Source organism: Streptopelia decaocto (assembly GCF_964273445.1).
Source record: "Streptopelia decaocto genome assembly, chromosome: 3".
Lineage (NCBI taxonomy): Eukaryota > Metazoa > Chordata > Aves > Columbiformes > Columbidae > Streptopelia > Streptopelia decaocto.
This window is the reverse complement of record NC_138656.1, coordinates 118,428,116-118,498,203: the sequence shown is the minus strand read 5'-3', so window position 1 is coordinate 118,498,203 and position 70,088 is coordinate 118,428,116. Positions and strand designations below refer to the sequence as shown.

The window sequence follows — 70,088 nt, the reverse complement described above, 5'->3', positions numbered from 1 at the left end:
CATGAATGAGTCCCCCCTCAGTCTCCTCCTGTCCAGCTCCAGAGCCCCAGCTCCCTCAGCCTTTCCTCCCACGGGAGATGCTCCACTCCCTGCAGCATCTTGGTGGCTGCGCTGGACTCTCTCCAGCAGTTCCCTGTCCTGCTGGAACTGAGGGGCCACAACTGGACACAAGATTCCAGGTGTGGTCTCCCCAGGGCAGAGCAGAGGGGCAGGAGAACCTCTCTGACCTACTGACCACCCCCTTCTAACCCACCCCAGGTACCATTGGCTTCCTGGCCACAAGGGCCCAGTGCTGGCTCATGGTCACCCTGCTGTCCCCAGGACCCCCAGGTCCCTTTCCCCTATACTGTTCTCTAATAGGTCATTCCCCAACTTACACTGGAACCTGGGGTTGTTCCTGCCCAGATTCAAGACTCTGCACTTGCCCTTGTTCTATTTCATTAAATTTCTCCCCGCCCAACTCTCCAGCCTGTCCAGGTCTCTGGATGGCAGCACAGCTTCCAGTGTCACCACTCCTCCCAGCTTGGTGTCACCAGCAAACTTGCTGACAGTCACTCTATTCCCTCTCTTGTTTCCACCTCGCACACACATGTGGCCCAACACACCACCCTGTCCCACGTGTCCGCGTGGCAGCTCGTGAGCGTTTTGCTGGCGCGTGGGTGAGACCTGCAGGAGTCAAGCGCAGCATTAATGTGAGTTCCCAGTGGCTTCCAGGGAAGCTCATTACTGACCTGGCTCGTGTGTCTCGTTCATTTACTGTAACACTTTAAATATTTTATCAATCTTTCATTCTTTCCTGTCATGGACCATTTTCCCTCAATTGATTCCTTTTTTTTGGGGGGGATGGTTGGAATGCCTTTACATTAGTGGAATTCTATAAATTATACTCATTAAGAGGCCAGATACAATAGACCAATGTGGAATTCGTCTGAGCTTCATATTGTATTTTTTGCCCCAGGTTCTCAAAGCACTTCAGAAGCACTAAATAGATAAAAGTGAAGAGCAAAGCTCTACTGAAAGTTAAAATAAGTCCTTAAGTTCCCAGGAGCCACCACTTAGGAGCTGTCGCTGCAGAGGTAACAGGATTATCCTTCTGTAATACTGCACTCATCCAGCTTCAGCCTTGCTGGGTTTTCTGTCATGATGAGGGATGGGATGCATCCTAACTAGAGGGAAGACTGGCATGAGAATCATCACTTTTTTTCCCAGCAAAAAGGTGGTTTTGGTTGCATCTCCTGAGCCTCCTCGCCAGGTCGGGGAATGTTGAGGCACCCGCGAATTCGAGCGGTATCGTCATATTTATTTTTTATTTTTAAAAGTATTATTAATTTTTACACAATTGAGCTGCAAAGCGTCTCTTCTGTCGGTCAAAATGTTGCAACGTCTGTTTTACAAGTGGGGAAATGGAGGCACAGGCATCACCCCCAGACTCATAAATTGTTGACTTTGTGGGATCACACACTAATTTTTACCGCAAAGGATTTGACACCAACATTTTTCTTTCTGTTATATTTTTAATGAAGTCTATAAGCCTCACTTTGTACTCCTATGAAACAGACATTAGACCACATGTGTTTGTAATGCCAGCTATACCAGGCACTTTTACTTTAGACAACTCCTGAATAGACTCAGGCCAATAATGAAAACAATATCACACCTTTGGGCTTGTACAGAGGTCTTGGAGCAGGTTGGCCTTGTTCTTGATGAACACAATATCACTTTATAAACCCTATAAAGAAAAAAATGGGGGGGTATTTGCCTTTCACCAAGTAAGACTCAGAGAAGAGAATAAGAAATCTTCAGTAGCTGAAGGCAAACGCTTTTACTAGGCAGGCAGAGGGGGATTGCAGCAAATGTGCTTTAAGGTAGGATAAGAACAAAGATATTCAGAGCTGCTTCTGGAGCTGGTAAGTTCTTTGTCACTCCTAGTGAATGCAGAAATCACCTTGAAAATGTGTCACTTTCAAATTGAATTAAATCCCTTGCACGCTTCCTCGCTTGCTGTTGATTTTTATGTTATCAGCCGAGAAATGCTCGGGTGTTTCAGGTACGCATTTGAAAGTATTCCTGTGTTGTCTGGTTTTGTGCTGCCGCTCTTCAATCTAAATGTCTTCATTTAGCTGAAATAACAATTTAAAAAAGCAACCCCATCCCTAGTAACTCAGCACCAAGTGCTATCCTGGATTACAAGTGTTCTTCTTCGAATCCCAGCGACAGGGTACAGAAGAAAGAGAAAGCCAGGTTCGCACTCTGTGGGAACAGGGTATTTTCGTGTGTAGGAATATTTGCTTTTCAACACAATGCTTTGTAATACTATCCGTTATTACACAGCTAAAATCCTCAGCCTTTGAACTCAGCAGCTTGTATCACCCGACTACGAGAACCCGAGTCTGTCCAACTCCATTTATACTATTACTATTAAAGCAAACATCTGAAGTAGCTGGCTCTGAATGCTGTTAAACTGCAAAGACAAATGCTGCTGTTGCCGTTATTGATGGTGCATGTCCTTGATACAAGTGCTGTATCTCAAGGAGAGAAGTATCCACACAATCGGCCGCCGCTGACTTTCTTGGCACCTTTCATTTCGGTTTTGTTTGGTAAGTGGTGGAGTCTTTGAATGGAGATGCAACATTTCAATTACTCATCTCTTTACTTCCCTGTAAAATGCCGAGGGATAAGAGCTGTGACTATAATTGAAAATATCCCTACAAAGCTTCAAAATCATTGCAACTGGAATTAAGATCTTATTCTTTAACTGCTATTAGGTTTCACCTTGAAAAAATCATGCCTGACTTTCAAAGAAGAGAGTTTCATCGCTAATAATAATAATAATCTTTGAGAATTTAACAGATTTTGACCATTCATTTCCCTATATCGTCACAAATAAATACCAGGGAAGTCTGAGTCTTCTCATTGCAAATTTGATCTACTTTGACCCAGACTCACCGTCAGAAATTTTGGCATTGGTTGGACTAGATGATCTTCGAGGTCCCTTCCAACCCCTAACATTCTGTGATTCTGTGTGTGATTCTGTGATGCACTTAGCACAGGAATATAGAAACGATGGGGTTTTCCGTAGCCATTGGAGCAGTGTAGGTGCCTCTGGATGGCAAATTTTAGGAGGACTTGAACTACCCTCTGGAGGTAGATACCTCTTGACGTTGACTTTGGAGTGGACCATGCTCCTAAATCAATGTCGTGCAGGAGGTTCTGAGCACGTAGCTGCTGCAACATCTCCTGCAGAGGAGTCAGATGGAGACATTAATTAACAGTGAACAGAAGTCGACTGCTAAACTAGCGAAAGGGAACAAGTTCCTTCCAACCTCAGTCTTGCAGGTCGAGCTGGAGGTTCCCCATTTTAGGAATGTCTGACAGCTCCTCTCAAAGATCTTTTCCTCGGTTGATTGATACTTTAGCAAACACTAATTGGGGGTGTGTGGGGGGGAAATCTTCCCTGCCAGTTTTCTGCCTCCTCAGACGGATATTTTTAAAGATCCAGCCAAAACTGTTCAGAGAAGGAAGCTGGAGAAAAACATGTTGTTTCCAATACTAAAATATTTCCCCCAGCCTGTCTACGAGGAGCCCTGGTACCTCCCTGCTGCAGAGCGGGGAATCTGAAATTTGGTAAGGGGGCGTCATTTGCGCGCATTCTGCCTTTTTTTTTTTGATCTCCCAGTGGAAATTTCCCTAGCCTTTCTGCATTTATAGGCTTTTTATTTTTTTTCCTTTTAAATCCCACATGTTTGGGAGAGATGTCACAGCGTGTAACAGCTGAAGCCTTCTCACAGAATCCCAGAATGTCAGGGGTTGGAAGGGCCCTGGAAAGCTCATCCAGTGCAATCCCCCCATGGAGCAGGAACACCCAGATGAGGTTACACAGGAAGGTGTCCAGGCGGGTTGGAATGTCTGCACAGAAGGAGACTCCACAACCCCCCTGGGCAGCCTGGGCCAGGCTCTGCCACCCTCACCCCAAACAAGTCTCTTCTCATATTTAAGTGGAACCTCCTGTGTTCCAGATTGAACCAATTGCCCCTTGTCCTGTCACTGGTTGTCACCAGAAGAGCCTGGCTCCATCCTCCTGACACTCCCCCTTTCCATGTTGATCCCCATGAATGAGTCCCCCCTCAGTCTCCTGTTCTCCAGCTCCAGAGCCCCAGCTCCCTCAGCCTTTCCTCCCACGGGAGATGCTCCACTCCCTTCAGAAGATGCTGCGGGGTAGGTGTTTTCCTAAGCGACAGGGATGCTCCTCACCATCGCAGCCGATGTTCGCCCTTTGCAAACTGGGGAGCTGGGTTCTCCTGGGGTTTGAGAGCAATGGCACCCAGTGTGATGAGGAGGGATAAGCTGAAGGCAAATATGAAGGAAACCAAATTTTAAGAAAAGATAGTTGTCTTTAAAGAGATTAACTTCATAATGAAAATGTTTTGTCCTAATGTCCGCATATCTTTGGCAATCTAAAGACTGCTTCCGATTTCTTGCAAAAATGGTTTTAAGGAAATTCTTTTCAGCTGATGTCCAATCTTTATTTCCTTTTGTAATTCATTACTAACAGGTTATTTATGCGTTGTGTTTATTGACGGAATGCTGAGTGGCTGTCAGTGCTGTGAGAAAGGCTCTGGAACAGGTTGGCCAGAGAGGTGGTGGATGCTCCATCCCTGGAGACATCCCAGGCCAGGCTGAGCAACCTGAGCTGGTGAAGATGTCCCTGCTCATGGCAGGGGTGGCACTGGATGAGCTTTAAGGTCCCTTCACACCATTCTATGGTTCTACGCTACGAAAGAAAAGAGCAAGTTGGGACAGAGAGGGCTAAGTCCAGCGCAGGGCAACAAAGATGCTGAAGGGAGTGGAGCATCTCCCGTGTGAGGAAAGGCTGAGGGAGCTGGGGCTCTGGAGCTGGACGAGAGGAGACTGAGGGGTGACTCATTCATGGGGATCAATATGTAGAAGGTGAGTGTCAGGAGGATGGAGCCAGGCTCTTGTCAGTGACAACCAGTGATAGGACAAGGGGTAATGGGTTCAAACTGGAACACAAGAGGTTCCACTTAAATTTGAGAAGAAACTTGTTCCCGGTGAGGGTGGCAGAGCCTGGCCCAGGCTGCCCAGGGGGGTTGTGGAGTCTCCTTCTCTGCAGACATTCCAACCCGCCTGGACACCTTCCTGTGTAACCTCATCTGGGTGTTCCTGCTCCATGGGGGGATTGCACTGGATGAGCTTTCCAGGGCCCTTCCAACCCCTGACATTCTGGGATTCTTTGATTCTGTGAACAAGGGAGTTAATGGGATCAGAAATCGCTCAGGGCATCTCGGACACATCCGAGAGGGAGGTGGGAGCAGGAGCCAGGAGGAAGCTCCTGGTACCCAGGTCTGCAGCTCGGAGCTCGGAGAAGGGCTGGCAGAGGAGATGGGGATGAGGAAAGGTTCAGAGGGAAATCAAAACCACCTGATGATGTGAGGAAGAGGCACAGCCCAAGCATAATTCCCATTACTTACCCCAAGTGCTATTTGTAACACCACAAGCCAGCCCACAGCCTATTTAAAGCTGAACTGCCCACTGTATGCCAATACAGTCTTCCTCCTTTTCCCTGTATCTCATTTTTAACGTCCTGTACACAGCACATGATCCTTCACCTCCTTATTTCCCAGCGAACACGCAGCTTTAAAAAACAAAAGCTGTGTTAAACTCACCAGAACAAAGTGCTTGTTGGTAGATCTGAATCCAGCGAACCCAACGAACAGCAGCGTTAGGTATTAGAAGGGAACAAGACACGCATGCTTTCAGAGAAGAAAGAGAAAGGAAATCAAGCTGCTTTCATGTATTCTTTGTAATTATTTTTCCCCTGTTGTTCAGAATTCGTTTTTTAAAAAAAGAGGACTCTAACATTTACTGGCAGTAATCATTTCACCATCTGCTCCGGCGTGCTGCTTCCAGAACACACGTTCTCAGCTGCTGAGCAGTCAGCTCTCGGCTCCCCATCCTCTCGCAGAGAGGGATGCCAGCAGTTCCTAAACTGTAACAGCATGAACAAGGCCTTTTTTTCCCCCTTTTTTTCCTTTTTTTCTTCTTCTTTTTCCCTTTCAGTCGCTGGATTTTTGTTGAAAAAGCAGGAGAGTCAGAACTTCTCACCAGATTGTTTCCAAGACTGAGCTGCTCCCCAGATTGATGCTTCTTCAGCCGAGTGCGTGCGCGTGGTAAAAATATGGGGAAAATATATAAAATATATTAATATTTGAATATTCTGGGGTGCCTTAAGCGGGTTTGCTTTGTAATTGAGCTCCACTGGCACTCGGGCCGCTCTCAAGGATGGATTTAATGTGTGTTTCTTTAGCTGTACCCAGGGGAAAGCTTTCCTGGTGGGGTACCCTTATGCCTGGGCATAGACACTTCTAATTTCTGCTCTCATGAGCTGTAACGCTGAGCTCAGCACCTCGTTTTCTAACAGCTTTTTCCCATTCTCTTCCACACGGTATCGCTAAAATCAGCACCGAGCTGTTTGATGTCCCGGTCTCCTCTCTGGCAGCACAAACCCAGCCGTGAATCACGGCGTATAGAACAGGAGGAGGTGAATTTCGCTACCAAATGGGCTTTGTTGGCTAAAAGGAGCTGGAGTTACTGCTCCTGCATTGTCGGTGGTGAGCAGAAGCACTTAAGTAAATATATGACTAATTTAGAGGGTAACATTAATTAGCTCATCCTGTCCTTGAACGTTTCTATGTCACTGACTCCCTAATCTCTGTGTCTTGCGTTTTCTGTTGGCGTTTCTCATGGCAAGAATGACCCGCGATCTTGGTTTGTGCATTTAAATTCAAAATGAAAAAGCATCCATCAGTGAAAGACCCTATTCAGTTCTCCCACTGTATAGCCAACACTTTACAAAGGAACAAACCAGAATTCAGAGCCCATTAGACATGTCCCGGGAGGCAGGAATCTGTATGCTTACAGATGTGCTTACACATATAAATCTGCATTAAGGCAAAAAAAAAATCCTGCTTGACCGAAGGTATTTGTTATAAAATATACCATTTAAAGTACAGCTTTGTACTGAGAAGTGACTCTGTGGGATGGCTTTGTGTGATTTTACGTGTGTATTATTGCATCAAGATCAAATTTACTCCTTTACAAGCAGGAGAAATGTTATATCTCTGTCAGCCTCACATACTTGCTCTGGTTTCCACAGCCCAAGCTGGTTGGGTGTTTTCCCATCCAAGAATCAGGGTTTGTTTGATCAGCATTTGATCCAGCTGAACTGTAATGCAGACCACAAAGGCTGGAGCCTCAGAAACACTTTGGGGATATCCCTTGTTCTCAAGACAGCGTCTATATTTGTGCCTTAGCCTCTATATTTTCACCTTTGAGCACGTTGTGACACTCAGAACAGTTCTCTGCTGCCATTTAAGAAAATGCCAATCCCTGAGGTTGAATGAGTTGGACATACTATTCATAAAAAGGTTATACGAGCCAAATATTTATCATCCTTATAGCACGGGGTGGTGACACAGGGCAAATCAGAAGACGAGCAGGTAGGAAAAAGGGGTTGGAAAAGCAAGGAAAGGAGGCTAAAGGACACAAGGAATGAGGGAAAAGAGTGAAAGGGAGGATGTTTGGGTCTGAAGAGACTCCTAAATATCAGTGCCTAATGCAAATTTTCCCTCTGCAAGGGAAACTTACCCATTGACCTCCTGTTGCTGTCACCTACATGTAGATAGGAGCTCCTCACAGTGCTATTATACCTCCCCCAACGATTATTAGATGTAGCGCTGCGTAGTGAAGGGCAGTGGGAAAAATCCCCTTCAGTATTGCTGATTTTTAAGACCAACAGCCCTTTCGCACCAGAAAGATGCAGATGTTGGGTGTGTGACAGGCTGTGCAAGGCAAGCTTGACTGCGGGTCACCAAGGCTATACTCTATAGCCGAAGAAAATTAGACAGAAATTAGAAACAGTCTATGTTTGTGAGGTTGGGAAAGAATGAACTGAATGACCTTCTTCCTGCAACGTAAGATACCGTAAGCCTGGATTAAGGGCAGCAGATTGGAGACCATGCATGGTGGCAGGCATGGTGGGAGAGGCCACGCTGACTTGTGATTTTGGATACAAGATTGGAAGAGTGTGGGAAATGCTTTAATGCTGTCTCTCCTGCCCACTTCGAGTTGCCTGGGTGGTGGGACCCCCATCGCTTCCCCTGGAGACACAAAGCCTGGCCAGGTTGGCGTCTCCTGCTGCCTATAGCCTTGATCACAGCGAGCTCTTGGACCGAGCCCCTTCATCTCCTTGTCAAACCCTCAAAGGACCCACATTGAGATGGACGTAAAGAGGCAGCGAAAGGGAAGCAGTTGTTCTCCAAAGGAGGGAGTAGAGGGGTGTCGCTGATACTGCGATGGCACGGAGCCACGGGCGACATCTCCAAATGGCTTGTTAGCTTTCCTCACGCTCTTGCTTCAAAGGAAATAAAGAGGGCAGAGACCCCGATGAAGGCTGCGGAGGTGTTTTGGGGGGCGGCAGGGGAGCCCCATCGTTTCTCTCTACTTACTTAAATGAACAGTTTAGTGATTTCTCAACACTAGCCGGTTCCTAATTAGGACAAGCTTAAAAAGGACCACTTGGCATCCTTGTTGGTGCGAGCCATGTGCTACCTGCAGCAGGCCAACTCCAAAATGAAACTGATTCTTCTCTTACCTACATTCTGCATTCAAGCAGCTGCTCCTAACAGGTGCTTGCTCTCTTCCTAGCAGATGGTGACAAAAAAATGGGTTTGTTGGCAGGTTTCGCCACAAAGCAGCCTTCTTATCACACATATTGATGTGTATACAAACATACACGCGCACGCTATCAGGCTTTCCATTTTAAAAGTAATTCTCCTTCTGATATAGGGTCAATCACATGGGGTCTTAGCGAGAATTGTATGTGGTTCTGTCTTTTGTATCCTGGGTCTGAAGGCATTTGTGACTTAGCTGCCATATCAGAATGTTTCCCCCTTAGTTCAACTCTTCTGCTGTATCTAAAGAACCATGCGATAGGAGGAATATGCAATGTTAGACTGCATTCCTATGTATTTATCTGTACATCTTTAATAGCTTGTACCAGCTTCAATAACAATGAAGTAGAAAGCCAGCAGGTTTTAGATGGGGACTACCCTGATGTTTTTCTTCTTGCTGTCGTGTAGGGTAATGTGAGAGAAATGCAGAATACAAAAGAACTCTTTCCTTAAATGAAAATAAAATAAAAATTAAAAATGAATTAAAAATAAATAATTTTTTAAAATAAATTTTAACAACAACAAGAAGACAGCAACTGAAAATGTGCAGTGGAGAAGAGCCATAGCAATGCATTTGAACAAAGAAATACAATAGAACTGCAGCATTTTATCACTGGGAAACGCACCCAGGACTCGTGAGTGCTGCAATGTGTTCAGAGCCGCCTTGGGGAAGTACACAGAGGGAGATCATTTGTTCCGTATCCATCACCCGAAGAGAGACAGCTGTCAAACAAATCCTCACATCCCATTTAGGTTTTGGCTTGTTAACTCTGATTCCACCTCCCAGATTTCGCCTGGTGAGGGCTGTAAATCCGACAAAACGCCGCAGAGCAATGCCAGATTTCGAGGGCTACGGCATGGCCCAAAAGACCTTCCCTACTCGTCTTTCTCGCCGTGCGAGCAGCACCAGGAAGGCCCCATGCTCGCTCTGTTTTGCTGCTCATTTCAAACACACGGCCTGAGCCAAGACAACCAGATGAGGATGACATCTGGCTATCAAACCTCTGCCAAGCCACTGCTGTTCTGGAGCTGGCAAGAAGGCGATGTGCCGCAAATGCCAGGCTCGGTCTGAAATGTAAAGTGCATTCTCTGCATTTTCTTTGCTTCCCGTCCAGCCACAATCAGTTTGGTATTTTGTTTCACTCGTGGCCAAATTCAAATCTCCTTTCCAGGCGCATCAATCCGTTTCATTGATGCTAGGAGGCTTATATGACAAGTGGAATTTGACCCTCAAGTCCAAGATGGTCTCGTATTTTCTAAGCTTACCGACAAATGAACTTGTTGACTGTGAATCTCATTCAAACGTCCAAACCGCTCCTGTGGGGTATGTATGTGGTGAGGATTGCTAATCACATATATGTATCTAAACCTGTAAGAAAGATGGGGACAGACTTTTTAGCTGAGTGTGTTGCAATAGGGAAAGGGGTGATGGTTTTAAAATGAAGGAGGGAGAATCAGGCTGGACATGAGGAAGAAATTGTTTAAAATGAGGGTGGTGAGAGCCTGTCCCAGGTTGGCCAGAGAGGTGGTGGATGAACCATCCCTGGAGACATCCCAGGCCAGGCTGGACGGGGCTCTGAGCAACCTGAGCTGGTGAAGATGTCCCTGCTCATGGCAGGAGTGGCACTGGATGAGCTTTAAGGTCCCTTCAACCCAAACCATTCTGTGATTCTGTAATTCTATGATTCTAAACTCTTCCAGGAAGGAGCAGGCAGTGATTGGGGCAGGCAGATAAGCTAAAGCAGCTCTGGAGATCTCCTTTCACTGCTATTTTTCTTTAATAACAAATCACTGTATCTCGGGGAAAAAAAAAGAAAAGCAGCACTGTAACTTGTGAAAGAATTCTGTGCTAATCAAAAGTATTCATAGTTAAAACATTTCTCCCTGTTGTGCTCAGCAGCAGTTTGATCACAGCTATGCCAAGGAAGCTCATCCAGGGATGATGCATGAAGGGGCTGAAGCTGAAGGGTTTGCCCTGTTTCCATATGAAGGGGTTTTGCTTTCATCCTCCCCGCCTGCTGCTGTACTCTCAGCATTTTTGGCAGCTGCCAGAGGGCATGAAAGAAATAACTATGCTGGTTTTGCAGCTGATGTTCTGGCCAAATGCATTTTTTCCCCTCTTCTGGTAAAATAGTTTTGCTGCAGGCACAAGTAACCAGTTTTCAGAATCTCAGAAGGGAAGTTATTGTATTAAATAAAGCAGAGAGCTTGGGCTGGTGAAGTGAACTTGCTTTGCAAAGGGCACAGGTCATATTTCAGTGTTCCCAGCTCTCATCCAAAGTATGACTTCTTTGCCATGTATTTGCGGATTCCAGGGGTATCATTGTGCTTTTAGTCCGTGGGCTTGTAAGCAGAAACCATCTGCTTTCGAGGGCACTCGCACAAGAAGTGGATATTAATGCTTCAGTAACCGAAATGGTTTTAGGTTGCCTTGGGTGAACGAGCTTGCTATGAAAACCAAGTCTGATTTCCACAGTCCTGATCAAAACCTTCACCAGAGAGTCTGTAGATGGGGAAGGATTAGAGGAATTGGATTAATTGTGTCTTGTTTTGCCGTGTGCAGCTGTTCTAATAACTCACCAGCAGCTTAATCTTCCTAGAGGTGATTTCAGAGGAACGTGTGTTTAGATATGGCCCCAGCAGGGCAGTGCAGTGAGTGATGCTGGGTTTAGTAGATCACCCGCTCCTCTTTGACCCCAGCTGTGCCCATGTCCCTTTAGTGCTTTATCAGTTGGGGACATGGGCTCCTTGGAGTTTAATTCTGTTGTCACGGTGACATTCGTGATGTCCTGGGGTTCCCATCAGTCTTTTATTGGACCTGCCAATGTCCTGAGTGCATCTCTGGTACCCGGAGCTGCCTCGTGTACACAGAGTTCACTGCAACACAAATACAATGCACAGCTGACAGCATTACCCCGCTTTCCACTCTGAAATCAGCTGGTTTCAGCATCAAATAAGCAAAACCAAGCCGATCTGTATGGAAATTCTCAGGACTGTACATGCTTATTCAAAAGGTGTTTTCATCTGCTGGCTCCATTGTAGATGTCATAGAGAAGATCAAAACCATAACTTTTTAACTTAATCAAAAGTTACGCTCTTTACCACAGGAATATGTTACATTATTGTAAATTAACATCAAATTTGAGCAATGATTTGTCAAATATGGGATGATCTTTGCACTGAAAGGAGCCTGTAACTAACTTGAACTACACTTGACGTATGCAACTGCTCAACGTGAAATATCATGCTGAATAACTGAATCTATGCCTTATGTATTATAGATTCTGTCTTTACCAATGGCATCATAATGCATCCTCCTGTAAAAAAATCAGTGAACTCGTGGAACTATCGCAGCAGTTTGGTTTATCCAAGTCTGCACAAAAAATAAATTGCTTCGCATTATCCCCCTACTTGAGAGCAAAACTTCTTTTTTCCAGAAAAGATAACAAACAGCTAATTCAGGTTTCCAAAAGCATGTGTGCTATTACCGTTAGGAACAAGCTTAACCAACCTGAAAGCAAATGTTAAATGATCCAGATCTTAGTCTTATTAAGCTTGTGTGTTTCCCACCACTTAAAAGCCTATCAAAAACCTAAAGATCTGGGTAAATGAGATTTTCCGGAAGGCAAGCTTGAAGGTTTACCTCTTTCTTTTTTCTTTCAGCCAGAAAGGGACCTGGGGGCACTAATGGACAGGAAGCTCAACATGAGCCAACAGTGTGCCCAGGTGGCCAAGAAGGCCCATGGTGTCCTGTCCTGTATCCAAACCAGCGTGGTCAGCAGGACAAGGGCAGTGATCCTTCCCCTGTACTCTGCACTGGGGAGGCCACACCTGGAGTATTGTGTTCAGTTCTGGGCCCCTCAGCTCAGGAAAGAGATTGAAGTGCTGGAGCGGGTCCAGAGAAGAGCAACAAGACTGGGGAAGGGACCTGAACACAAGCCCTATGGGGAGAGGCTGAGGGAGCTGGGCTTGTTTAGTCTGGAGAAGAGGAGGCTTAGAGCTGAGCTCAGCACTCTCTAGAACTACCTGAAGGGCAGTTCTAGCCAGGTGGGGATTGGGCTCTTCTCCCAGGCATCAGCAATAGGACAAGGGGCCATGGGCTTCAACTCTGCCAGGGGAAATTGAGGCTGGAGATTAGAAAGCAATTCTGTGCAGAGAGAGTGGTCAGGCATTGGAATGGCTGCCCAGGGAGGTGCTGGACTCACCGGCCCTGGAGGTTTTTCAACTGAGATTGGCCATGGCACTTAGTGCCATGATCTAGTCAATGGGCTGGAGTTGGACCAAGGGTTGGACTTGATGATCTCTGAGGTCTTTTCCAACCCAGTCGATTCTGTGATTCTGTGATTCTGTGATTACCTTTTTAAGCAAGAAGGCGATGCCTCTATTTACATGCCGTTTCTGGAACGCAAGGGGAGTGAGCACATTGCTGCAGCGTTCCATGGAACATCCTTTGTTTATTCACACTGTGCCACTTTTAAACTTCAGATGTAAACAACAAAGGCTTCTTTGTATTTCACACTATCTCATACTCACTACCTTCTGAAGTCCAAAGCCAAAACACTGTGGAATTTTACCCTCCTCACACTTTCTTCTGCATTCTTCCAGCCTTTTCTATTTATAGTAGCTGGAAAACTACTTATCTTGTGATTTACACATGCTCTGTTCATTTTCTCTTGACTTTTCAGTCCTTGGTACGGGAATAAATTGTATTCCCTGGTAACCATTTCAAATGTAATTTTAGTAGTAATTGTGCATATATTCGATAACAGAAACTATTTGTCATTCCGAAGGATCCAAATGGCTTTAAAGCGGTCGACCTGTCTGTGGTCTGTTCCACAGATGAAAAGTCCAGAAAATGTTCCACCAAACTCAGTTGGTCAGACAGAAAGGTGAGAAAGATCCAGGCTGGAAATGCGGCAGCTGCCTGATAACACACATTTTAGCATGAAGAGTATGGTTTCCATGTCACACCAGAGTGCCAGTTTTAGTTGGAAATTAAAGTTCAGCTGCACTGATGCTTGAGATCAGCTCTAAGTCCCCCCTGCCTTTTTCAACATGGGGAATGACCTCAATTTTGTGTTTCATTTGACATGTGGAGGGTCGGACCACCAATCTCATGCTGGATCCACCTCCTCTCTGCTTGCTGATGCTGGGCGAGGTAGCCAAGGTTCTTTGCTTTTCTTCTCCCATTCTGTGCTTATCTCCATGTGGGACACAAGGACAGGCTGCCCAGCAGTTTCAGACACTTTGCTGTGCCATGTTGCGTACAGTCCTGTCCTATGTGTGTATCACAGTATCACAGTATGTTTGGGATTGGAAGGGACCTCAGAAGATCATCCAGTCCAATCCCCCTGCTGGAGCAGGAACGCCCAGGTGAGGTCGCACAGGAACATGTCCAGGCGGGTTTTGAATGTCTCCAGAGAAGGAGACTCCACAACCTCCCTGGGCAGCCTGGGCCAGGCTCTGCCACCCTCACTGAGAAGTTTTTTCTCAAATTTAAGTGGAACCTCTTGTGTTCCAGCTTGATCCCATTACCCCTTGTCCTGTCGTTGTTTGCCACCGAGAAGAGCCTGTCTCCATCCTCGTGGCACTCACCATTTATATATTTATAAACATTAACAAGGTCCCCCCTTAGTCTCCTCTTCTCCAAACTAAAGAGACCCAGCTCCCTCAGCCTTTCTTCATTAGGGAGATGCTCCACTCCCTTAATCATCTTTGTTGCCCTACACTGGACCCTCTCCAGCAGTTCCCTGTCCTTCTGGAACTGAGGGGCCCAGAACTGGACACAATATTCCAGATGGGGTCTCACCAGGGCAGAGTAGAGAGGAAGGAGAACCTCTCTCGATCTACTAACCACCCCTCTTGTAATCCACCCCAGGATGCCATTGGCCTTCCTGGCCACAAGGGCACAGTGCTGGCTCATGGTCATCCTGTTGTCCACCAGGACCCCCAGGTCCCTTTCCCCTACACTGCTCTCTAATATGTAATTTCCCAACCTATACTGGAACCTGGGGTTGTTCCTGCCCAGATGCAGGACTCTACACTTGCCCTTGTTAAATTCCATCAGGTTATTCCCCGCCCAACTCTCCAGCCTGTCCAGGTCTCTGATGGCAGCACAGCTTCCAGTGTCAGCCACTCCTCCCAGCTTGGTGTCATCAGCAAACTTGCTGATAGTACATTCAATTCCCTCATCCAAATAATTGATGAATATATTGAAACAGGAACAGAAAGAGATCTGGAGAGTTTGTTTTGCTGAAAGGCATCGGGACAGTCAGATGTGAGGTGGGTGATGGTCCTGCTGCTCCAGAATGTTGGCTCAGGGCTTTCACCAAAAACAACTCCATCTTCTAAAGAGGGTAGACAGCTCAATGCAAATCATTTCCCAGCTTCTTTGGGATGAGATGGCTTAGCATTACACACTAATGATCATGAGAGACCAAATAGAAAAACAGAGCTTGTTATTAGAGGCAAAATAATCGGCAGAGATGACAGGTTGCCCAACAATTCCCTTTATAAGGGTCTTCTTTCAGGTGCTCAAGTATACCAGTTTTTATTATTTCAGAAGTAAATATTCATGCTTGGTCTCTGTCTGAAAGTTCTTCCCTCCAATCACCACAGAAGCGATTTCTGGATTTTTCAGTATGAGTTTAGGGAAAGATAAGTTGTTTATTCCTCTTAAAAATTCATGTGTTTTCCTGAGAAACTGTCATGCTTATATATTGTGGAAGAAATACTTGATATAAACACAGTGTTGGCACCGGTGAGAAAAATAAAATGATGGAAATGTAACGGTAGAGCTGAACTGAGCCCTCTATCTGAAATATGTGAAATGAACATTTTTACTTCTACATTGCAGCTCTCCTGCATGAACAATAATTGGGGTGGCTTCCATTTATTGCAAAGGATACATGCACAAATGAATACCTTGCACTGCACGGGCTGGTCTGCACTTTCCAGCGAAGCTGAGAGGTAACTGAGCTAATGGAAGTGGTAAAGTCTTGTCAACATAGTATTTATACATTGAGCATTTCCTTCTGCCCACAGGCAGCAGGAATTTGCCTGATTTTACCATTACGCTGCTTTTGGACCCAGTTTAGTTTCTCGGCATCATTCAGGTCCGTGCCATGTGGAGATACCAGTTCTGGCCTGCAAAGGCTTGGAAGATTCTGCACTGGTTGTTATCGGTGGCCCCATCTCAGTTTGGACCTGGCCATTTTTCATCTCGGGAACATGAGAGTAATGGGTGAATGATTAGAGAACAGTCTTCTGTCTCAAACCGCAGAATAGATTTTTACCTTTAGATCACTGCAAGTCAGAACAGGGCATATCTTTTCTTAGCCGTCATAAATTATCCATGTGAGATGTACAGTAAAAGGCTGTTTGGCTGCGTTAAAATTGGCTAGACAAACAGAATTTCCATCTCTCTCAATGGCTCCTCCAACACCTAATTAGTTCCCAGATGCTAGTTGAGCAAGATGTCTTTTATCTTTGCTAATGTTATCTTCCTATACCTCCTAAATGCCCCCTGGTGCCATTCTTCACTTTCATCTTGCTTCCCTCAAGAGGAGGCAGGATGGGTGTTCAGGAAGCTCTATGCTCAAGGTCAAGCTTGTAAAGACTGTGGGTCAAGTTGATCCTGTTATACCAGTCAGTATCTGGAGCAAAAGCTTTTGAATCCAGAATTAGATTGATACAACGCAGAGCAGGATACAACTTCCTTTCTACACATGTTCACAAGATCAGTACCTACCAGGAAGAACACAGAATTGCGGATTTTATTTCACCATCAGTTCCATTTAATACAATTTAGGACAAATTCTCTCATCATCCTTTCTCATTGCCGGAAGGTGCGAAGAAGTCTGTATAAATCTGCCATTTCAGCTGGCGTAGCTGATTGTTGTGGGCCATGAGGAAGTACTCTTAGATGTAAAATAGTAGGAAATATCAGCCTAACTGCACTCCTGATCCTTCCTAGACCCGCTGAGCTTAACCACTTGGGGCACCAGGTACGTTAATAGCCAGGCTCTCGGCCAACTGTGCTTTACCTTGGCAGGTCTGATTTATATCCGAGCCCAGCAATTCTTTCCCCTCTGGCAGGAATGAGTGACCAAACAGCCTCCTTCAAGCTAAATATTTAAGAGAAAAGCATTTCAGAGAGAGCAGATCTTCAAACCAACTGAACGGACTATATATGTATGTGCAGTTTTCCCATAAGGCTCGTAAGCTGTGTGTCTCGTTAGGCTCAGTTTATTTGATTCAGATGATGTGCTGTGTTGTGTGTGGGGGCTCTGTCAACAGTCAAAAGCTCTGACAAAGTCAATTTTGCCCATTTAAAGATGAGAATCAAGATTCTTCAGCTTAGCACATTACAACACCATCTTTTAAGTTTCTATTGTATTTCCTTCTTATCTGCATTTTCCCTGTGCTGTGCTGGAAGAATACACTTCTATAAACAATTCCAGCCGGCCCATGTAACAGCATTTCCACTCTTTGACCAGGTTACGTGTAGTCCCTCTCGGATGTTTATGTCTTCAGATTCATAATGTAGTCACGTAGCAGCTTTTCTATCGCAGCAAAGAGCAAAGCGAGTTGTCGAGTCAATGCATTTCACTATTTCTGCTCTTAGATCCATATGCCCACACTATGAAAGACGCAGAATTTATACCGACGTAATTCGAACATTCCCGGTTTCAATTTTGCCCAATTTGCAAGAGGCACGCTGTAAAGTTCTGAGGCTAGACAGCTTCCCTGCAAGGGGATTAATAATACTTAGAAATTATATAGCACTCTAAAACCCTGCGCAAGCATTAGCTAATTACGTAGGACTCCAAAGCCCTGTGCAAAACATTAGCTAATCAATTCTTGCAGCATCTCTCAAATATATCAATATCATTGAGTCCATTGCGCTGAGAGGCAAATGTGAAGAGGAGAAAGTGGATGTCTGGTCCCAGTCCATGCTGCTGCTCAGTGGGGTCAGACCTCAGCTACGGCTCCCAAATTTTCCTTGCCAGAATAATTTTTCCCATCTGGCTCATTTTGGATAAACACATGATTTCCAAAAGGAGGTCACCTACATGGAGATGTGGTCAATGGGGCAGAGTCCAGCTGGAGGCCTGGATCTAGTGCAGTGCCTCAAGGGTCAGTACTGGGGCCGGTATTATTCAATATATTCATCAATGATTTGGACGAGGGAATAGAGTGACTGTCAGCAAGTTTGCTGGTGACACCAAGCTGGGAGGAGTGGTGACACTGGAAGCTGTGCTGCCATCAGAGACCTGGACAGGCTGGAGAGTTGGGCAGGGAGAAATTCAATGAAATAGAACAAGGGCAAGTGTAGAGTCTTGAATGTGAGCAGGAACAACCCCAGGTTCCAGTGTAAGTTGGGGAATGACCTGTTGGAGAGCAGTGTAGGGGAAAGGGACCTGGGGGTCCTGGGGACAGCAGGGTGACCATGAGCCAGCACTGGGCCCTTGTGGCCAGGAAGCCAATGGTACCTGGGGTGGGTTAGAAGGGGGTGGTCAGTAGGTCAGAGAGGTTCTCCTGCCCCTCTGCTCTGCCCTGGGGAGACCACACCTGGAATATTGTGTCCAGTTGTGGCCCCTCAGTTCCAGCAGGACAGGGAACTGCTGGAGAGAGTCCAGCGCAGCCACCAAGATGCTGGAGGGAGTGGAGCATCTCCCGTGTGAGGAAAGGCTGAGGGAGCTGGGGCTCTGGAGCTGGACAAGAGGAGACTGAGGGGTGACCTCATTAATGTTTACAGATATCTAAAGGGTGAGTGTCAGGAGGATGGAGCCAGGCTCTTCTCGGTGACAACCAGTGATAGGACAAGGGGCAATAGGTACAAACTGGTACACAAAAGGTTCCACTTATAGAGAAGAAACTTGTTGGGGGTGAGGGTGGCAGAGCCTGGCCCAGGCTGCCCAGGGAGGTTGTGGAGTCTCCTTCTCTGCAGACATTCCAACCCGCCTGGACACCTTCCTGTGTAACCTCATCTGGGTGTTCCTGCTCCATGGGGGGATTGCACTGGATGAGCTTTCCAGGGCCCTTCCAACCCCTGACATTCTGGGATTCTGTGTGATTCTGTGAAACGCAGATTCTACCAGCTAGACGTTATTTTAGCCCATTCCAGGGCTTTGTAGAGGTCACTGGCATCAATTAGATTCAAAAAGCCAACATGGAAAACACTGGACCCAGCACAGCAAACCAAATTGTAATATTCACTAGAATAACCATTGAGTGTTTACCAGTGAGGTGTTCCAGCCAACTGAAGGTGGCACAGAGGAAACACTTTAACCTAATGTATCATTGAGATGTTATACTGCAGAGGAGGCCGCCTTGCGGAAAAAGAGAGGTATATCTACATGATGCTTAGAAAACGAAGGGAAAAAAAAAACATTATTTTTTAATTGCACATTATTGAGGCCTCGCGCTTCTCCTTGTGTTTGTTCCTCTGGACCAAAGTTAGTTACTCTGGACCAAGTGAGCATGTGTTGCTCAATTTCAGCTTCCAAGCCTCATCTATACACTAGGCAGAGCCTGTTAATTCGTTTTACAGTTAAAAATATCACAGTAATCACGTATCTAAGAGGTACACATATCCTCATCCTACAGAGGATGCATTGCAACTAATTCCTGCAGGCCTTCTGAAATCGCGCAGCTCCTTTCACTCTTAGCGCTCTTGGAAATAGAACTGAATTTCAGTATTAATGCTGATAATACAAGATTTCGAGTAGCTAATAAAATAAAGGGGTAGCCCTAGATATTCCCTGCTGGAACACTCAGCGTTGTGAGATTACTGGCCTCAAAGTTGTACATGGAGGATGAATGATGACACAGAAGCAGAAGCTGTCACAGGTGTCGAGATATTCTGCGGTATTTTGGACATAATGGATTTTAGAGCGGCCATTGGAAATACAACAGCTTTGCCTAAGTTGCTGAGACACGAAGCAAACTGGAGATTGCAGAGGCCCAAATACAGGCTGTGAGCTTTTAAAGTGCGTATCGAATCAAACAAAGGATGGTGCTATTTTTATTAAAAGCCACAAAATGCTTGAAACCAATACTGCGCTGCTTTACTAATGCCTCCGCTCAGAAAATTAAATGGCTTAATCTAACAAAACCAGTCTTAAAGGGGTTTTTTGACAAACTTAGAAGTTCTCTCAACTTCCATGAACCACAACATTTTCAGCACGAGTGTCAGTGGCTTCCAGTCTGTTCCTTCAAGTATTTGGAGGTCCAGGGGAATGGTGTTTTTCTACACAGTTCCTTCCAAATTATCAAGGCACTTCACAAGTATTAGCTACTTCCATCTGAATATAGACAAGGAGCCAAAAACCTTTAATATCTTGTTGCTGTGCCATAATGTCAAATAATCAAATATTTTTACGTACTTTGCCTACATGTAAATAGCTGGCTATAAAAAAAGCTGAAGCAGCCATTATTTCAGAGGGCAGCAGCAAATCAAAGTGCAGAAGTACCATGTGCTAAACACAGATGTTTGGTAGTAAGTGAAGAACGACCTCTGTTGTTACACTGGTTGGGTTTATTCTTTGGCAGTCTACTGTATCATCTCCCCCATTGGGAACAGAATTTCATATTCCTGTGTAACCTCATCTGGGTGTTCCTGCTCCATGGGGGGATTGCACTGGATGAGCTTTCCAGGTCCCTTCCAACCCCTGACATTCTGGGATGCTGTGAATTGCTGCCAGTGGAACAAACCAGTTTTGATAACAGGGAGGCTCTGTTGTGTCCCAGTGCATGGCCTTCAAGGTAAAAAGTGAGAACACCTGCTAAGTTTATACCATCTCTCTAAATGACTAGGATGTCTCTTAAAATTTGAGGTGCTGGAGCGAGTTAAGAGAAGGGACCGGAGCTGGTGAGGGGCTGGAGCACAAGTGTGATGGGAGCGGCTGAGGGACCTGGGGGGTTCAGCTGGAGAACAGGAGCTGAGGGGAGACCTTCTGATCTCTGAACTGCCTGAAAGGAGCTTGGAGCCAGGGGGGGTCGGGCTCTGCTCCCCAGGAACAAGCGCCAGGAGCAGAGGAAACGGCCTCAAGTTGCCCAGGGGAGGTTGAGGTTGGATGTGAGGAACAATTTCTTCCCCAAAGGGCTGTGGGGCATTGGAACAGGCTGCCCAGGGCAGTGCTGGAGTCACCAACCCTGGAGGGGTGAACAGATGGAGATGAGGTTCTTAGGGACATGGGGCAGTGACAGGGGTGGGTTAATGGTTGGACTTGATGATGGTGAGGATCTTTTCCAACAAAATGGTTTTAGTGCTAGAGTTACATTTTTAGTGCTAGACTTAGGTTATGGTTGGACTCGATGATCCTGAGGGTTTCTTCCAACCAAAATGATTCTATGTTTCTATGATAAAATGATTCTATGACAATCTTTCCAACCATCTGTGCATGCTGTGGGGTCACCTCGCTACAGCAGGGGTGGGACTGGTAGCACTGGGTTGAGCTGCAGACAGCTGGATAACCAACTGGTCTGCTGCAAATGGGAAAAAAACAGGCTTTGATTTGGTGCCATCCATTTTGGTTCCAAGACTGTGTGTCCAGTATCATGCTTTTATGGAAAGCAGTGTTTGTACCCGTTTCTGATCCTATGCATGCAGTGTTCATGTGTGTTGCACTGGCTATTTGTTGGCCCAATACCCACAGCGCAAGTTCTCTAAGCTGCGCCTTGGTGCACACCTCCAGTCTTGGTGACACCAGGAGCAAAACTGCTTCTTGCCGGTATGTGCTGCTCAATCACTGAATCGAGAACCACAGGCTGGTTGGGGTTGAAGTGACCTCTGTAGATCCCCCAGTCCAACCCAGCTGCTCACGCAGGGTCACCAGAGCAGATCACACAGGTGGGTCCAGGCGGGTTTGAATGTCTCAGAGCAGGAGACTCCACACCCGCTCTGGGCAGCCTGGGCCAGGCTCTGGCACCTCCCAGCAAACAAGTTTCTCCTCATATTTCAGATGCTCAAGTCCAAATACAGATGCAAATCTGCATCCAAAATAATTGCTCCAGTTTGCTAATTCGCTAATATATTTTGCTTAGAATAGCTGAGCATTTTAGGAACCAGTTCTAGAGAAAAAGCATCTGCAAAGCTTGAGCTGTCCATGAAGGACCTGACCCAGGTAATACCACAGCAGAAAGCTGCGTAATTCCTCACAACACAGCTGAGGAATTCAGGGGTTTCCCACACCAAGTCATGGTTATGATTTTGAGGAGCCGTCTCAAGTTCAAGCTACAGCAGAAGAGGTTTCAGAGCAAATCAGTGAGCTGACCAGAGGCAGGTCAGTGCATCCAGGTACTGGCCATCTTCAGGTGTGGAAAGAAATTGAACTGGAAATCTCTTACGCACGAGCATCACAGGTGGGCTGTGATTTAAATTGGTCCTGCTACTGAAGGAATGAAAAGTGGGCTGCTTAAGGTATCTTCAAGATAATGCAGCAGAATTATAGACAAGTGAGGTTTGATGTTCTGTGCTGCAGATTGCTTGAGTTATCAAAGTTAGTAGATACACGTAGAATAGAGGATTTCAGAGAAGAGCTGATGTGACTTTAACACTAGAAACTCATATCTTGCAGATATAGTTTTTTGAAGAGAGTGCGTACATAAAAGGGAGCCAGGCACTGTGGAATAACAGGACATTTTCTCTTCTGAATGAATAACTGGTTATAAGTAGGATGTAAAAGATGCAAATAACTGGGCAGTTTTTGTTATGAAAGGAGATGATTGCCAGTAACCTGTCTTGGGAACCCGGGCAGTTCAATACACTCATGAAAGAGCTGGAAAAGGGAGACAGACAATAGCGATGTGCCAAAATCTGCTGATGGTATAGAGTGATTCCAAGCAAGCAAAAGCAGACACGACCACAGAAAGTTGCAGAAGAATCTGACAATATCAAATGTCTGGGAAATAAAGCAGCTGCTGGAATTCCACGTCGATAAAAGTCAAGTGCAGACACAATGATAGGGTTTAAATTAGCCCGCGAAAGAGGTCCTGGCGTCACTGCAGATGGTTCTTTGAAAACGTCTGCTCAGTGCTCAGCAGAGGTCAGAAAGGCAAGTGGAATGCTAAGAATTGCTGGGAAGGAGATGGAGAATAAAAGAGAAAGTGTAAGTACACCACTGAATAAATCCGCGGCGATCTTCAATAGAGTGCAGTTCCAGTCATCCCGTCTCAATGTCGCAGTAGAAGAGAACTAGAAAAGATGCAGAAAAGGGCAAAAATGCCGACCCGAGTTATGAAGTGTGGAGCTGGAGCCTGTGAAGCTCGCTGAAGAAATTAATGAGCAGGATTAAGGCATAGGTGTAAAATCAAGATTGCTGTGGCAGGAGTGAATAAGGACTGACTTTTTGCAGCAGAGGATGTGATGACATGGTCAGGCAATGAGCTGAAAGCAAACAACAGCGAAAAGCTTTTGCATGCTATAATAAATTAGGAAGCATAATATTTTAAATGCTGGAAGTACAGGTGTTTTTAAAAAGCTGTAGTGCTGAGGTTCCCGGCGCTGGCTGCAACATCTTCCTCCAGCACTTATTCCAATGTACCGGGTTCATAGAATCACAGAATGTCCTGAGTTGGAAGGAAACCACAAGGCTCATTGAGTCCAACTCCTGTCCCTGCACAGGACACCCCACAGGTCACCCCGTGTGTCTGAGGGTGTTGTCCAGTCTCTTCTTGAACACTGTCAGGTTGGGGCCGTGACACCTCCCTGGGGAGCCTGTTCAGTGTCCAGCACCTCTGGGTGAAGAACCTTTTCCTCATGTCCACCCATGGGATGGCTGTGTCCCCTCCATCCTCTACAGCTGGGTGGGATCTGGGTTCTGGTTTGGTTTGGCCTCTCGTCAGTAGGACCTGCCAGTTTTTTTGGGCAGGATTACAATCAGTTAAAGGATCAATGCGATCCCCTAGTATCACCTCTCCTACGACAAAAGCCACAGAAATCCATTGAATTATTTAATTCTCTTCGACTCGCGGTGGAATATTGGGAAGAAAAAGATCTAATAGTACCTTAAAAATTTCCTGCACTGCGTAAAAGGTCCCAAGGATTAATTTCACTCTGCCCTAATTTGATTTTTCCCATTTCTACAAGCAAAGGCTGCAGTAGCCCCTTCGGCTGCCCCGTGATAATGAGAGGTCATGTTGGCTGGCTAAGGAATTCTGAAACAGCGAGGACTAAAAAGTCTGCTAGAACAGGATTATCATCACATTATATCTGCCTCGGCGGCAGGAAATCAATCAAGAATGGGCTGATTTGCACCTGCCAGAGCCAGCACATCATGAACTTCATCATCTTTCCCAGCGATGCTTTTATCTTTGCATCGACACAGTCAGTGCAAGGAAAATATTTTCCCGTTTAGAATCAAAACATTCAAGGTAGCGTTTGGCAGAATGTCAGAGCTTGGGGCTCCTGCTGCTTCTGACAACAGTGCTGGTATCTTTTGCTAATGACCAAAGTACAATATAATGAGTTGTCTTGGGCTTCTGCTTGATTCGGCGTGCAGTGTTTTAATAGACTGTTAGTAATCCTGAAAAGGATAAATGATGTTTATGCCCTCTTGTGGTATGTTATTGAACAGAATGGATTTTCTAACTGACAAAATTAGGCCAATGATGGAAAAATCCCAGGTAAAAATCTGTAACGAATACTATTTTGCACGGTGGAAAAATATCCATCCCTCGAGCAGCATCCTCGTGACTCAGTTAAGGGGGAGAAGCCAATTTTACATGCATTTACAGCAGCAAGTAAATGACTAATGCCCATGATGACAGAGTCTGTGCCATCTTTCTGGAGCAAATATAATTTAAGAAGTGCTTTTCTTTGCTAGCAACGTTAGAAAGTAAATGAACTACTGCTTTCTAAACGCAGTTGTGTTGACATCTCTTTGTGTTAGCTGTTGCCAGCATTTTGTGATACATACCTTTGCATTTTTTATCTTCCTCTCTCACACATCTGGCAGTTAAATAATCTGATTCCCTTGGGACACAGCCTGCCACAAAGATGAAGAATATTGTTTGGTGATTTTACATGGGAAAATAATGCCAGATTCCTGTGAATTTTGGCTTGTTACCTCATCATGTTGAAATACAATTAATTAACTAGTCAACAACCTCCTAACCTGCGCTGAGAATTTACATGTAGTGTTGGGAACCCAGGGGCTCCCCAGACAGGTCAGTCATGGATTTTGTATCAATCTTATTACTTCCTTCCTGATTGAAAACCGAATATGGCAAAATGTACCTTCCAGACAGTGGAACAACCAGAATACATCAAACTAATGTTCTACACAGTTCAGCAACTGATCTCTGACTGTGGCCAGCACTGAGCTGTGCTGAGGCAGGATCTAGGAAACCCTGTTGTAGGAAATTTGAAGACTCTTTGGTCCCAAATAACAGTCTATTATTTGTATCAGTTAATGCTGTGATGAAGCATTATTTCCATTAAATGTCATCTTTCTCTCTTCCTGGCCACCACGTATGTGGAAGACTGTCGTAAATAGGAAGGGAACGATTCCCTTTCCACATCCATGATGAGTACAACAGTGGTTTAAATGAAAGCAGTGGCCTTGGTTAGGTTAGGCTTTAGGACAAACTCTGTAAGATGATGGTAAATATTGGAATGGCCGCCTTGAGGAAACTGGAGGATCTCGATCTCCAGAGATCTTTTAGAAACAGTTAAACAGATGTTTGCTGGGAGTAAGGTGGCTATCATTTGGTGCATCACGATGAAAGAAGTTAGACTTGATGATTCCCAACAGGTCTACCAGCTCTGTTTTTGTGATTCTGTGTGATGACTTCCTTTTATAGGTTTTATTTATTAGTATGATGAGAAAACACATATTTATCTGGAAATCTTAAGTGCTAACACTTTCTTTTTACAGCTGATCTTATTGTCAAACCTGGCTTATAGGAATGGAATTCTATCTACATCCAGTACAAGTATACTGTGCAACAGTAGTCTGACACCAATTAAAGTGTTTATTGGGTTATCACGGACTTCACTGACCACAAGAAAAGGTTAAACCAGATGATCCTTGTGGTCCCTTCCAACCTGGTGTTCTATGATCCGATGATGTCCCTCCTGAGACAAGAATTGACCCCAAAACGTTGGTGCTTACCAGTTGCCTTAGAAAAGGAAAATTCAGTAGGAAAAATGCCACGGCAAATCATGTTGAAAAGAAATTTCCTCTGTCGGAAACTTTTCAGGAGTTTCAAATTCAGTTTGGGGATATCAGGAAGAAATTAAAGCCTAATTTAAAATCCCCACCCACATTCCTTCTTCTTTTCTTGCAAAATGATTATTGCTCCTGGTCCGCGTATTGGCAAATCTTTCAGAAATGAGCCACAATTTGCCTTAAAAATACCTTTCTGATGATGCTGATGGAACTATTCTTTTTTGAACAATGGGTTTGTGAAAGGAGCCCAAATACTCTTATTTCTCAATGACTTGAGTGGGGCTAAAAGATTCTTGGCATAAGGATGTTTGGTGTGGATTGCACATTGCAAAGCCAGGTGACGTCCTCGGCCATGGCAAGGCAGCTGGTTAGACCTGACCAAGTAAGCTCTGCTGCCTTTCACATTTGTTTTCCACTTCCACTGATGGCATCCCTGCCTGGCGCAGTCAATAAAGAGGACAGAATGAATATGCGGCTATAGCGAATTAAACAAATGAGCCATTAAAACAGGAGGGTGCACTACATCTTCTCACCAACGCCTATTTTGGTGCCCTCAAATGTCTCCTGGAAAAAATAATGTGAGCGCAAGGATAAAGGGCTTTCAGGGATGCACTGTAGCTGTGGTCCAAGAGACGTCTGTGTCTCCTGCTGAGCGAGAAACTTATCATTCATCAGCAGAGAAGCCATCAAACCACTAATGGCTTTCCATCGTTGCTTCTTGACAGGTATTGACGGAGGGCGGCTTCGGGCCCATCACAACAGAAATCCGGGAGGCTCCGGAGTTTTATTACGCCGAAGATTACCATCAGCAGTACCTCAGCAAGAACCCCGGCGGATACTGCGGCCTCGGGGGAACGGGGCTTTCCTGCCCTGTTGGCGTCAAGCAATAGCCTGTGCTGACTCCATCGCCTCCACTTTGGTTGACGAAGACGCTTGAGAGAAGACCGACAACCCTAATAGGTGTTACCGTACAGCATCAGCGCATAGAGATTTGGGAACCCTTTGGGGTGGCTTTCCTTAATCTGAGCACTTTCCCATTCACCAAAAGCCAAAGTAGAGACAGAAATTGCACCTGTTGGCCAATGTAGTTTCTTGGCCTGTGCAGCTCACAGAGTTTCTTTGCAATCTTGTAATCTGGAGAGACAATAAATTTTTATAAAGTTTGGCTTGAAGTGCTGTTAAAAGGATGAATTAGAGGGGTGGTTGCACCTGATTTGCATAGCTAATGCCTTCAGACATGTTAATTTTCTTGGGTTAATGAATTTGCTTGTGTTATGAGAGCTTTGACTTCTGGAGACATGGTTGGGCTCATCTTAACTATCACAACCCGGTAATTTCATGTCTCTGAGAATGGTGAATTTATAAGATCAGTAACTCTCTCGCAATTCCGCTTTCACAGTAACACATAGTATTGCCTATAGTGCCTATTTTCTGAAACAATTTTAGTAAGAAAAAATAAAAATTGCAATGCGATGCTTCTTTTTGACAGTTCCAAAATTGTATCAACACAGAAAGAAATCAATTTTGTTTCCTGCACTGCAATAAATTACAAAAACAGAGAAGAAAAATGTTGTCGGCGGTGTGTTCCATTGCTCCAAGTATATATTGGGGTACATCTATAAAATGTATAAAATATTATAAAATTCTGCAGGCTGCTAATTAAACACCAGGGTTTTAAATCTGTATTATTGTGCATGACAGTACAGAGGAGTAGAGCTCCTATTGGCTGAACTGTTAACATAATTATTCCTATGATTAATTATTTGTTCTTCAATAGGTTGTGGAGCTCCCACCAAGACGTGAGCTCATTCTGGCAGGTGCTGTGCGAACGTCATGTCGGGTGGTCTCTGCTCCAGCACCTGTGCAGTGAAAATAGCAGGACAGACAGAAGGAGGCACAATAAATGTTCATTTTATTGGTGGTGTTGGTGTTCTCAGAGTGGAGACTAAAAGCTACATACCAAGGACACAAGGGATGCGAGCGTTATCCTAAATGGATATGGGATCCTATGCATTACATATATGCTATGGGCTGTGCTACAAGGACAAAGAGCTTCAGTAGGAGAGATGGGGATGGGTTTGTCCCACCCATCCAGCCTGATGTTTGCAATACTTCCCAGAGGGCAGATGTGGGCTTGAGCCTCTCCTGTTTCTTATTCTGGAGGCTGTCTTAATCACCAAGTTTGAAGAACATGTGTCATCCATGTGTTCTCGTGGAGATGTGCTTTCTGCAGGGAAGGCTTGTAGGAACCCACCTTGATGTGTTAATTCTGGGCAGCAGAGCACATAAAGACATTTTTGAGGGCCAGATGGTGGGGACCCAGAGACACAAATCCACAGCATTTCACAGAACCCCAGAATGTCAGGGGTTGGAAGGGACCTGGAAAGCTCATCCAGTGCAATCCCCCCATGGAGCAGGAACACCCAGATGAGGTTACACAGGAAGGTGTCCAGGCGGGTTGGAATGTCTGCACAGAAGGAGACTCCACAACCCCCCTGGGCAGCCTGGGCCAGGCTCTGCCACCCTCACCCCAACAAGTTTCTTCTCAAAGTTAAGTGAAACCTCTTGTGTTCCAGTTTGAATCCATTACCCCTTGTCCTATCGCTGGTTGTCACCGAATTTCCTTTTGGATAGCTCTGCATAGCACTCCTCACTGTATCTTGGTTTCATGGTTCCTGCTCATCAGCTGAGATTTTAGTCACAGAAATATCTCATGAACAATTCCTATAACTATCCAGCACACCAGCTATTGATCCAAGCTTGGAGCCACTGAAAATGTCCATCAGATAGTTAGTCTTCAGGCTTGTAAATCCACTGCTGAAGCCCTGCCTGCTTAATTCAAAAAAGAGCAGGAAGTCTGCCAGAGAAATTAGCTCCCCATCTTCCCTTGCTGCTCAGTCAATTTTTGGTTCATTCCAGTCTCAAAACCCAGAGGAAAAATGTCCTTTTAGCAGATTCGTACCTGGGGCAAGCCTGAGAGGAGCTACTCAGGACTCCGCTCCGGTCAGACCCCCCTGCAGTGCTGGTCCAGCTCTGGGTCCTCAGCACAGGACACACATAGAGCTGCTGGAGAGGGGCCAGAGGAGCCCCAGAAATGATCCGAGGCTGGAACAGCTCTGCTGGGGACAGGTGAGAGAGTTGGGGTGTTCAGCTGGAGAAGAGAAGCTCCGGGGACACCTTAGTGCGGCCTTTCTGGACTTAAAAGGGACCGAGATAAGAAAGATGGGGACAGACTTTAGCAGGGCCTGTTATGACAGGAGAGGGGGTGATCGTTTAAAACCAAAGGAGAGGAGATTCAGGCTGGACATGAGGAAGAAATTGTTTGTGCTGAGGGTGGTGAGAGCCTGGCCCAGGTTGGCCAGAGAGGTGGTGGCTGAACCATCCCTGGAGACATCCCAGGCCAGGCTGGACGGGGCTCTGAGCAACCTGAGCTGGTGAAGATGTCCCTGCTCATGGCAGGGGCGGCACTGGATGTGCTCTGAAGGTCCATTCCAACCCAAACTATTCTATGATTCTATGCCCCAGAATGAGCCCACATCACACTCAGGATTTCCAGTTGCTGTGGTAACCGATCCCCTGTCCTTAACCTGTTGTGCCACTAAATTGTTCTAGTGCTCACCATCAAGGAAACCACCACTTTTGTCTGATTTCCTAGGCACGAGATGACAAAAATCACAGAAGAGAGAAAAATGAAGTCTTACAGTCATCCTATGCATTTTTAACCTCTACATAATTCAGTGGGATAACTCTTTATTTACTCCAATGTACAAGGCAAGACATTTCATATGTGGAATTATTTGGGCGCTCCTAAAATGTTGCTTGGTTCCCTTCTGTCTGTTCCCCTCCCTCCCCTCCTACTCCATGCTATAGTTACTGTTTTGCAAAGTCCTTGCAGAAAGCACCAGTCTGTCCTGTCAATTTAGAAATCACCATAGATGGGTCCATTGGTGCTAAAATTGCTCTAGAATTAATGTTGGAATTACTGTAAGCTGGAGTTTTGGCCTTGGCCCCTTGTAGTTGCTGCTGAAGGTACAAAATCTATCAGGAATATAATCACTGAAGGTGAAATGTTAATGATTCAGATTAGGTTTTCTAAGCTGGATTTCGTTTTGCAGGCCACCCTTGTCCACAGGGAAGAAGTGAGCGGCTGCATCAACATCTTTGATGCTACACTTTTGATTTGGCACTGTTTGAAATTTATCCTACCACAGAGCTACCTTTTTCTTCTGAGAATATAGACACGGTCTAAATGAAGGAGAGAAAATTAATTCAGAGTTTGATAGGCTTCAGCACTACTCAAAGATGAAAGCTGATGCAGGACCAGCATCTTAGTCTTCCGAGAGAAGAACATGGTTCAAGATCCAAAAAGGGCTACAGCACCCAACTCGTGAAGTCAGATATTGCAATGCGCTGTGAAAGTCAGTCCAGGCTCTAGACGGGACTTTCACTGCTCCCCATCTCCATCGCATGTAAAGCAAACCCCAAACCTGTTGGAAATCACTGAGCTTTTTCTCATTGCCTTAGGAAGGACAGCATCCAAAACTGCGATGTCAACACAAACAAATTTTGAGTCCGCATCTGGAGTACCATGTCCAGTTTTGGGGTCCCAGTTTAGGAAGGACAAGGAATTACTGGAGAGTCCAGCAGAGGGACACAAAGATGCTGAGGGGTCTGGAGCATCTTTGTGATGAGGAGACTGAGAGAGCTGGGGCTGTTGAGCTGGAGAAGAGAAGCTGAGAGGGATGTGATCAATGGGATCAATATGTCAGGGTGGGTGTCAGAGGATGGACCAGACTCTGTTCAGTGGTGCCCAGCGCCAGGGTGAGGGGCAACGGACACAGACTGAAACACAGGAGGCTCCATGTGAACATGAGCAGAAACTTGTTTGCTGGGAGGTGCCAGAGCCTGGCCCAGGCTGCCCAGAGCGGGTGTGGAGTCTCCTGCTCTGAGACATTCAAACCGCCTGGACCCACCTGTGTGATCTGCTCTGTGACCCTGCGTGAGCAGCTGGATTGGACTGGGGGATCTCCAGAGGTCCCTTCCAACCCTAAACATTCTGTGATTCTCTGATTCTGTGCAATGGATTGTGTGATGTCACATCCTGGTTTCTCCAGCAGAGCAGTGTTGCCTTCAGTGAGAACATGGACTGGGGAACATGTCCTGAGGTGTCTGCAGAAGCATCACTGCTCTAAATGTTGTTGAAGAGTGTTGGTCCATGACTGGGCGTGAAATGCTGCTCCTCATCCTCTTGTGTTTAACTTCTCTGATCAGCAGCATCCATGCAGGTTTTTTTTCTCAAATTTTTATGTTCAGAAATGACCAGCCCTATGGGATATAAATGTATTGGTAAATGAAATCAGCTCGGGCTTGTTCCTTGTACCTGATGGCATATGAGTACAGCTTGCACTAGAGCCTGATGCTGAATTTGACTCACATGCACTGAACTATCTTATTCAACCTGCTTTGGGGTCTATGGCCTTGCTAGACCCCAAACTGCCTGGGCATTGCTTGGCAGGTTTGAGGAGGCTACAACCATTCCAGAGGCTATCACAGAGACCAAGTAGCATGGATAATTATAAGCCAGTGCTTTATCTGATGGCCTTCCCCTCTAGTTTAGCAGCACAGGCAGTGACACTGCTGTACATGGGCAATCTGTCTCGTTTTGTACCCAGAGTGTGGCCTCCGACCAGGTTTCGAGTCCTTCCAGCTGACTGGCAAGAAGATCGCAGGGGGTAGATATGCCAATGCTGGGGAGTTCCCGTGGCACGTGAGCATCCAGAGCAGCGGGAAACACATCTGCGGAGGGACCATGATCAGCGCGCTGTGGATTTTAACCGCTGCCCATTGCTTTGCAGAAGAAGTGTGAGTACCCAGGGGAAGCGAGGACAGCCCAGGCACAATGGGTTGGTAACTTTCCTCCTTGGGGGTGTAGGGTATGTATGTCCTTAGGGTCAAGTGCACAGTAAATGCGACTGAGCCAGAGAGCCCTGAAAACAGGAATTGTCTCCTGTGGGGAGTATTACGAGAGAAATGTGCAGAAATCTGCATAACCAGGAGCTGCAGAGGGGAATATTTTGAAGGATGGTCCGAGCAGCCTTGTATAAGCGCCCATGATGCTGTTCTGATGGCACCAAGTATTTCCTGTATGTATACATGGGTTGCAGTACCTTGTAAAAAGAGATGTATCACAGTACGTTTGGGATTGGAAGGGACCTCAAAAGATCATCCAGTCCAATCCCCCTGCTGGAGCAGGAACACCCAGATGAGGTTACACAGGAAGGTGTCCAGGCGGGTTGGAATGTCTGCACAGAAGGAGACTCCACAACCCCCCTGGGCAGCCTGGGCCAGGCTCTGACACCCTCACTGAGAAGTTTCTTCTCAAATTTAAGTGGAACTTCTTGTGTTCCAGCTTGATCCCATTACCCCTTGTCCTATCATTGTTTGCCACCGAGAAGAGCCTGGCTCCATCCTCGTGGCACTCACCCTTTATATATTTATAAACATTAATAAGGTCAGCCCTCAGTCTCCTCCAAACTAAAGAGCCCCAGCTCCCTCAGCCTTTCTTCATAAGGGAGATGCTCCACTCCCTTAATCATCTTTGTTGCCCTACACTGGACCCTCTCCAGCAGTTCCCTGTATTCCATTCCAGCTTATTCCAACCCCCAAATAACCTTTGTTTTCATATAGCAAAACCCCATGGACAGTCTGATTTTACAAAAAAACCCACAATTTCTGGATAAATCAACCCCATGCAATTCTCAGGGGCAGAGTCCAGCCCTCTGTGAGCTCCCCTCTGAAATTTGGCAGGTCCAAGAGCTGGGGCTGTTTAGTGACAAACAACCTGTGGCACCACAACCTGGAGCAGCTGGCTGGGGGCAGCGATGCTGAAAATCCAGCCCACTCCATCTGTTCTCCCCTGAAAATGAGCTTTGCCTAGAAGTGAGAGTGGATTTCTGCGATATTTATAGCTAACCTTCCTGAGCACCACCCTAACCTGCTCAAGGGAGGAAGCACCAACCTTTACAACACAAAGCCTTCATGTTTGCTTATGTCTACACTGCTTTTGTTTTGCTTCTAAGGCCGCCAGATCTCACCGTTGTGGTGGGGGGAACTGACCTCAGCCTCCCGCTGGAAGAACATAAGCCGGACAGCTTGATCCTCCATGAAAACTTTGACAGTGTGAGCATGCAAAACGATATTGCTCTGATCCTGCTCAGCTCTCCTGTTGAGTTCACCGATGAGAAGATGCCCATCTGCTTGCCCTTCATTTACGACATCAATACGTGGCAACATTGCTGGGCTACTGGGTGGGGAACCACAAGTTCAGGTGAGATGCGGTTGGGAGATCTATTTGCTAATGGAGGCTGGGTTTTACCCATTTAAAGTAGATGTTCTGTCTCAGGAGGGGTTACCCACGCTGACTTCCACTCTCTACCTCCCTGGTAAACACATCCAGACCCTCACAGCCTCTGCACTTCCACCAGTTCTCTCTCCAGTGCAAGAACCAGCCACTTATTGACCCCAGAACAAAGTCCTGGGTACTCTAAGCAAAAATGTTCAAGTTGAAACCTTAGAGCCACCTACCTTTGCTCTGCAGGAGCTCAGCCTTATTTTGGATGCATTTATTGGCATCCAAAGACAGACAAGCTCCGCCCTGGTAAGTTAGGCTGGGTCTGAAGTGGTCTGGAGTAAGAGAAACAAAGGTCTAGGGTTGTCATTGGCTTAATGACAATCAGATTGATTCAATGGTACTGGCCGCCCCTCTTCTTCACTCATTTAGAACAGCAGATTGCTAATTGTTCTTGTTTAAGCCCTAATGAAAGTAGCTCCAGCACTGACTGTGACCCAAAATGTCTGTCCTGAACAAACGTCAGTAAATGGCTAATGAGTGATTTCATTATTGGAAAGAGTTAATTGGGACAGAGTGGGCAGCATGGTTTTAACAGTCCATCCTAGGATGTAGTAAGTCCATGTCCCATTTAGTAATTGTTATTCTGCTCCAAAGAGTTATGGTATCTTCTCTGAAACTCTGCATATTCCTTCTTAGGCTTTATTTGCCTCACATAACATTAATATGCAACACAACACTGTGTTATAGTTGTGAAACTCTCCCATTTCACCAAGGTAACGTGCTCCTAGAAACAGAAAACCAGGTATGTGCTGCAGAGTCGCTCCACAGCTTGGTAGGGTTTCTTTTGAGCTGGTCTCCTTGCAAAATGCGCGGCATGGCTCTGGAGATGGGTCTCCCGCTGTTTGGTGGGCTCAGCTGACATTGCTTCTGCTCTCCAAATTGCATCCTGCATGGGGCCAATGCGCTCAGCCCTGGCACACAGCCCTTCTGTCTGGGACATGTTTCAGAAGAAAACTAGTAGAAGCTGACTTTGGTGAGAAGGATGTGTGATGTGGGCCATACCAAAAAGTACGACGTGCTGTTCCTCGCCAGGCGAAAATGGGTCATTTCTCCTCTCTACCAGCCTTTTGTAGGTGGATATCTCTAAGCTGTCACCTCGGGTGGCACTAGCCTGACTCCCCTTCAACTGCAACTAGACCTCATAGAATCACAGAAGCATTTTGGTTAGAAGAGACCCTCAACATCATTGAGTCCAACCATTAACCTCACACTGTCACTAAACCATGTCCCTAAGAACCTCATCTATGCATCTTTTAAACACCTCCAGGGACGGTGACTCATGTTGAGCCACCTCCTTGGAGATGCCTCCATTGAAGCCTTTCAATCTGTTGGCACTTCCATGGAGTTGCCCTATGTCTTTTTGAGTCCTACCTCCCCAAAGGCACCAGGGCCATTTAGCTCAGTGAAATATGGCAGGAGTTTCTGAAAATCTGTTGGTGTCTTCAGCAGCAACATCCTCCAAAAGCCAGTTTTATCCTTCACATTCAGGTTCACTTTAAGAGTGAAATGAGTGGGTTTTCCAAGTAGCCCTGGGCATTTTCAGTCTTTTTATTGATGGATGGTGACAGCTGAAATTTCTTGTGGATTTTGTTCCATCTTGAAGGATGGAAGAGAGCCACTTTGTGAAAGACACAGCTGGTCCCCTGGGTGAAGCATGGCCTCACAGCCCCCCAGGAGAGCATGGAGATAACAAGATGAGTGGACTTTCCTCTGCAGGGGTCTCACAGGACCCCAGGGAGAATCCCTGAACTATGAGTGAGAATCCCCAGAACCATGAGTGAGAAACCCAAGAAGTGAAGCACAGCTTGTCCCAGGTCATCACCAACACCCATAGGGTCAGCCATCCCTTTGGGTCCTTCACGCTATACCAGAGTCCGTCTACAAAAATAAGTGTTGTTTTAAAATCCTATTTAGCAAGCCTCCACTTCTCAAGATTTCAGCTTTTCCTGTTAACACTTCCCCCCACTCTACCTACTTATCCACCTCCTAGGCTGGCATAAAATCAAGAGCACAAATTTATCTTTGCTAACATTTGGACAGCCCCTATAAGCCCTCATGACCTGAAGACCATACAGTTGTGCCCTGAGGCGCTCTTGCCATAGGATGCTTTACAAATTCAGCTTGGAGCAGTCCAAAGTGCTCATCTCCAGCTGTAGTTACACCCTCACAAGCCTGTGCTGCTCTGCAGGGTTTGTTCATTGTTCAGGGTTTGCTAATCGTTCTTTTCTCGCTTGCTGGTTAGAGGTTGCGGTGCCAGCATCCCAGCTGCTGCAGAAAGCACGGATGAAGCTCATCAGCAGGGAGCAGTGCTTGGAGCGGATGCCGGAGCTAGGGGAGAACGTGGTGTGTGCAGAGCTGGAGAAAGGAGAACAAAGCTCCTGCCAGGTAAACCAAACAGGCTCTTGGATGGCCATGCCGCCTATGGGGGCACAGAGACACTGGAGGAGAAGCAGCTTTGCTTCAATGATGAACAGTGATCTTTCCCACAGCCTCCTGGGGTTGCTAAAGCTTCTCTGCAGGAGGCCAAGGCAGGATGCCTGGGGTCAAGGAACTGCCTGCAAAGGCGTATTGACCTGGGCAGTGGGGGTGCAGGACTCTTGAGGTTGGAAAGTAGGGGTGGTGCTGGAAATGGAACACGTTGTTGTGTGGATGAGCCTCTCATGTTCTCCTCACTTGTCCCAAAACCCATGTTCTTCAGCCAGTGAGCATACAAAAGAGCCAAATTTAGCACATATAGACAAGAGCAGCAAATTTAGCACCCATAGACCCCAGCGTCCACTATAAATTGGGGAATGACCTATTAGAGTGCAGCATAGGGGAAAGAGAGTTGGGGGTCCTGGGGACAGCAGGGTGACCATGAGCCAGCACTGGGCCCTTGTGGCCAGGAAGGCCAATGGTACCTGGGGTGGGTTAGAAGGGGGTGGTCAGTAGGTCAGAGAGGTTCTCCTGCCCCTCTACTCTGCCCTGGGGAGACCACACCTGGAATCTTGTGTCCAGTTGTGGCCCCTCAGTTCCAGCAGGACAGGGAACTGCTGGAGAGAGTCCAGCGCAGCCACCAAGATGCTGAAGGGAGTGGAGCATCTCCGTGGGAGGAAAGGCTGAGGGAGCTGGGGCTCTGGAGCTGGACAAGAGGAGACTGAGGGGGGACTCATTCATGGGGATCAAGATGGAAAGGGGGAGTGTCAGGAGGATGGAGCCAGGCTCTTCTCGGTGACAACCGGTGATAGGACAAGGGGCAATGGGTACAAACTGGAACACAGGAGGTTCCACTTAAATTTGAGAAGAAACTTGTTGGGGGTGAGGGTGGCAGAGCCTGGCCCAGGCTGCCCAGGGAGGTTGTGGAGTCTCCTTCTGTGCAGACATTCCAACCCGCCTGGACACCTTCCTGTGTAACCTCATCTGGGTGTTCCTGCTCCATGGGGGGATTGCACTGGATGAGCTTTCCAGGGCCCTTCCAACCCCTGACATTCTGGGATTCTGTGATTCTGTTTATTACAGAGTTGCACAAGTCTGGATGCTGGAATACAGCCAGCATACCAGCAAGAAAAGTAAAAGGTATTACGTGCAAAATCTTATCACTATATTCACACCCAACTGGTCACACACTTGCATATTGTATTACATAATCCCTTTAGCATATTAATGAGCAACATTCAGCTAAAGGACACTTTATCCAACTGTCTTGAGATATGTGTTAAAGCAAGACTCAGCTAACCGTGGAGGCTTCAAAATGTCTAAAACTGCAAGCTCAGTAGTGTCTGTAATTCATGATTAGGTGTTTTGCAAGTCACTCTTGTCTTTGTTATATGAGCAGACTGACCTAAAACTGAAAGAATTTACATATCTTGAGGTTCGCATTATTTTAAGGGATGACAACACGCTGCCCTGATTCCCTCCATGCAGAGAGAGAGGCAGGAGCTCTGCAAGTGAGCTGCAAGGAGGACATGGGAAAAGCGTGGGTCCCAACAAGTCCCCTTGGACAGGAGATAGTTTTTGATGGCTCTGGGCACAGGAATTGGAACTGGCACCTCATAACATTTTAAAAACCCAGTGTCTGCTGTAGCCCAGCTGTGCAGTGGTGGGAGGGATGGGAGGTGAGGTCTCACATCCCAGCATGACATGGGCTGCATCCTCCTCTGCCTGGTGTCCCCTCAGCCCTGGGCCAGGCAGGGATATTCTACCACCACATTAAATACTGAAAGGAGACAGGAAAATTTGTCCAGGACTGTCAAAGCAAAAGAATTGGAAGAAAAACTTAATGCAGGAGTGCTGGATTTAATATTAGAAACCTTTTTCGGTTGAGGTCTTGGCCCTGACCCAGATGTCCTTTGCTGACATGGCAGGTTGGTCTGTGGGTGCAAGAACTCTTCACATCTCATTGCAATGAGTTAGTCATACAGGATGATGGACTTTCCAAGCTAAATTTTAAAGAGTAGTTTTAAATTTTAAAGTGGTATTTGACATCAGGGAATCTCAGAGGAGAGAGCTGACACAAATGTGGGAAAACCTCACTCCGAACATACTCCCACCTGCAGGATTGCTGCCCTGATGTCAAATAAAGTCTGAAAGCCCCAAAACACCTTTTCTTTCACAGCATCCAACCTCTATTCTCTCCTCCAAGAGCCCCGCAAGGACAGGGGTCTCCTGAAGCCTCTGCTTCAGGACTAAGGCCTCCATCCTCCACTGGGCAAGGGTTTTCTTACACGTGTGCATATGTTTGCAGGGCAACAGATGGGCAGACGCATGCATAGAATCATAGTATAATTTTGGTTGAAACCTTTAAGATCATCACATCCAACTGTTAGCCTCACATTGTCAAGTCCACCTCTAACCCATGTCCCTTAGAACCTCATCCACCCATCTTTTAAACCCCTCCAGGGATGGTGACTCCAGCACTGCCCTGGGCAGCCTGTTCCAATGCCCCACAGCCCTCTGGGGAAGAAATTGTTCCCCACATCCAACCTCAACCTCCCCTGGTGCAACCTGAGGCCTTTTTCTCTTGTCGTATTGTTTGTTACTTGGGAGAAGAGACCAACACCCTCCTCGCTACAACCTTCTTTCAGGTGACAGCTTCATTCTATGGGAGTCATGCAATAAGGGAACTAGAGCAACATCCAGAACAAAGAGACATCCCTGACCTTTTGGCAAAGACAGTGGGTACAGGGACCAGGGGCTGCAAAGCAATTGTGAACTGGACCCGTAGCTCAGCAGTGGAGGGGAAGCTTTGCTTTGCAAAATCACTTTTTGATTAGCCAGAAAGCATCTGTCTCTGAAACCATTCATCCAGTGACTTTCACCTCCATTAAATTCAATCAAACATCTTAGAAAGAAAACTGCCACAGGATAACATTAACATGATTAAAGAATGCACTTCCCAGCCCAGCTTTAAGTTCTATAGCTGAATTATGCTGGTGAAACACCAAGAGCACTTGTAGCCAGCAAAATGAATCTCCTGTATTCAGAAAGATGATGAGAGTGCTATTTTGATCTACAATAATATTAGAGCTGTCTGAGAAACGAACTAGAAATGTAAGCTTTCCTAGCAGAGAAGTACACAACGACTGCATGTGTGATAATGATCATAACCCAGCAACTGGAAGCTTGACCGGGCAGAAACGTCCTATAACCTGGAATAACAAGAACAAGACAAAACCACACCCTAGGCTAGAAGCTAATCTCTTCAAGAGAGAAACAAGGGACGTGAATTTTAATCAGAATTAGTTAATTTGCTGGAGGGGAAGCATTCTGCTGATGGATGATTTTCTGGGAGGCACTGACTGAAACCAGGTAGGGCACATTTTGGCGTTGCTAGGCTGGTACAGAAATCTGACTGTGTTGCAGAAGCACCCCAAGAATCAGTTTAGGCAAAGACACATTATTCTAACCACAACTGTTTAGCAGAGAACCAACTAGAAACAGGTTTTATCCAAAATTATTTGGCACTCCAACAACATCATAAAACACAGATTCAGATGCTGGTAAGGAGATCAGTTACTACACAGCTGATTCAGACTCAAGGGATCCCAAAACTCTAGAATGATGATTCAAAATGCACATCTTCCCACTCTATGTCAGAGTGAGGACTCTCAAGGGTACACAGGAGATACAATCACTCACCAATTCAGCAAGGTGTCTCAGTCCTCCAGGAAGTTTCCTTAGGTGGGATCCCAATCTAAGCAAGAGAGTCTTCCACTGCCAACCCAGCACTCCAAGAGGAGCAACTCAACATGGTTCTCCACTGGCTCCATTTATGCCCTAAGTGAAATCTGAGCTGTAGTCATTTATGGTAGTGCTCCAGAAACTTCTCTCAGCTGAGGTGTTTCATTGGTCGAGGGCCCTGTCTGTCAACCAAGGGGCGTGTGCATGACCATAGAGGTCTATAGGTCTAGAAGTTTCTGGTGCTTTCAGGGGGTGGGGAGGGTCAGGTGCATCTGCCACATTGTCTATGCTGACCAGCCATCTCCTGGGTGATCTCCAGACCACCCAGAATAGAACCATAGAACCACAGTATAGTTTGGGTTGGAAGGGGCATTTAAAGCTCATACTGAGCTTGCTGGTGGTCACAGCAAACCTGGAAGCCATTCACTGCACAGGTGCATGATGGATGTGGACATGAAGCAGACAAAAGCCTTATGTAAACTTCACCTGAGCTTTGCTGAGGATCTGGATACATTTGTTCATGTCCAGAGCCAGGCTAAGATGGTAAGTTGCACCTAGAACCAAGGCTGTAGGTCCACATGATCCTGATCTGAACCCAAAGGATTACCATCCTAGGTCTTTGCCCTGTGTGCTATTTGTGTGCTAGATTTTCCCTGTTGCAGCAAGCTGGTTTGTGAGTAACTGAGGCCACACAGATATCTTCACTGAGACACCATGTAGAAGGTTTATCCTGCTGACCACTGGCTTAATACCCCCATATGGCAACAGGACATTAACAGAAAAGCTCAGACATTTCACCAGCTGCCATCATACTAGGGCCAGACACGACTAATATGTGGATTACTAACCATATTCCTATAATAACTCAAGGAGATTGAATAGCAGAGCTCCTGAGTATTTGTAATTAAAAAAAAAATCCATTCACTTAAAAAGAAAATCTATTGTATACCAATTCCCTAGCGGTTCTGCAGACAAATATATAGATTGACTGTGAATTAACACTAACAGGATCTGTAATTGACTTATAGTTCTATTTAGTCATAAACATTAGCATTAATGGATGTTCATGGGGTACAAGTGCTAGAGAACAGACACTAGAGATGGCCTATGTGTTATTTTTTTGTGCGCTACATTTCTTCCATGACCCCGTGAACCACAATTGATGTCTAATTCCTTGCTTTCTTAAGCATCTTTTGTTAGCCTCTGATGCAATGGTAACTTGAACAATAATTAGAGTATAAGAGACTCACAAAGCGAATGCCTCTTCAGTGTCTTGCCCATCCAGACAAAATTCAGTAAATGGCCCAATTATATTTCAGAGAGTTTCTGCAAAGGAGGTCTGTGGGATGATTAGGACAGAGTGTGTTCAGCTGGGAGTCACAGTTCATGTACAGTTCAGGTCAGCAGCAGATCAAGGGGGGGCCCAGTCCCTGGCCTGACTTGCAGGGGAAAGAATCATTGCGTGGCCACAAACAAGGTGTGGGATGGTTCCAGCTCAGCTTCACCATGCCCTGCACTGGTGTAGGGCTGATCTGAGGCATGGGCTGAAGGTACCTACGCTTTCCACAAATTGTAACAGGACATGATCTTGGCCATCCCTGATAAATATCTGGAAAGATGCTAGGGTGCATCTAGGGCTCTAGGTTTTAATTTCTTTAGTTCTGCGAAAAAGGCAGAGAAGCACCTCTTTCCTTCACCTGTAATGTGTTCTGCCCACATACACTGTCAGCACTTTGGAAAGGGTAAATACCTTTATAGCGTCATGGGATGCTCAGGGTTCTCACCCTACATAACTATACAATAGCAGTAGTTATTGTACAGCCCTGGGCGGGATTTATCTGGCAATGTCTTTCTTGTAGTCATCTGCATCTACCAAATCATCCTTACATCAATAGGGAGGAAAAAAGCACTTCTGACATATGAGTCATTGAGACTGTTTTAACTATTTTAAAATAATTCCCTGTATGACTGCTTATTGCTTCCTATTAACTAAGAGCAAGTCCAAGGTGTCTCGCTCATAGGGAGACTCATGGCTCCGAGGTAGGACCATTGCCTTCATGTAAGTCTCCCATGTAATTTTAGATACCCCAGGATATACCGTTAGCATCGTACTTCCCCCGTCTCAAGGAAAAGGTCACAAACCAGCAACCTGCAAAGACTGTTCAAAATACCTGAGTGGAGGTGGATAGGTGATGATGTGGTGGAGGATTTGCATGAGGTCTGAGGTTAAATGCCCTTCTGCCTGTCACACAAAGGTCTCCTGGGGGCCAGGAGTCAAAGCCAACCACGTTTCAGTTCAAAGTTAGTGCCAACTTTACAAAATTACTGTTTTACCTTAGTATTTAAGAGAGTGATCCACTCTCCAGCCTCGTGATGGATTCTCCATCACTGAACTATTGCTAACATGATGGAGTGGGGTTTTTTTTCCTTAAGGGGCAGATTGGTCTAAATGGGACAGTATCCTGGAAGCCCCAGAACAAGGCAGTAGAAAGGCATTTCTACACTTGCAGTCTCTTAAATTTGCTTCTGAAGGGTGCTTTGATGTACAGCTCATTGGAATCAGAACACTTCTCCTGTGTCCCATGGTTTTATAGGGCTTTCATCATTTTATGATATGGGCAGACATGTGAACACATGCTGGCTGTGGTGGATTAATTCTTTAGTCTGTCAAAAACGTCCCTTCCTATTGCAAGGACCTGGGATGCTGATGGTGCTGTGTGTCTCTTCTGCTTTCTTCCTCTGGGTTGTAGCTTTTGGTCCCTCAAACTAGAAGCTGTTTGCTTTGCAGCAAGGGGTTCCAGCATTGCTTTGTGTGCCTGGTGAGTGAAGCTGTGGGGAGCAGAACATCTCTGGATCCAGCTGAACACAAAAAACCCACCATGTGCTTGCCCTGGGGGTGGGGGAATGGGTGTGATGACTCAGAGGAGCCGCTTCTCATTCGATTACAGTGAGTCAATACAGCTTTAAGGGAAAATCATGACTCACAGGCAGATTTAAATTCTTTGAAGGAGCTGACAAGCATGTGGCAGAGGGTGATCCAGCTGATACAGCGCACTGAGATTTCCAAAGCTCTATTAATGAGAGTTCAAGGCTCAAGGAGAAACTGAACTGTCATGAAGCAGAAGGGCTTCAGTTTGAAAGGGAAGCAACACAGAGGAAGGATTTGATGGGAGAAAGGGGCTCACAAGGGGACTTGTGTTGGCATCCAAAGAATTATGTTCAAGGAGAGCAAATGCTGAGATGACCAAGTTGTCCAAGGCCACAGCGTTATTCCAAGTGGTCAGAATTAAAACTGACCATGCAGAGGTGCAGCAGGATCTCATTGTTCTGAGTGACTGGCAGTTAAACCAGCAGGTGCGCTTCACAGTTGATAAAGGCGAAGAAACAAATATAGGGAAAAGCAACTCCAGCTGTACGCACTCAATAATAGGGTCTAAATTAGCTATTTACTATGTAAAAAGATGCTGGAGTAACTGAGGATAGTCCTTCAAAAACATCAGCACGAGGCTTTGTGTGGGTCAGAAAGGCGATGAGAGCATTATGAATTGTTAGGGGAAAGGGACCTGGGGGTCCTGGGGACAGCAGGGTGACCATGAGCCAGCACTGGGCCCTTGTGGCCAGGAAGCCAATGGTACCTGGGGTGGGTTAGAAGGGGGTGGTCAGTAGGTCAGAGAGGTTCTCCTGCCCCTCTGCTCTGCCCTGGGGAGACCACACCTGGAATCTTGTGTCCATTGTGGCCCCTCAGTTCCAGCAGGACAGGGAACTGCTGGAGAGAGTCCAGCGCAGCCCCCAAGATGCTGGAGGGAGTGGAGCATCTCCCGTGGGAGGAAAGGCTGAGGGAGCTGGGGCTCTGGAGCTGGACAAGAGGAGACTGAGGGGGGACTCATTCATGGGGATCAAGATGGAAAAGGGGAGTGTCAGGAGGATGGAGCCAGGCTCTTCTGGTGACAACCAGTGATAGGACAAGGGGCAATGGGTTCAAACTGGAACACAAGAGATTCCACTTAAATCTGAGAAGAAACTTGTTTGGGGTGAGGGTGGCAGAGCCTGGCCCAGGCTGCCCAGGGAGGGTGTGGAGTCTCCTTCTCTGCAGACATTCCAACCCGCCTGGACACCTTCCTGTGTAACCTCATCTGGGTGTTCCTGCTCCATGGGGGGATTGCACTGGATGAGCTTTCCAGGTCCCTTCCAACCCCTGACATTCTGGGATTCTGTGAATAGGTAGCAAAGTAAATGCCTATGTCTTGTGTGCTGTGTGCAGTTCCTGGCCACACCACCTCAGAAAATAAGTAGTAGTTTTAGGAGAGTAGAGGAGGAAGGATGAACAGAGATGTGGAATGGCTTCTGATGGAAAGGAGAATAACAGTGCAGGACCCTGAGGCATGTAAAAGACATATCTGGATGGGATATGACACAGATTCTTGGAGTCGTGAACAGCAAGGAAAGAACAGTCAAGAGCTGTTCTCTTGTCCCTGCTGTTCAAACCTCCTGAAGGAGGGGGTGTCAGATGGTCGTATCAGGCAGCAGCTTTAAAACAAAGACAAGGAAGTGTTTTTTCATCCAACAGATAATTAAACTATGGAAGTCACTGACCAGGATGTTGTGGGTATTTATCCTCAGGGATAAATGGATTCAAAAAGCAATTAGGCAACTTCCTGGATGAAGATCTCTCTAAGGCTATTAACCACCGTGATGTAAATACAACCCTGTTTCTCATTCTCCTTTCCTGAGCACGTGCTACAGATGACTGTCAGAGACAGCCGTCGGGGCCACATGGGTCTTTGGACAGATGCATTACAACTGCCTTTAAGTCCTTGCCACTATGGTTACTAATGGACCCTGCTGACATATGTTTGGATGGAGTAGAGAGGTCTTGTTCACTTATTTTCCATCACGGGGATGGAGGGACACAGGAGCTCTCACCTGAGATCTCAGAGGGGTCCCGTGAAAGGAGTCCAGGTGCCCTGTGCTACCTGGTTCATTTTCAATACCTCCATCTTAAAAATGGCCATAACCTCCTTCCTTCCAGCTTTCTCCAAAGACAGCTTGTTACGGCGAAATAACTGAAGAAATCATCTGTTTGCGAAAGCCTTTCCTTCCTGCAGCCAGGGCAGCTCTAATGGCAAATGTTGTTATTCACACGCTGATTCTCTCCAATTTACACAGGGCTTACCAAGATGAAAATGAAACCAGCAGTGACTTGCAAGGATTGTGCATCCACCTAATGAGTATCAGATGGGTTGTTCTCCCTTCCCCAGAGCTTCTCCCACCTAAGAAGATTTATGCGACTGAACGTGTTTGTTCTGATCAATTATCATGTTGCAGACGTGAATACAAATACGAAAGGAAGATTACACTCCTTATCCAAAGCCCACTAAAGTCAGAAGAAAGGCTGCTGATGTTCACAGAAAGGCTTTGGCCATGATGAAAAGGATGGAACTTTTGATCAGCTTCAGTGAACCAAGTGCCTTGTTAGTCAGTGACAATTTTTATACAAGCCAGAGCTATTTATCAGTGAATGTATCATTGCTCTCACCTCTCCTAATGGGAGGATTAACATGTGTTTGTGGAAGGCATGAGTTCAGCACCAGATTTGTTTTGATGTGGTTGCTTTTCATTCATCTTCTATTAGACAAGAAACAAAAAGCAAAGACGCTGGGTTTAGGTTTTTTTTGCTGGCCAGAAACTTGGCACTCAGACTGAAGAGCAGGAGCAGGTAACTGGTACGTGTTGCTGACCAGAAGCATTTCACCACCAGGGCACAGGAGGCTGAAAGCAGCATTTAATAAGTTCTTTGATCTTCAGAGTCATTAACCTGAGCGTTGATTAAATTAGTGCTTTTGGAAGCATCACAGATAATTGCAGCAGTGCTCAAAACTTGTTCCTCCCACACACTCCCCTACAAAAGGATAGAAAACCTTGGGCCCATGTTTTTGAGAGCTTAAGGTGAATACAGGGATATTCAAAAGTTCCCAAGAACTGAGTTTATTTTTCTCTATCTTTAGGCCTATAAAAACCAGGCTACTGATTCATCTGGGGTACTGCTATAATTACATGAGCGAGATTATCACATGGAGAGGATGACTTAGCCCACTTTGTGATAAAATCAACAAGTTACGCAGCTGAAGTTAAGAAAAGCGGCATGTTGAGTGTTGCGACCAGCTCAGCCCATGTAGAAAGGGATCCAAGGTAGGATTTAGGGATCCGAAGCAGGATTTAGGGATCCGAAGCAGGATTTGGGTCTCAGGGCTTGTGGATGAGAGAGATGGATTTGCAGCTGCTGCCTGGGTTTTCACAGCCTTGACTGACCACCTCTCTGCCCAGGTTTTAAATGGCTTTCTGCAGCTGACAGTCCCCAAGCCCTGCAGACTGGGCAGAGAACAAAACGAACATGGTTAAAGAGGTAAAAAGGGAAAAGCTGCTCTGATTTGAAAGGAAAACCGCATGATCTGTAGTTTGAAGAGGGGTTTCTTGGCTCTGCCATCTCCTCATGCAAATCATATCCCTTTTCTGCTGTGGTTTTCTCAGCTATGAAATGCGATAAGACTTTTCCCCCCAAGGACGGTCACAAGGTATCAGGAATTAACTGGTTTTTAAGCGCCCTGGGAGAAAGGTCCTTTGCAAGGGTGAGCAGCCTCCAAATTGGGCGCTTGGAAACCGATCCACCCCGATGATGCCAGTGCTAAAAATCTCCTGTATCAGGAAAAATCAGCACGACGCATTCCGACATGTCACCAACAAGGGTTCGTCAGCCATGGCTGCGTCACCGGCTTGCGAACGGCTCCCACTCTCTCGATTTCATTTATTATCATTGTGTAGGAGGCTCAAAGCGCCTTCTTTTCACTACCGGGATAACACGTTTGGACTGTTCCTGCCCTGAGGGAATTAGCAGTAAAATTCCCAGTAATTTAATTGTGCGTACAGCCTAGGAGATGTTCGTTCGTTCAAACAGGATGCCATCGCCAAGGACACTGATAATACATGGATCCAAGGTCACTGCAAGGCCACTTGTGCAATTCATTTTTGGCTAAAACAGGATTGGAAAACATCTTTAGATCCCGAGTTGGGAGAAGGTCCAGCAGCACTGGGGGAGATGCAGACATGTAGTTACAATAACACCATTGCAGTGCAAACAGTATTGAATTTACTTTTGGACTCGATCATTTTAAAGATCTTTTCCAACATAAATGATTCTGTGGTTCCGTGATTCTAGAAATGCTGAAACAACAATTACTCTGTATTTATGTTGTTTTTTCCCTTCTGTATGCATGTTGAACCAAAAATATAGATAAACATATTCTGGGTTTGGACCCTCCATCTAATGAAGTAGGAATTCTGCCTATTGACCTTATCAGGTGCTGATGAGTTGCACAGGGGACCACAGCCACTTCCTCACTCATTAATTAACGTGTGATTGCTTGGGGTAGCTGCTGGCGGAAGGGGGTTCATACATTAATGGCAAAGACATTTCTCAAGGTAACGTGCAAAGAGGGAAGGACAGCATTTCCCAAGAAAGACGTCTGTCTCAGGAAATGGGTTAGTGTCGAGTTTCTTATTTGCCACTGGAGAAAAAAGATTCAAACCCACTGTGGAAGGAAACTGATTTAGAGCAGGGGCCGCACAGCACAGAAGGTGAAAACCGCTGTCAGAAACATGGTGGACCTGGCTGGGTGCGTTTTGTCCCTTGGGTTATACTCAAGAAATTGCACACAGAGGTTGGATGGGCAACTGGACGTGCTGTTGGTGTTCAGGGACATTCCTTGTGTCAGGGTGGCTGCAATCTGCATTTGGAGGCTTGCATGTTCTGCAGGAGGGGAGGTTGCCCTTGCGGTAGCAGACAGGTTTTTAGTGAAATTATCACAGTATCACAATATGTTTGGGATTGGAAGGGACCTCAAAAGCTCATCCAGTCCAATCCCCCCGCTGGAGCAGGAACACCCAGCTGAGGTTACACAGGAAGGTGTCCAGGCGGGTTGGAATGTCTGCACAGAAGGAGACTCCACAACCTCCCTGGGCAGCCTGGGCCAGGCTCTGCCACCCTCACTGGGAAGAAGTTTTTTCTCAAATTTAAGTGGAACCTCTTGTGTTCCAGCTTGATCCCATTACCCCTTGTCCTACCATTGTTTGCCACCGAGAAGAGCCTGGCTCCATCTTCGTGGCACTCACCCTTTATATAAACATTAATAAGATCACCCCTCAGTCTCCTCTTCTCCAAACTAAAGAGCCCCAGCTCCCTCAGCCTTTCCTCCCATGGGAGATGCTCCACTCCCTTCAGCATCTTGGTGGCTGCGCTGGACTCTCTCCAGCAGTTCCCTGTCCTGCTGGAACTGAGGGGCCACAACTGGACACAACATTCCAGTTGGGATCTCATCAGGGCAGAGTAGAGGGGAAGGAGAACCTCTCTCGATCTACTAACTACCCCCCTTGTAATACACCCCAGGATGCCATTGGTCTTCCTGGCCACAAGGGCCCAGTGCTGGCTCATGGTCATCCTGTTGTCCACCAGGAGCCCCAGGTCCCTTTCCCCTACACTGCTCTCTAATATGTAATTTCCCAGCCTATATTGGAACCTGGGGTTGTTCCTGCCCAGATGCAGGACTCTACACTTGCCCTTGTTAAATTTCATCAGGTTATTAGTGTGGTTGCAAGAAGCATTTGTCAGGATCAGTGTTCATCAGTGTGCAATCTCTGGATGCTAGCGCCCACAATTAACAGTGGCAGGTTCCCGGGATCTACGTGCTCCGGTTTTGCAGAGTGAAGGACTGGATGAGCAGTCACAGCAAATGTCCCTTTTGTCTCCTGGATGTTGTCTGTTGGTGACAGGATTCAGGTGCCATTCTGAGGCCATAGGAGCACGTGGAAAAGGCCCAGAAGGACAGGGCATGGCACTGGGATAGAGCTTCTGACTGATCTCCTCCTCTCACCTTCTGTATCTGTTTGTTCTGCGGGGATCTCAGGGCTGAGCTGTGAAATTTTGAGTCCAAAATTTCCTTGTCACCCAAAATCCTCATGAAATTGGGATAGAGTTTGATTTTCCCAATCAGCCTTCGGGATGCAGCTTCTATGAGACACTTGGTCCTACTATAACACCCTCCTTGTTCCATAGGTGGACAGCGGGGGACCTCTGGTTTGCAGCTACTGGAACACCATGAAGTGGTTTCAGGTCGGCATCGTCAGCTGGGGAGAAGATTGTGCAGAAAAGCCAAACCATGAGATTTTAGTGTCTGTTTACAGCTACCGTGGCTGGATTGAGGCTGAGACAGCCTTGAGGGGGAAACCTTTCTTCATTGAAGGCGTGGATAATGGTGCAGATCACAAGGAGGTTCCTTCCAGGGCTGAGACACAGCTGGTGTTTCTTGAGTATTGTCTCCTTTTATTTATCTCTTTAATGGCAATTAGATTACTCTAGAGAAGGTGTTTTTCAAAACATAATAAAGTTCATAACTACTGTCTCATTATTCTTTTGCTGCTGACCCATAGAGTCATGGCTCAGGTCAACCTGTTCCATCTCACTCAGGTGAACACAGACACCAAAATGAGATGCCACAGTGAGACAGGGGAGCGATGGAGAGGCCAAAGAGATTAAATGGGAGACCCAGAACACAGAGAAGAAAAGCCATAATCTTCTGAAAAACCCAGATTTTCCACACGGGTGTGTCAGATGAGGCCCAGTTATTTGCTAATCTCACATGCAAGATGAAGACGTGGCATCTGAAGGAGCTGCTCCCCTTGGAAAGCTGAAAACCTAAGAAAAGTCTTATCTTATTCAGTTGCATATTGTCTTAGCTGTTGGTAGGATAGCCCTGGGTTAATCTTATAGATAATTATTAGCTGAACTAACATATCTTCTATCTTGCAGCAAAGAGCATCTTCAGAGACCACAGCAACTGCTCAGGTGATACGTCAAGCTGCTGGGACATGACAGATGTCAAATTCAGTGTCTCCTTAAGCTAGGAAGAGTTAAACAATCTTTTGGCTATTGTTGGAAGGTGTAGCATCATATGACTAATCAGTATAATTTACCTGGATTGCAAATGCTGGGCTTTGGTTGTTAAAGGCAATCGAGAAAAATCTGTCTGGCTGAAGAGAATTGTTTCTGAGCTATCCATAAAGTGCTGTCTACAGAAGACCCTTGGCTTGGTAATTAGCCAAAATTAAGCCCTTGCAAGTGAATGGTAAATAGAAAGCAAATACAGTTTATTTTTTTATCCTTTGTTAGAGTAGAGGCCTGTTACTTGTATTGCTAAGAGGTCCACATCCCAGCCTGAGCTGAGCTGGTCCTACATGCAACACATGGTCCTTCATTGCTTCTCCATCAATGAAGTTCATTGCAATACACATTCTTGTCTTCACGAGGAGGTTGCTCTTCTTGGAAGTGGTGGGGAAGGAGACAAGCAGCAACGTCTCCTTCTTGTCCCACCTTTGCAATGGCATAAAAGCACCTGTAATTAGCAGCAATGGTAAAACTTAGTGAATGTGCAGTGGGACAGAACCTCACAAATTGGTTTTAATTACCTTGATATTTTCTGGCTAGCTGGTGGAGAAGCTTTGTAAATGAGAATTAATTCATCTACCTTAAGCTAATGCGAACCCATCTTGGCATAAAAGTCAGACTTTATTTTCTGTGTTATCTGAGCAGAAAATAATGCTTAATTATTATTAGTTCTGAGTAATGCTTATGAAAATTGCTCCACATTAATTTCACATGGCTGACTGGCTAATGGATGCATAAGGGTCTTGTAACCCTTTGCAAAAAGACTAATAAAAGCTAAAAACAAGGGGAATATATTACTTTAGCAGCTATTAGTAGTAGACAGTGTCTGCTGGCATTAATACCTATATTTATTTTCCTTTCTATTAATAATATATCAACAGATTCTAGAAGCTGTGTCAGGGGCTGGATATCAGGAAATATTTCCTAATGCTGTAATCTATTCAGCTACAGAATTGTTTCCCCCAAAGGAAATGCGAGATGTCCTCCTGCTTGAATTATTTTAATGTAGGGATCGTATAGAGCACTTTTGCCTACAGCGCATGGCCTGGAAAAAGCCTGCACTTACAGGGAGCTGCAAAAGGACCCAGTAGGTCTTTTTCCATCAGTCGCATTTGCAAACGGATGATAATCTGTGTTAAATGAAGGTGATGCTACTTAGTGGTTGCAGCAGGGAACTGCTGCTGTGGGTTTGGGTCTGTTCTGCTGCTCATTTACTCAGTGGCCTTAGAGGAAGAAAGTTTGTGCCTCGTGCCTCAGTTTCCCTACTTGCTAAATTGAGGTGATGAAAGCGGTTCGCTTTGCTATATGGAAGCATCGGTTCTGCAAATTAAGACCAACTACATAGCTGCAAAGGAATAAACAGAAGCCTTTTTTCTCCTTATTTAAAACACCATAAAACTCATTAAATTCATCTTTGCTACTACATTCACTGCTCCATAATTAGGGTGAGAAAGGAAATGTTTGTTCAATATTTCTATGCTGTAACATGTTGAACCTGTATTCTGTTTCAAAGGCATTTGTGTTTTGAGACAGCACATCACTTCTGATTATGGATTTGATGGGGATGTGTCAGAGTCACACAAAATCAAAATATAATGTCTCAGCTTTCTCATTAATATTTCAATTAATTTTTTAAGCTTTATAACATTGGTATACTATGTTTGTTCTGCTATTGTGTTCTGTATTTATGGGTCTAGAGCATCTAAATGAAAAGTTTCCAGACTGAACTAACAATTTTATGCTTCAGGCTATGGTTTGGGATGCTCAATTTCTATCTTAAACTGCACCTCACTTCCTATTGCCCCTTCTTTCTTTCCAGATACTTCTTCCTCATGTCCAGTCGGCCCAATTGAGAGCATCAAGCAACCTGGGCAAAAGAGATATGTCCCTTGCAATATCCTTTGCTCGATGAGCAAAGCCGGCCGGCATAAAACAAGAGGCTGCTGCATTGGGGGTGGTGATGCAAAGCGGTATGCCAAAATTCAGATTTTGGTGTCAGCACTACACCTTTAGCAGCAAATATCAGAAGACAAGCACACTATGGAAATGCTCAGAGACTTGGGGAAACATCCATAAGAGTATTCAGGGAAAAATGTAGGAGGATGTGGCTACTCAAGGAGACAGAGGGGAGGTAGTCAGACCTTGCTTGCACTTTTTGCTAAGGAGATAGAGCAAAAGCATCTCCCATGAGCAATGAAGGCAGCAATATAAAAACCAATATACCCAACTAATTTTGGCTTAATTCTTCAGAAATTGAGGATTGTGTATTTATACATGTTGTTTCCCTGCCTGTCCCAACCCAGCTGGCCATTTGTGCACAACTTTGAGGAGAGAGTTGGAAGATTTGAAGATGATGGTGTTTGTGCAGGTTTGGCAGCAAGATCTGGTTGCAGATCAGAAGTGGGGAGGGCTTTAAGTACATATAGTTGTGTGGCTCCACCTTGAGGAGGATCAATCCAAGGCCACAGGTAACTACTGCTGTAGAAACCCAGCCTTTGTTCACTGTGATGATCCCAGACCTCTCTCCTCCAGCTCCTTCTTGGTAGATGTGACATGGGTGATCTGAAGACAAAGGAATTCCCAGCATGATCCTTTCAGAGGGACTGAAATTTCCCATTTCCCCCATTTCCCACCTGGGTTTCCTCACAGGGCAGAGACACAGTGAAATGCATAGACTTGTCTTCTGCTCCCTTCAGCATCCTGGTTCCTCTCTGTCCCTCTAAGGAGATGGCAAATGGCACACATGGCTGTGACCATGAGCGCTCGCATCCATTTGTCATTTCATATGTACCGAAGAAGTGTTTTGACTTTGTGTATGTGTCTTTAGCCGTCTGACTCCAATGCAAGCAACATGCGGGAGGGCTTTTTACTCATTCATAATTTTGTGTGCCTACCAGGCGATGGGTGAAAAAGCACCTGTGGATATGGTAGACATCATTGGTCATCTTTTTAATTGTATCTTTTGTCGATGGTAAAGTAGATCAATGCTGGATGCTGGAGGCTGCAGAGCTTCAGCTCCCCTTCCCACATTTCCCAGCAACTTCCCAAGAGTCTTTCTGGACATTTTTCAGCCTAAGGACTCAGTTTACCCTTCTGTAAGCATAATTAAAGCCAGGAATCCCAAGTTGTGACAGTGATTAATCACTGTTTTTAACTAAACTGAAGAGAAGCTCTGGGACATAAAACATTACTGACAGTATTGAACGACTTGATTTGTTGAACAACTGCTGAACGCTTTTGGTGTTAGGCTGAAGACCTGCTTTAAGGAGGTGGATTGTGGTCTGGAGGAGAGCCTGGCTTTGGGATGAATAGGGGATGGAGGTTGGCAGCCTTTGACATGCCTAACGAAGCCATTGATGTCCCTAATTGCACCCCAGAAATACAACCACGCCTTTCCCTGCAATGTGGGAATGCTCAAGCGTGATGGATCTGTGCCCACTCTTTGCACAATGGTTGTGCTTGCTGACCTTGAAGAAACACCTGTTCTAATTGAAGGATTTTGCTCAGTTGCCAATTTTACTCTTTGAGCATTTCATTGCCAGGGAAATCCCTCTGGTTTTGGCTTCTCTGTCAGTCCTGTGATACCTCACACTGCTGATCATAAGTGGCTTTTCTAAGCCATGCTTGAACTGCCCAAGTACTTCAAGAGCACCAGCTTGGCCACCTCTGGGCAGATCACACTTCTGTGTTGTTCTGACATTGGTGTGCACCGACCCTGGTGGTTATTTGGGCTTGCAAAATGCACCAGCGGGCAGCAGCTGAGCTCACAGCATCCTGCAGCATCACGAAACATCCTCTGGTTGGGTATTTCCAAGTATCTGTGTTCAAAGTATCTGCCTCCTTTTCTGTCCTTCTGTCCTTTTCTGAGAGGTGTCTTGTGCTCATGAATGCTTTTTGTATTCACAACTAGTTGCTTTCTCCATGTCTCATCATGACTCACTGCTTCAAAGGCTCTTTAATATGCAATTCACTTTGTTCCCACAGCCCAGACCGTTAAATGATTTATTATAGCATGTGGCTGCAGAGGAGAGCGCTGCATTTGGCTCCTCTGTTGGGAAGAGTGGGCTTCAAGACACTGCTGGAAAGTAAAAGTTCTTCTTCCTCCAGGCTTTTGAATGTATGTGTCTTAACACGAATCTGCAGACATTAATCACAACGTAAGCAACTCACGTAAGCTACCCCACGTTCCTCCAAATTAGGGAGGTGGGGAGGAAAGGATGAAACGGTGGCTTGGGCAATGAATGCAGATACAAGGACATAGATTCAGCTCTGCAACAACGCTGTGAGATCTGTGGGGGTTGCACAGATTAACTCTTGAAAGTCGAGACAATTAGTTGTGAACCATTTGAACTTTATTTGGAGAGCTATTGGGAGAAGAAAGATTTCCTTTTTGTCTTCTTGCCTTTGATGACAATGGGCGAGAATTTGAATGAACTTGTGCCTTGGACATAGATGAGAAGGCATTTTTCTCACAACCACTGTGAAAAGCATTGCTTCAGTCTGGGATGTGTAAGAATTTGGGTAAAAAGATAAGCAAGTGAGGGTTTTCCCTGAAGATGGTCATCTCAAACAAAAATTTTGGGAGTAACCTTGGTCTGAGCAGGATCATGGGAAAGGGAAAAGGGAACAATAGGAAATCATCTGTCAACTATGAGAACGAGTTTACAAACAACCCCTGAAACACCATATGCTGGCTCAGTGGTCTACATATTCCTTCACTTCAAGCTGCACTAATAATTTGCCCAGTTTTGTAACTTTTTGGCCAGAGATTCAACCTGAAAGTGGTGCTATACAGAGAAGAGGGCTTTGTTAGGATGGGAGGGGACCCGGGAGTGACACAGCAGCTCAGGGGCACTGGGGAGGTGTTGAGAAACCTCCATCTACCTGAGTGTCACTGCCCCAGCGATGCTGAGGGAGGTGGGGTAGGATTCTGGAGCTGGATGTGTAGAGAAGCATGAAGAATCACAAAGTGTTTATTCAAGATGTGTCCAATCGCTGGGTGCCGTGTGACGAGAGAGTTATTTTGCAGATGAATGAGCGGCTGTCGCTCTGTTTGCACGACTGTAATGTCAGAATGAAGCCATTCGTGCAGAAAGGAGCCTCCCGGCAAATGCATGTTATCACATCCAGGGTGCCTGGGGTGTGGATTCGAAGGATGCTGCCACTTGCAAATGCCACGTTTGAACCTGTTTTCTGGACAAAACTGGCACACCATGTCCTTCAGGGGAATATAATTCTCCTTTGCACACTGCTAGATCTCAGGGTGTGATCTTCTACTCTTCTTTGTTGGATGTTGTTTGTATTGGGTGGAGCCAGATGTTGGACAGAACCTTCATACACTGCATGCGGGGTCTGGCTGGATGGCGTTAGCTTTCTTCGTAGCAGCTCATATAGAATCATGTAATCATTTTTGTTGGAAGAGATCCTCAAGATCATAGAGTTCAACCATTAACAGTGTCACTAAACCATGTCCCTGAGAACCTTATCTCTGCATCTTTTAAACCCCTCCAGGGATGGTCACTCCACCACTGCCCTGGGCAGCCTGTTCCGATGCCCAACAGCCCTTTCCAGGAAGGGATTGTTCCTAATATCCAGTCTAACCTCCCCTGGCACAACTTGAGGCCATTTTCTCTTATCATGTGTTACCTGGGAAAAGAGACCAACATCCTCCATGTAGAGAGTGATAAGGTTTCCCCTCAGCTCCTGTTCTCCAGCTGAACCCCCCAGGTCCCTCAGCCGCTCCCATCACACTTGTGCTCCAGCCCCATCCCCAGCTCCATTCCCTTCTCTGAACTCCAGCTCATCAGTGTTTTAGCTGTTGCTGAGCAGCACTTCCACAAGGCTTTCTCTGTTTCTCTTGCTGCCCAACCAGTGAGTAGACTGGGAATTCACAAGATGTTGCGGGGGGACACAGGCAGGACAGCTGACACCAACTGGCCACAGGGATATTCCATACCATATGACATCAAGCTCAGCAATACAATTTTTTACAATACAGGTGGTAAAACACTGGCCCATGTTGCCCTGAGAGGTGGTGGCTGAACCATCCCTGGAGACATCCCAGGCCAGGCTGGACGGGGCTCTGAGCAACCTGCGCTGGTGAAGATGTCCCTGCTCATGGCAGGGCTGGCACTGGATGAGTTCTGTAAGTCCCTTCCAACCCAAACTGTTCCATGTTCTTGGGGAAGGAAAGGAGGGATATATGTAGTTATGGCATTTGCCTTCCCAAATATCGTTAAGCATAGTGAAGCCCAGCTTTCTGGGAAATGTTTGAACACCATCCTGCCAATAGGAATTAGCGAATGTGGTTCCTTGTTTTGCTTTGCAGCACATGCAGCTTCCCTTATTAAGCTGTCTTTGTGTTTTGTAAGGGTTTTGCCTTTAGACTGGATCCTGCACTTGCATTTTACTGGTATTGTTAAAGCATCCAAAACTCATGCATCTCCAAGGATGCATTTAAAAGCATTAAAAGGTTGGTCCTTGCATAAGCTCCAGGTGACTCTGTGATATTTCCCCTGCAACCAGCACACGGATGTTGTGGCTACATATCTCCAATAACCTAAATGGCACCAAGGCCTCTTCTCCAGCCCCAAAAATAGCTGGCTGGGTGCTGCTTTATCCATATGGTTAAAATCTCAGCCTCCAAACCAGGGTGGCTGATCCAAACTGCCTCCTGGCAATGGTCCCTGGCCTGTGTTAAGCTGGGAAGTGTTTGGGTTGATGCTTGTTAGTCTGGGCTGAAGCAGGGCCAGGGTTATTGATGAACCACATAGGTGGGTGAATTCTTGTACCCACTCAACTCTCTTTTATTTACCAGTACAGAGCTATAGCTTGTGCATCGCTCCTTCCTCCAAACTCTCCTTCTTTCCCCATTCTTCTGCCAACAATTCCTGCTCTACAGCCATCCCAAACATCCTCCTACCAGCCTGGCAGGCTCGCTCGAGTCATGAAGCCGTTATACAAATCCTCAAATGGGCTTAAAAGGTACGGTTTGGTGTTCTGTTTTTCCCACTGTGTTTAGAGGCACACTGAGTCACTGCTGAAAAGGGCTTTGACCAACCCGCTGCCTGCCGTTACAGGAAGGGCTTGCATTGCAAACTTTTCAATACCACCTACGTTCCTTCCCGGCTGCCAGGATTTCAAAGCAATCACTGCACAATTACAGGCTAACTATACAATAAAGAAAAGGGAATGGCACCATCCCACTGTGATCTTGCAGAGGACCATAGAACTGTTCTCTAATAAAGGTAAATCGGTTTCTGCGTTGCTGCATAATGAGCCTCTGATGATTTCAGCAGGAGAAATCCCAATTAGAAACGGGTGGAAAAGTGGGCGTCCCACCTTGGGAGTGTGCTGGAAAGCCTGAGAATTTTTCCTGTTGTGTTTTGTGGCTAAACCAAGGCTTTTACATAAAAAAAACCACCACCAACAACAACAAAAATACCCCAATGAGCCAAACACCCTAAATTACCAGACACAATGCTGTGAAGCAGGATTCAAGCCTTCCTACCTTTTCTTTTTCTGCCTGTTACAGTCTGGCGAGAAGAATATCACCTCTCACCCCAGTTATGATCCAGAGCACCAGTGTGTGGGCTGTTTGGTGGTGGGAGTCTCTATGGGATCTGTTCTACTTCATATAAATGACTATTTACAAGGATAAAAGGGTAAGAGATTGACATGTTTCTAATATTTTTCAAGAAATTTGAAAAATCCCGAGGTAGCTGCAGTAGTGAAGGAAGAGCAAAGGCATCTGCTGATTCAACGTGAACCAGACTCCAGAGAGGGTTTGTAGGAAGCACCGATTTGCATTGTATCACTTGTAGGTCTATTCTATCACTAGACGACAATGATTTTAGCCAGGAGGAAATCTCATAAGGCCAAATGGCCTGTTTTGGCCACCTCCAGACAGTTAAGTGCTCTCCCTGTCCTGTGTGGGTGCCCCCATCCCAACTGTCTCACCAGATGCAGGTGGCCAAGTCAATGTCCCCAAAGATGTGACACCCTGCATGGGAGTCGGCACATCCTTCTCCACATGTGTCCTGGTTTTGTTAAAAACAAGTTTCTCTTTTAGTGATTTTGCCTGTCAGCTAAAGCCTTCGTATTGGCTGCATTTTCCTGGAGAACCAGATCCATGTTTTGGTAAACATATCAATGGAATGCAAACTTATTGATAAGGACAGATTCACATCTCACGAGAGGGACAATGAGAAACAGGTGACCAAGAAACTGACCAATGGTGTTGTCCTGGTTTTGTTAAAAACAAGTTTCTCTTTCAGTGAATTTTGCCTGTCAGCTAAAGCCTTCATATTAACTGCATTTTCCTGGAGAACCAGACACATGTTTTGGTAAACCTAGCAATGGAATGCAAACTTATTGATAAGCATGGATGGACATCTCACGAGAGGGGCGACGAGAAACAAGTGACTAAGAAACTGACCAACTGTGTATAACATTCCATTCACGTGAATACTTCATATAAAAGTGGGAGACCACGAGGATCTCGTCCCTTTCTGCTTATGGCCGACCTTAGGAGAGGATCTTACTGGCCATCCCTGAGAACTGAGGCCTAGTGAGAGGCTGAATCCAGCTCCGCTTGGTTGCAGAGTCTAATCCAGGACTTTGGTTGCTGGCTCTGCAGTTGCTGAGACATTCAAGATTGGTTTTGTATATTTTGTATTATTTTCTCTATTCTTATTAGTAGCATTAGTAAAACATCTTTAATTTTTCCAACTCTCTTCTCTCTGTCCTTCTTTCCCTCCCGATCGCCTGTCCTGAGTGGGAAGGGGGGAGAGGGAGGGGGGAAAAAGGGGGAAGTGGGGGGAAGAGGAGGTTAACAATACATCTGCCAGGGTTTTATTGTCACCCCGCAATCCTAACCCTCGACAGGTGTATAACATTCCATTCACGTGAATACTTCATATGAAAGTGGGAGATCACGAGGATCTCGTCCCTTTTCCTTATGGTGACATTAGGAGAGGATCTTGCTAGTTGTCCCTGCGAACTGAGGCCAGTGACAGACTGAATCCAGCTCTGGTTGGCTGCAAAGTCCAGTCCAGGACTTTGGTTGCTGGCTCTGCAGTTGCCGAGACTTTCAGGATTGGTTTTGTATATTTTGTATTATTTTCCCTCTTCTTATTAGTAGCATTAGTAAAACATCTTTAATTTTTCCAACTCTCTTCTCTCTGTCCTTCTTTCCCTCCCGATTGCCTGTCCTGAGTGGGAAGGGGGGAGAGGGAGGGGCAAAAGGGGGAACTGGGGGGAGAGGAGGTTAACAGTACATCTGCCAGGGTTTTATTGTCACCCTGCAATCTAAACCCTCACAACATGGGAGGTTATTTTCACGGGACATTGCCTAAGGACGTGGTGGGACCTGGTGTGCCATATTGTGCAGCCCATCATCAAGCCAGTGCAAGCAGACGTGTCAAAAGGGGTGTCCATCCAGCACCGAGGTTTTGCAGCTTCTAGGCAACGTGGGCTGCAGTTTCACAAGGTTACTGGCCATTGTTGTGCTGCTTTTCTCAAAGAAGGAAGAAAAAACTCTTGCTTTCTTTTACTCTCCAAGACAGATGAGGCAAACCAACCCTATGGGCATGATAAACCAAACCAAACCCAATCCAGACCAGCATCTCCTCTACTGCTTTGGGACTCCACGAGCAAGCAAGAACTGTTTGGTGCTGGGTGAAGAGGGAGAGCTGGACTATGACATCTCAACCATTCTCACTTAAAATGGGGTGAATCCAGACTAGGTCATCTCATGCTGGTGGTGGTAGACCATGTAAGACCACAGTGAAGATAAAAGGACCAAGCTGGGAGGAGTGGCTGACACTGGAAGCTGTGCTGCCATCCAGAGACCTGGACAGGCTGGAGAGTTGGGCAGGGAGAAATCTAATGAAATAGAACAAGGGCAAGTGTAGAGTCTTGAATCTGGGCAGGAACAACCCCAGGTTCCAGTGTAAGTTGGGGAATGACCTGTTGGAGAGCAGTGTAGGGGAAAGGGACCTGGGGGTCCTGGGGACAGCAGGGTGACCATGAGCCAGCACTGGGCCCTTGTGGCCAGGAAGGCCAATGGTACCTGGGGTGGGTTAGAAGGGGGTGGTCAGTAGGTCAGAGAGGTTCTCCTGCCCCTCTACTCTGCCCTGGGGAGAGACCACACCTGGAATCTTGTGTCCAGTTGTGGCCCCTCAGTTCCAGCAGGACAGGGAACTGCTGGAGAGAGTCCAGCGCAGCCACCAAGATGCTGAAGGGAGTGGAGCATCTCCCGTGGGAGGAAAGGCTGAGGGAGCTGGGGCTCTGGAGCTGGAGGAGACTGAGGGCTGACCTCATTAATGTTTACAGATACATAAAGGGTGAGTGTCAGGAGGATGGAGCCAGGCTCTTCTTGGTGACAACCAGTGACAGGACAAGGGGTAATGGGTTCAAACTGAACACAGGAGGTTCCACTTAAATTTGAGAAGAAACTTGTTGGGGGTGAGGGTGGCAGAGCCTGGCCCAGGCTGCCCAGGGAGGTTGTGGAGTCTCCTTCTCTGCAGACATTCCAACCCGCCTGGACACCTTCCTGTGTAACCTCATCTGGGTGTTCCTGCTCCATGGGGGGATTGCACTGGATGAGCTTTCCCGGGCCCTTCCAACCCCTGACATTCTGGGATTCTGGGATTCTGTGACCACAGATACAGCACATGGATGTCTAGAGGTTTATTTGAGGTTTAAAACATTGAACCCACAAGGTCTTTGCTTTACCCAACTTCCAGAGTAGCACTTGGAAACTCAGGTTTTGTTTTGTTTGGTTTTGTTTTGTTTTTTGAGAAATCAGTATCACCTAAATCTAGTGAAGCAGGCAGGCTATGTGGAACCCCAGCACACGTCAGCCCATAGTCTTCACCCAGTTGTTATTTCCCTGATGTCCGTATGTTCCAGTTTCCATTACGTATAACAAGAATAAGCAAGTTTGTCTTCTTGTGGTGGGATTTACAACAGTAAACTTTACTGAAATGCAGACAAACAAGAGCAACAGGAAAAAATACCCACCCTGCAATGTAAAACCCAAAGGTCCAGCCTTGGAGGAATGGTTGCCCTTATTTTTTCCACCACAGTCAAGCTCTGGCAAGTTGAATTTACATATCTAACTTCAAGCTGAATTTCCATATGTAATTACAGTTTATTATGTGTTTTTCTGGCTAATATTTTATGTGGGATTGCCTGGAGTTTGGGCACCGTCTTATTCTGGATGTTTTGCTCAGTGTCACAAGCAGGGAAAGCAGCACTATGGGTCAGCTGAGCTTAGGCAGGGAGGAAGGTGCACAAGGAACCTGTCTGGCTCTTCCCTTCCCTTCCCTTCCCTTCCCTTCCCTTCCCTTCCCTTCCCTTCCCTTCCCTTCCCTTCCCTTCCCTTCCCTTCCCTTCCCTTCCCTTCCCTTCCCTTCCCTTCCCTTCCCTTCCCTTCCCTTCCCTTCCCTTCCCTTCCCTTCCCTTCCCTTCCCTTCCCTTCCCTTCCCTTCCCTTCCCTTCCCTTCCCTTCCCTTCCCTTCCCTTCCCTTCCCTTCCCTTCCCTTCCCTTCCCTTCCCTTCCCTTCCCTTCCTTTTTCATGCACTTCCCAAATTATTAGATCTTTATAACCCAAGTAAGATGGTAAAGTTTGAGCAATTTTCAAATAATTTCAACAATCACTGCCATAATCTGACCTTCAAAAGAGATTTGCTCAAACTCTGCGGGACTCATCATATAATTTGGCTTTCTGTGTAGCACAGTGAAACAAAATCACAATGAAATTAAAAATATTATTCCATTATTAATTTATTCAGATTTTTAAAGCTGCACCATAATGGCCAAGCAATGAAGAGTGTGCCACTGCTTTGCTGTTTAAATAGAATTTGAGTTCTTTTAAAGGCACAGCTTTGCTGTGGATGTTGAGCATATAAAAACTGTGATGTTAATGATGTTACTGGCTATTTTACACAAGCCGAAGCTTAAAAGAAAGAAAAGAACAATTCCCTCCCCACTCCCTTTTGTGGCATTGTCTAAAAACTTTCCTCCCTGTCAGGAAATGAAAAGACAGACTTTGGTTTCTCATGTGCTTTATCCAGCACGTTTCTAACACAAACAATGCTGAGATATTGCAGTAAGAATAAAGTAGAAATTAAATGGAGTTCCTTGCTGCAAATTCGCAGAGAGGGAGTTGCTCATGTTTTGCCCTTTAAAACTTATTTTTGTAAAAAATGTATATCCAAATGCATAGAAATATATATTTACGTGCCTATATTTAAGAAAGGTGAAAATGTGGTTTACCTTTTTCAGTCTCGATTGCAATTGAAAAATATGGCCTCTAGATGGCAGAAACTCCCTCTTTTGGGCTTTTTTTTCCCCAATCCCTACACAGGATGCACCTAAAAGAAAAAGGTTTTAGTACAATAGGAGGATTTATTAATATTCAGCCTTATCCAAGCCTGGCCATGGTGTGGGATCATCCAGCTCTAAGCCACATTGAATTTGCTTTCTGCTTACCATACTGCAAACTTTAAGGTCCAAGTGCTTTTTGATGACGACTTGTTTAGTGTAAATCTGAGCAAATTCAGGATAGGTTAAGAGCCTGAATATTATAAGATCTGGATTATTTGGATGGGTGTTGCAGCACAAGACAGAGAGATGATGGGAGCTTTACAGAATTGTTTGCACAGTCTAACTGATATATCTGTCAGGAAAAGGACTGGTTTTGGGGGGTAAAAATGGATTCCCTAACTAAAAGCTTAGTATCGAGGCTAAGGGGGTTACTTACCCTGTTTCCCTGAAAATAAGACCTACCCTGAATATAAGCCCTAGCATGATTTTTCAGGATTTTTGAGGATGCTCAAAATATAGGTCCTAGTCCAAAAGTAAGCCCTAGTTTTTTTCACTCATTTCTCCCTCTTTCTATTTTTAATTCTCTTTTCCCACCTCTGTTCTCAGCCAAGGGTTTCTAGACCTTGGTCAAAATTATGTTTTTCTAACACTGATGTAAATCTTCAAGGTTTGTGGCCATCTCATACCCTCCAGGAGCAGGTCCTACATTCACAGCCAGTTACCAAATCCACCACCTCCAGTCATTGGAGAGATGGTGAATCTGAGGGATATCAGTAAAGAATTTTATTCTGATAGTAAACTGGAGCACATGAATGTAGGAAGCCAAGGACCAAAACCTTGACTTTAGCACAGCATTGACAGAAGAACCTGGGATAAACCTTGGTTTTAATTAATGAGAAGTCTTCATTCAAGCAAGGATTGGGTAGGTGAATAACTAACAGGAGAAAGGCTGGTAAGGCAGAGCATAATGCAGGAATGTAAGAATGATCGAATTACTTCAGACACTTAGTCCACTCCATCTCTGAGCTGGCGAGCATGCTCAGGGCTACCAAATGTCTTTTTGAAGGTTGGCCTATTTTTTCTAGAATCATAGAATCACAGAATCATTTTGGTTGGAAGAGACCCTCAGGATCATCGAGTCCAACCATAACCTAACCTAATTCTAGCACTAAACCATGTCCCTCAGAAACTTGTCTAAATACCTTTTAAGCCCCTCCAGGGATGGTGACTCCACCACTGCCTTGGGCAGCCTGTTCCAATGTGCCACAACCCTTTCCATGAAGAATCTTTTCCTAATACCCAATCTAAACCTCCCCTGGTGCAACTTGAGGCCATTTCCTCTTGTCCTATCACTTGCTACTTGGGAGAAGAGACCAACACCTTCCATGCTACAACCTCCTTTCAGGTAGTTGTAGACAGCGAGAAGGTCTCCTCGCAGTCTCTTTCTCTCCAGGCTGAACAGCCCCAGTTTCCTCAACCACTCCTCATCACACTTGTGCTCCAGCCCCTCACCAGCTCCGTCGCCCTCCTCTGCACTCTCTCTAGTATTTCAATGTCCTTCTTAATATGAGGGTTCCTTCTGAACCTTGTGATAACAGTACATCCGTTGTTTTGATGGCCAGAAAGCACCATTGTAATAATGTAATCCCAGCTTCACTGTAGGCCCAGCTCTTGAGTTTCATGCAAAACTCTCTACCTCTCCAAAAGCCAGCAAGTGTGTTGTGGGGATGAGGCCCACCTTAGCTAAGCTCAGCTCCAGCACAGGTGCAGGATCTCCCTGGGAAAGGCGTTGGTAGCCTCAGGTGTTACAGATGCCGTATTGTTACCCCAGGGTGTTACAACCCCCAGGGTCTGAACTCTTTGGGCCCTCATGGATTCATATGGGCCCTGCCCGTGTTGTGTGGTGGGTCACTGTGTGCTGCTAGAATCGCAGAATGTCAGGGGTTGGAAGGGCCCTGGAAAGCTCATCCAGTGCAATCCCCCCATGGAGCAGGAACACCCAGATGAGGTTACACAGGAAGGTGTCCAGGCGGGTTGGAATGTCTGCAGAGAAGGAGACTCCACAACCTCCCTGGGCAGCCTGGGCCAGGCTCTGCCACCCTCACTGGGAACAAGTTTCATCTCAAATTTAAGTGGAACCTTTTGTGTTCCAGTTTGTACCCATTGCCCCTTGTCCTATCACTGGTTGTCACCGAGAAGAGCCTGGCTCCATCCTCCTGACACTCACCCTTTATATATTTGTAAATGTTAATAAGGTCACCCCTCAGTCTCCTCTTCTCCAAGATGTTCTTTGCTCACTGGGGGAGACAGGAAAGGGGTACAGCCCAGTGACACTTGTGGTGCTATTCAGTGCAGTACATCTCACCTACCTTTAGATGCCTAGGGCACATACTTTAATATCTGATCAGGTCTTTAGGCTCCTGCTATTGCCTAGAAAGCCCTAGCAAATTATGCCAGCCAGTGATTCACCTCACCCTAAATCAGAAACCTACATTTGGTCTGATGACTCAGATCATTGACTGTGCTGGCTGGGTTTCTATTGATGTTAATGGGAGGCTAAACACCTACAGCAGATGTAGGTGTCTATGCCACACGAGGTGCTTGATTCAGCTGCCCACACACAGGAACCTAACGCCATCTGAGATGTCCTGCAGTATCTGAGACATCCGCATCCCCTGGCAGGTATGACATGGGACATCTTTGTCTTCTGGGACAACACCTGGAGGTCAGATGTGACAGGCTTGGGCATCTCACATAGCATAGGGTGTCCATAGTTAAAGACATGAACTGAAAAATCGAGTTTCCAGGGATGAGTCCCCAGCAGATTGTTTGAACAAACTATCTAGGATGCTTGGGTGGGAGACGCAGGTTTAATTGCCTGTTGTCATGTTGTGTACAAACACTGGAACCATGAAAGGGAAGTGAGCTGGAACATACTCAGCCCATTCTGCTGATGCTGTTTCTCTCTCCATCACTCAGCTATTCAGTGGAGCAGGGAGGACATGGCTGATGAGTAATATGGACACCAGACATGCTTTCTGCTCTCTTGCCATCCACCCTTGTCTTATTCTGGCTGAAACAGTGATCACGTTAAAATCAAGGGCAGGAAAAGTGTGACAATATAAGGAGATAAAAAACAAAGCCAGACGTATTTTGCAGTTCAACAGGGCGATGAGCCAGGATTGGCCTTTCCACTGCAATCATTTCTGCTGTGGGAAAGAGGGAAATGGGCAAAACCAAATTAGATCCATGGGCGGCTTCTTAGTCAAAGCTGCTTGCAGTGAAGGATGTGAATGCTTTTCTTTCTTCACTGAAGTTACACTCCACCAACATGTGCAAGTTGCATGGCATAGAGGACAAGAAGCCTGGATGAGGTTTTCACTTGTCCTGAGAAAGAATCTCTGAGGCTGTGCTAATAAAATTCAAAACCCATTAAGAAATGAAAATGTGATCCTGAAAGAATCAAAGTGCCTTGAGCTGAAGGGAAGGAGAAGTGTCATGAAGGGATACAGGGCATCACTCGTGGGTACAGCCCTTCCCAGGACAAGAGCTGGCTTCCACCTGGAGCCAAGGGTACCCCAAGGGACAGAGAGGGGTGCCCATGGAGGGGCTGCAGAGCTCAGGAAACTTTCCACTCCTCTGCTCCATCCTGGGCTTTGTAAAGGGTGACAGGGAGGGAAAACTGTCATTTCAAAAGTAACATAATCCTCTGTCCTTCTCTCTGAAGGTCGTTGCAGCTTGGTGATGCTCAGACCAAAATACCCATTTCATGTTCTCAGCAACCCTGTGACACCTCAAGAAGGGACCTCGGTAGCTTTGTGGAGTACTCTGAAAACTGTTAGATTCTTGGCTGGGAATTTATCAAGCAGTGATGGGAATCACCAGTGGCCAATTAATAGGCATAATGCAACATAATTGGGACTTGCACCAAAATACCACAGTGCAGCCGGCATCAAGAGCAGGCACTTAGCTGAAAAGCCAGGTCCTTCGAAGAAGGCTTCAGTTTGGCTCCCAAAAATGGCAGGCATGTAACAGATCTTTACATGGATGTGTTATTTCCTGATAATAACAGCCCCATGTGTGAGCTCACACTGCTGCAAGGGCCAACCCTCCATCCAGGGGGAAAGAAGCATCCATCCGATGGTGATGGTAAAGGGCTGGTTTGTGTCCTTCTGTCCTCCCTGGGGAGGGACCCTCTGAGCCCCGGGAATGGTCTCAGCTCTTTTGCCCTGCCATGGAAGATGAGTTTGGCAAGGCATGGGGTGAGCAGGAACGGGACCAGGCCCTGCTTCTCGTACATGGCTCCGTGGTTTGGCACTTTCATGCCAGCAGCCTCCCATCTGGGGATTTGAAGAATACTGCGGAGATGGAGAAAGGAAGGAATAGAGTTTCACCTTTTATTCTTTTATCTCGGTAACAATGCGTGGTGGGAAAAAAAAAAGTAAAAAAAAAAAAAAGAAGAAGAAGTTGTGAATGGCAGAATTAACAATAATATACACCCCCCTCTCCACCCCTCCTTCTTCTCCCTCTGCCGTCCATTCAGGAGACCGACAATAAACAAGGTCATTTGATTCATTCAGCTTGGGGTGTAAACAAAGTCTTACAATAAAATCCCCCCACGAGGGCCCCCCTTTTTCTCTAAGAATAGATGTCCCCCCCACTACTCCCCCCCCCCGCCCCGTTTGCTTCTCCTCTCCCTTCATCCCCGGATCAGCGGCCGCGGGCATCCAGCCCTGCTCCGCTTCCTCCATCCCCGTCCCGGCTTCGTGAGGCCCCGTTTCCTACTTGGTGTGGGAACCTCGGCTTCCCCCAGCCAACATCTGCACGGGCGGCCCCGCTTTCTCATGCCGGCAGCAACGCGGCCTCGTGGAGGGCGCCCGATCCACAGGGAGAGAGGGAAAAGAGAAAAAATAATAATAATAATAATAAAACAAACCTGACGCAACAATAAAGGGATTCGCATCCCCCTCCCTGGCCCCTGGGGAGCAGATCCCAAAGGCTTGTGCTCAGCTTCCTCTTCTCACAGGCTTTGCTGCATCTCTGTGCAGCCAGTGGAGAAATAAATCGTGGCTTTGTGTGTGTGTGTGTGTGTGCACAACGGCAAGGCTGCATGCTGTGCAGGGAGCTGTGTAGTAGGATCAAGCCTAGGATGAGGTCCTGGGGTGTGTTAGCCTCTGCCTCCCACTGGGGGACATGAGGAGGGTTCATAGAATAGTTTGGGTTGAAGGGACCTTCAAATCTCCCCCCAGTGCCACCCCTGCCATGAGCAGGGACATCTTCACCAGCTCAGGTTGCTCAGAGCCCCGTCCAGCCTGGCCTGGGATGTCTCCAGGGATGGTTCAGCCACCACCTCTCTGGCCAACCTGGGACAGGCTCTCACGACCCTCAGTGCAATTTCTTCCTCATGTCTGGCCTGAATCTCCCCTTCTTCAGTTTAAAACCATCACCACTTGTCCTATTGCAACAGGCCCCACTAAAGTCTGTTCCCATGTTTCTTACTGGCCCCTTTCAAGTCCGGAAAGGCCGCACTAAGGTCTCCCCGGAGCTTCTCTTCTCCAGCTGAACAGCCCAACTCTCTCAGCCTGTCCTCCCAGCAGAGCTGTTCCAGCCTCGGATCATTTCTGTGGCTCCTCTGGCCCCTCTCCAGCAGCTCCATGTGTGTCCTGTGCTGAGGACCCAGAGCTGGACCAGCACTGCAGGGGGGCAGAATCACCTCTCTCCACCTGCTGCTCACACTCCTTTTGATGCATCCAAGATATGACAGCCTGGGCTAAAGGGTGTTTCTAGGTGTGTTGCTGTGTGTTCGCTCCTGAAGGCTGGATATTGAGTTGGATGGCCATATGTTGAGGGTGACAGGATTGTAGCATGGAGCAGATGGGACGTATAGAGTAAGGATGCTTTTGGTGGCTCTAAACCCTCTGAAGGCAGGTGCCTTAAACACATTCTCTGGGTTAGGGCCAGTTCAGGCTGGGTTTGTGCCAGAAGGCAGGCTTGGGAAGCTCTGAGATATTCTCCACCTCACGCCTTGCTTAAAGTAGTTTGTACAGAGCATTAAGTGGGTGCTGAGCCAACCACCCACATACCTGGGGATGTCTTCCTTGCCACCTACACATGCTGGGACAACACTTACTAGTCCTGCCTGTGGGTTTTTGTTCCAAATGTGAGGATACCTTGCATCACAGATGTTCACCAGAAGCTCCTCTTATCCTTGAGATTCCCTCCAGTGCTTAATGGCTCCAGGGTCTGCATGGGATGGCGAGATGCATGAAGGGAGATCACAGTTTGCACACAACATGTAGAAGACTGCATTTCATACTTTGGTCAAAACAGATAGAAATTAGCAGTAACTCTTCTAAGACACACATTTTTGCTCTCTGTGTCTCAGCAACATGGATGCACTGGGAAATCTGGCTCAGCTCTTGGTCTCTTGAGTCCATCATAAACTTTCTCTGTGTGACTTCAAACAGCCTAAATCCTCAGGAGCACCTCAAGTACTGAAATAACACTGGGGCAATGCACCTTCACTCCCTGTGCCTCAGTTTCCCACTTGATTTTTCTCAGCGTTCAACTACCCACTTTCTTTAAATTGAAAATTTCCACCATCAGTGGTCGTCTCACGATATTTCTGCATCACTTAGTACAGTGCAAAGCAGCTCATCTTTTCCAGTTGATCTAATACCACAAGGCTTTCACAATGATGTCTTGAGCTCCGTAATAATCATAAACATAATAAAAAGGAGTTAGTTGCTCTTTCTCAGGGGAGGAAGGCTATTTTCAGAGATACTCAAGCTATGGGTAATAACGACTAATTCTAATACAAAGCCTGGGGTTTTTTTGCAATTCAGTATTTGCAACAGCACGAATCTGGCTGCATTTTTACTTGTTGTTTGTCCTCTGGATCCCTTCCGCAATTCCTTGCCAGGAGAAGCAGTTTCTTTTCCTGTATTTCCTGGGAGAGACAATTCTCCAAAACACAAACTGTGAGAGGCTGATCTGCAGGAGGGAGGAAAACTGCAGGCCAAACCTTTGGGTAAATGTACTACAAGAAAACCCAGCCAATGACAATGAACTCTTCTGCTTCAGTTATCACCTGCAATGACATAAACATATCTTTTAGGTGAGAAAAATGCCTCTATTCCTCCTTCTCGCACAAACCTGCCCCACACACTGTAGAATGTTCTTGTTTTATCTGCTAAAATGTTGGCAGGTGCATTGCAGTCCCCATTGACAGGTGTCCTCCAGAAAGCCATCCAATTTAGGTCACCAAGGAGCCTGCAGCACCTTTGTCTCTTCTTGCCAGGAGAAAATAAGCGGCTCTGTGTTCATCGCTGCTCTGATGAAATGAGGAAGACCTGCCTGCCAGGGACCAAGACAATCTTGTTTTGCCAAAATTCACAGAATTCCAGAATCCCAGAATGTCAGGGGTTGGAAGGGCCCTGGAAAGCTCATCCAGTGCAATCCCCTCATGGAGCAGGAACACCCAGATGAGGTTACACAGGCGGGTTGGAATGTCTGCACAGAAGGAGACTCCACAAACTCCCTGGGCAGCCTGGGCCAGGCTCTGCCACCCTCACCACCAACAAGTTTCTTCTCAGATTTAAGTGGAACCTCCTGTGTTCCAGTTTGTACCCATTACCCCTTGTCTTATCTTTAGTTGTCACCGAGAAGAGCCTGGCTCCATCCTCCTGACACTCACCCTTTATATATCTGTAAACATGAATGAGTCACCCCTCAGTCTCCTCTTCTCCAAGCTCAAGAGTCCCAGCTCCCTCAGCCTTTCCTCATAAGGGAGATGCTTCCTCTGTGCAACATCTGCATTACCCTTGGGAAGGAAGAAATAAAGAAGGGAAATTTAGCAGGGCATCATTTTTGAGTTCACACTACCCAACATTGTATTTCAGCTTCAGACAGCACTACTCTTTTGAAGTTCAACATGGCAAAATTTCATCCTATCAAACAGCAGAAGGCTGATACGAAGTCTTTCTGTGCAGACTTATCAAAGCATCTTGGGTGCATATACAGAAAACATAAGCAGGGGGACAATCCTTGTGTGTCACTGGGATTTTTCTGCTCTCACCCTCGCCATATCAGTGTCAAAAAAATACCCCTGATCTGGGAAATAATGAAAAGAATGAAACATGCTACATTTTTTTTTACTTCAGTGGGATTCTTTGAACTGTAATAGGATACTCTAGGTCTTATTTTTGAAGATTTGCAGCCCAGATTTTCCACAGGCTTGGCACCTGCCCTTGGGGAACGATGT

The 70,088-nt window shown here is 46.2% G+C and overlaps 2 protein-coding genes across 2 annotated transcripts in view; both read left to right on the top strand.

Moving 5' to 3' along the window:
• Positions 1–27,495, top strand: part of MSRA (methionine sulfoxide reductase A) — a 295,463-nt gene extending 267,968 nt beyond the window's left edge. The window contains exon 6 of the mRNA XM_082048911.1: positions 26,653–27,495. Within this exon, the coding sequence (XP_081905037.1) occupies positions 26,653–26,817 (165 nt within the window). The 3' untranslated portion in view covers positions 26,818–27,495. The remainder of the gene's footprint in view (positions 1–26,652) is intronic.
• Positions 27,496–31,242: 3,747 nt separating this feature from the next.
• On the top strand, positions 31,243–48,906 carry LOC309438080 (serine protease 55-like; the record flags this gene model as incomplete). Its single annotated transcript, XM_082048987.1, has 5 exons — positions 31,243–31,273; positions 31,600–31,789; positions 33,007–33,254; positions 35,581–35,723; positions 48,604–48,906. 5 exons carry the CDS (start codon positions 31,243–31,245, stop codon positions 48,904–48,906), a joined length of 915 nt encoding a protein of 304 aa, XP_081905113.1.
• Between the last annotated feature and the right edge of the window lie 21,182 nt (positions 48,907–70,088).